The 50,768-nt window shown below is 46.7% G+C and overlaps 1 protein-coding gene and 1 long non-coding RNA gene across 5 annotated transcripts in view; both read right to left on the minus strand.

The window, feature by feature from the left end:
• Positions 1-19,945: 19,945 nt before the first annotated feature.
• On the minus strand, positions 19,946-41,556 carry Gata3 (GATA binding protein 3). 4 transcript variants are annotated; one of them, XM_028764874.1, is made up of 6 exons: positions 41,296-41,556; positions 40,190-40,849; positions 37,256-37,792; positions 31,716-31,858; positions 26,223-26,348; positions 19,946-21,531 (listed from the first exon to the last, which is right to left on the minus strand). In XM_028764874.1, exons 2-6 carry the CDS (start codon positions 40,428-40,430, stop codon positions 21,247-21,249), a joined length of 1,332 nt encoding a protein of 443 aa, XP_028620707.1. In that variant the 5' UTR covers positions 40,431-40,849; positions 41,296-41,556; the 3' UTR covers positions 19,946-21,246. The 4 variants fall into 4 exon arrangements, with proteins under 4 accessions (XP_028620707.1, XP_028620706.1, XP_028620709.1 ...); XM_028764873.1 differs by having other exon boundaries at positions 31,716-31,861; XM_028764876.1 differs by having other exon boundaries at positions 21,356-21,523.
• Positions 41,557-45,925: 4,369 nt separating this feature from the next.
• The window catches only part of LOC114618976, a 6,551-nt gene continuing 1,708 nt past the window's right edge, over positions 45,926-50,768 (minus strand). Inside the window, exons 2-4 of the long non-coding RNA XR_003711048.1 lie at positions 50,466-50,527; positions 46,636-46,681; positions 45,926-46,212 (exon numbers count right to left, since the gene is read on the minus strand). This is a non-coding gene — a long non-coding RNA (uncharacterized LOC114618976). The remainder of the gene's footprint in view (positions 46,213-46,635; positions 46,682-50,465; positions 50,528-50,768) is intronic.

The following is a 50,768-nucleotide window of genomic DNA, read 5'->3' on the forward strand; positions in this document are numbered from 1 at the left end:
TCTTCTTCTTCTTCTTCTTCTTCTTCTTCTTCTTCTTCTTCTTCTTCCTCTTCCCCTTCCCCTTCCCCTTCCCCTTCCCCTTCCCCTTCCCCTCCTTCTCCTTCTCCTCCTCCTCCTCCTCCTCTTCCTCCTCCTCCTCCTTCTTCTTTCTTCCTCTTCCTCCTCATCTTCTAACCTACCAACTCCAGTTTGTGCTGCCAAATATTCATGGCCATCCACCTACAGTATAGAACCTACTAGGAACCACACTCATAAAAACTGACTCTCTCTCCCCAAGAACCTACCAGCCGCCAATAGCTCCTCAGCTAAAGGTGGGTGCTCATGAACCCATAATCCCCTCACCTCTAGACTGAAATACTGAGTAGCGTTATCCAGCATATGCTTTGAGACACGTTCTCTCACTGAAACCAAAAGTCACATGTTTGGTCAGCCTGACTGGTCGATAAATTCTGAGCCTCTGCTTGTCTCCGCAAACCCAGCGTTGAGGCCACTGTTGCCTTGCCATGCACATAGGTGCTAGAGATCTAAACTCAGGTCCTCATCTTTGTGCAGCAGGTACTTTACTGTCTAAAGCAGTGGTTCTCAACCTGTGGGTCATGACCTCTTGGGAGGGGCAAAAACATCTTTTCACAGGGGTCACATATTAGATATCCTGTATATCTGATATCTACATTATGATTCATCATGATAGCAAACTTACAGTAATCAATTATGAAGTAGCAATGGCATAATTTTATTGCTAGGAGTCAATCACAGCATGAGGAACTATATTAAAAAGTCATAGCATTAGGAAAGTTGAGACCTACTGATACAAACCATCTTCGTCTTTAACCTTAATTTTACAGCATTGTACTCTTCGCTGATTCCCAATGCTATGTATCAAATTTCAGAGCCCCATATATACTAGGAAAATACTCTACCATTGGAGTACCTCCCAAGCCCTCCAGTCTTCTTGAAGTATTTCCTCCCTTGGCTTCCGTGAGGCAGCCTTTCAGATGGCTTCTCTCCCTGCCTTGCCAGTCCCTGCTCCTTCTGTCTTCTACTTCTTCCTTCCCTGGTTGGTCGAGATGGTGAGCCACACTCTCTGACCTCATGCTTTATCTTTGGGTTCTCATAGACTTGATGTGATTTCAGGGAGAATTCTGCGGAGATAACCAACCCCACCTGCTTGCCTTTCCTAACTGCTGTCATTGCCTGTTAGACACTCTGGACAACCCACCAACAGTCCAGGATGGGTCATGCTAAGCTTATTATCTCTTCTCCAAAAGCTGCCCTTTGCCATTTTCTGTGTCCTTCCAAGAAGCATCTAGGCAAACAGAACAATCAGAAAGTTTATGTTGTTTTCACCACCACCTGATGTTTGCTTTGTTCTAGCTTAGCCACTTTCATCTGCCTAGTTTCCAGATTCTGTGTGTGGGGGGGTGGGGGGTGGGGGGAGGGGGGTCTTCAAAAGAACTCTCCATCCATCACCATCTCTCCAAGTCATTACCTTCCTCAGGTACCATCTGTCACCTCCTGCCTGGACTCCTGCTGGACTCTTTCAGTCTCCTAGCACTCCCAGTATCCATAGTCTAACATATGGCTGTGATCCCTTTTCATCTTAGTCTCTGGAGAACACTCCCAGTTGTTTAGGAGCTATGGCTAATCTGGCCTCACATTCTCTGTCCAGCTATTCTGTCCATGTGGTCTCCATCAGGTCATGGATTCCTCCATCACCACCTCCATGCATGCAAAGCCCTAGTTCTTCAAATCATTCTCCCCATCAAAATCCTACTGAGTGGGCTACAGGTGGAGCTCACTGGTAGAGTACTCTTCTAGCATGTAAAAAGCCCTGGGTTTGGTTCCCAGCCATGATAAAGAAAGTCTTTCTAGAATATGAGTAAAATGAATGGCTTTCTGATCTCCCACGTTCTCACGCCCATCAGCCCATCTTTGAGTTTCATCTCCATCATCTTTTTTAAATAATTTATTTTTATTACATGTGCATTTATATTTTGCTTGCACGTATGCCTGTGTGAAGTTTTTGGAGCCCTTGAAACTGGAGTTACAGGCAGTTATGAGCTGCCATGTGGGTGTTGGGAATTGAACTTAGGACCTCTGAAAGAATAGCCAGTGCTCTTAACCACTGAGTCATCTCTCCAGCTCAACTTAGACATTGTTATCGTAAAGAAGTAAACATGACAGCAGCATTTTCCTTTTTACTTATTATTTGTTTATTTACTTATTTTGGGGTAGTGTAAGCATACATGCAAAACATCTCCACTGTACCTCACACTCTCATATTCCTACCACGTCCTCATGTCTGATCATCGTAGGAATCTCCAAGTGGCAGAGGAGTTGAGATATTTCCTACCATCTAAGAACATGGGAATCAGCAGGTCTGTGTATTCCTTCGACCCTTATGCACTTCTTTTAAAGCTCCAGCAGCTAAAAGAGTTAAGTAGCAATTAGCTGTGGTGCCTAACTTTAAGAATATCTAAGTGTATACAGCCACTGGGCCCCTTTGTGAAGAGGCACTTGTTTGGAATTTGCTGCTGTTATTAATCAGCTGTAGTAACAAGTCAGTAGGATATAAGCTCAAGAGAAGCAGTTAGACCTGTTTGTCTTAAAGCATCTGAATCACTTCTAGCTCAGTGTTGGAAGATTTATGTACCTTGCCTGTCACCAGTGAGGGCACAGCACAGTGACTACAGTCAACAATGGTAGGCACTTACACTTTCAGTGAAACGATTTCCCCTCTTAGGATATAATTGAACAATTTTCTATACCCAACTATAATAAATTGAGTGATTTTTCTATACCTAGCATTAATATATATTCATGTGTTTGCCTAGCTTACATAGAATATATCTTCAAGGAGGGATTTGTTTTTCCTCTTCTGTAAGAAGAATTGAGTCTTTAATCAAATCCCAAGGGAGCATGCTCCATAGAAAATATGAAGCCAGCAGTTCTGTCAGGAAGAAACTTATGTACAGAGAGCATAGCATGCCCCTCTGCTTACCTCAGTAACTGAGAACACAGCTTAGTCTTTGTCAAGGCTGGTCCCATCTCAGATATCAGACTCAGAGTGGGTCTCACTGCCCTTCTTTCCAGTGAGTTCAGCACTAAGTTAAGCAGACGGTAACCTGAAAAGATATTCTCTTTCCTATTCATATTGCACTTTGAATTTTTCTTTTTATTCATTTACTTATTATTATTTTTAATCCTTTTGTGTTTATTACTGTGTGTTTTGTTTTGAATTTTTGTGATACACTGTAGCTCAGGCTAGGCCTTACTATGTAGACAACGCTGCTCTCAGACTTTCAAGAATCTTCCTACCTCAGCCTCCTGAATGCTCAGATTTTAGCTGTGAGTGAACATGCCCATCCTACTTTGTATTTCATGTGTTTGTCTGTTTGTTTGTTTGTTTGTTTGTTTAGGAACAGGGCTATATATAGCCCAAGCTGGCCTTTAACTCACTTTGTAACCAACAATGGAGCTTCAACTCCTATTCTTCCTGCCTCTACTCCTCAGTGCTAGAATTACAGGCTTGCAGCACCATGCTCAGTTTATGTCATACAAACTCAGGAGTTTTTATACTCTATGAATTATTACATCCTTAGCTTTTTTTTTCCTTTCTGAGATAGGATCTTGCTATGTAGCCCAGGCTAGCCTCAAATTGGTGAGCCTCCTACCTCAGCTGCCTAAATGCTAAGGTTATAGACATGCACCATTAGTTTAATAGCTGCTCTGATGGAAGAGAAAAAAACTCCTGATATTTCAAGATAATAAATGAACCTCAACTTATTTGCATGAGGACTTGACATGTCAGAATGAACATACGTGTATGGAACACAGGCACTTCAGTTGACATGTCAGAGTGAACATACATGTATGGAACACAGGCACTTCAGTTGAGAAAGATGTAGACACCCACATTCTCAGGTATGGACACCCATTTTTCTGACCATTCTCCATCAACTTGACTCTGATTTATTACTGGAGGTAACACTCTGATTTTATTCTGCTCTGTCTTTTCCTTTCCTGGGGACCCCCCAAAATATACCTGGGGCATGCATCCAGACTCACTGACAACATTCGCCCTGAACATCAAGAGTGCCTTTGGACCACAGGTCAAATATCATGTTTGTGATAATATTTTTCAATGTTATCCAATTCTTTGACCTCATCCTGGACTTAAATGCAACCATTGGGGAAAACATATAAGCCACAATGGAGCTGACAACACTTTTTAAACGCTTTGGTTCCTCCACCAAAGGACCTGGAAGCCATAAATCTGATGGTATGTTACGGCCTTGAAATGAGGAAACTGGACCCAGAGGAGACAGAGTCATTCGCCTGCTATCGTGTAACAAGTGACGATAGGGTGAAGACGGAGACTCTCTAGCACTGTGCACGCTTTTTCATCACATCTCTCAGAGACCTAGTGATTTCAAGAGGAAGAGAGGAAAACTGGAAGGATCTAATCCAAGCCCTTGGCAGATAGCCACCTCTCGTTAAACTGATGTTCTCCTTCTTGCCTTTTTATAGCACTAATAGAGAAAGGTACAAATGAAAACCTGGCTTGTGTTTACCAAGGCTGTGTCAGTTCTTGGAAATGCTTGCTAGCCCAGCACTGTAGGCAGAAGCAAGAGGATCTCAAGTTCAAGAGCAACCTAGTTTACATAGTATAATTCCAGACCATCCAGTGCCACATAACAAGATGCCATATTAAGGAAAGAAGGAAAAAAGAAAGAAAGACAGAGAGGGAGGGAGGGAGGGAGGGAGGGAGGGAGGGAGGGAGGAAGAGAGAGAGAGAGAGAGAGAGAGAGAGAGAGAGAGAGAGAGAGGTCACACATATACACACACAACATAAGAGCTTTAGAGGCTTAGAAAAAAAATTCAGTATAAGAATAAGTGACTGTGGAGTATTTGACATCAAAAGGGGCATTTATATCACACCCTCTCCCTAAAGTCCCATCAGAGAAAAGGGGGCAGAAAGAAAGTAAAAACCAGAGATTGGGGTTGACTAAATGAGACAGTATCTTGTGGGCATGGCAAAGCCACTGCACACATGACTATAAAGCAGTGGTCGGCTACACAAGACCCCCACAAGATTGAACATCCATCAACTTTCTAACCTGGAGCAGGAAAAGATTCATGGAAAATTGAAGGCTTCTGAGAGTCAATTTTCTTCAAGGGTATGGCTCTGGTAGGCCTATCACACTTCAGTGGATGGCTCCATGTATATATAATCTCCTCACTTCAGATGAAACAATGAAGTTGAGCCAGGTTGGATAATTCACTAGTCGCTGATGGAGCTAGCCTTGGCACTCAGGCCACCTGGTTTAGAGTACACATTTGTCTCTACTACACTGCAGCCAGAGGTGGAATAATAGGTTAATGATTGCTCCAGAGACATCTCTGACCTCCGCGGCCCAGGTCTCAGATCAAGGAGATCTATCTGAGTCTCCCTCCTTTTCCATATGATAGGTACTTCTGAAGTGTTCCCCCCACTGTCTGATCTGTGATCACAGAACCTGCAAAATGGAGGAAGGCTGACAAGGAGTCCACGATCATCACCAGCTATAGAAGGTGGCCAACCTGATCTATGTGAGAGCTCATTTCAGAAAGAAACCAAAATGAATAAGCAAGAAAAGGAAAAATTGGCGACACACAAGCTGGGCTGTACGCATCACCTTCATCACTTCCCAAGTCAACAGCATCTATGACCTGTGTCCACAAGAGCCCATTTCAAACACTAGCCCAACAGCCTCTAAGCCAAGCACAGCAAGCTTGGAATAAAAACCAAACCCACCTAGCAGCAAAGTATATAAACATGTAAAACCTTGAAGACAACCTTCTATGTACCTTTAACTCTTTCCAACCACCCCCCAATGGAGAAGGGAATTGTGTCCAATTTCCTGCCTCCACCCTCTTACACCTCTCCTCCCTACCTCACCTTCATTGGACAGAGAAAGCAACTCAGTCCCCTAGCAAAAGCAAACACACCCCTGCTTTCTTCTTCAGGCCCATATACATAGTTTCAACAAGGCCAAATCATATTAATTAACAGTAGCCAGTCTCTTTTAGATCTGGGATGAAAGGCAAGAGGCCACTAAGAGTGTACCACTATTAATATTATTGTTATTATAATTATATTTTATGACTGTTCTCCTAGCCTCTACTGCTCAACCCCGGTTAATTTCTCCATTATGAAAAGAGAGTACTTTTATTGGATTGAGTGTTCGGTGATTAGTTTGGTTGAGTTTTACCAGCCTAGACATAATTAAGGACAGCAAGTCTCCACGTGGCGTCTGGAGCTTCAGAGCTTTGTCATAACTCAGGTGTGAGGCAAGCAAGCAATGGAAAGGAAAACTACCATTCTCTGGAGGTTATCAGGAGTCAACATACCCTCCCTCAATCCTGGAAGGGAGTTCTCTCTCTCTCTCTCTCTCTCTCTCTCTCTCTCTCTCTCTCTTTCCTCTTTTTTTTTCAGAGCTTGGGATTGAATTCCAGGACCTTGTTGGTGCTTGGAGCATGCTATATCACTGAACTGGATCTACCCTGTCATCTGCTTTTATGACTTTTATTTTAAGACAGAATGTTGATGAGTTACCCAGACTGACCCTGAATATACTCTATATTCCAGGTGGCCTTGAACTGTGACCCTTCTGCCTCAGCCTCCCAAATAGATGAAGTGACAGAACTGTACCACCAAACTCAGCTTCAAATCTCAATCTCTGTCTCTCTCTCTGTCTCTCTCTCTATCTCTCAATCTCTCTGTCTCTCTCTCTCTCTGTCTCTCTGTCTCTCTCTCAATCTCTCTGTCTCTCTCTCTGTCTCTCTGTCTCTCTCTCTGTCTCTCTCTCAATCTCTGTGTCTCTGTCTCTGTCTCTGTCTCTCTCTCTCTCTCTCTCTCTCTCATACACACAGAGAGAGGGGGAGGCAGGGAGAGAGGATCTTGCTGTGTAGCCATGGTTGGCCAGGAATTCAAGTTCACTATGTAAAACATATAAAACAGACTGTCCACAAACTCAAAGAGATCTGCCTACCTCTACCCCTCTACCTCCCAAGTGCTGAGATGACAGTCATGCACCACCATTTCTCAGCTCAGAAATCAACAGGGCCAAGTCATATTAATTAACAGTAGCCAGTCGCTTTTAGATCTGGGATGAAAAGCAAGAGGCCACTAAGAGTGTTCCACTATTAATATTATTATTATTGTAATTATATTTTATGACCATTCTCCTAACCTCTACTGCTCAACTCAGGCTAATTTCTCCATTATGGAAAGAGGGTACTTTTATTTGATCGAGTGTTAGGTGATTTTAAAACCAGACTTTCCATGTGAGCGATTATCCTAGGCTCCTGAAAATTGCTGATGACCACCAAGTGATCAAGTCTAAACATAACCCACCTCTGCCACGACCATTCCCCGAGGGCTCCACAGCCCTGAGTGTTGTACTCAGTTGTCAATCCAGCCTTGACCTTTGCCTGCTCTGAGATGTAGGGCGAGTAACTGAACCTTTTGGGAGAGAGGGTTAAACAGTGATGCTGCCTTGTGAGAGAGAAACTCAACACAGTCACTCAGCAAAAAGGGCCATTGGAAAGGCACCTAAGGAAAACAACTCAGAATCCAAGGATGTAGGCCTCCAAGACCTTCTTGTCATTGTTTTTTTTTTAAAAAATAGAATCTCACTATGTTTCTCAGGCTGGCTTTGAACTCATGGCCCACCTCAGCCTCCCTTGTGCTGGGACTATAAGTGTGTACAACAACCATGCCCAACTTGGCTTCTGCTTCTGTCTGAGGATCAGCCTTTTGTATCACAGGGTAGAATGTAGTCACACAGCTCTGGAAATGAAACTGGAGTTAACTTAGCTTCTCGGAGCCTCTCTGTCTGTGCTCCTGGGTAAATCTGGGGGTGATAATCAGTGTATCACAGGATAGTTAGGAGTGTGGAGTGAGGCATTATGTCTATGTAAAGCACACCAAGTGCTCAGTGCTCAGGGTGGTCACATATCTAGCACAGAGATGGAGCCACAGGTAGCTTATTAATATTAATTTCCTGGTGTGGTAAAGTACTATGTTTCCAGACTCGTGGTCACCCCCCACATAAGTGGCAAATTTATTCAACAATCTCCTATGCCCACACACCTGTAATCTCAGCATTTAGGAAGCTGAGACAGAAGGATCATGAATTAGCAGTCAGTTTGGGCTACATAACAAGACTCTGTCTCAAAGCAGTGGTGTGGTAATTTGCTCGGCGGGTAAAGTATTTGCTACCAGCTTTGATGACATGAATTCAAATGTCCAAATCCATGATGGAAGGACAGCAAATTGTCCTCTGGCTGACAACATGTGGCATGGCACAGACACACACACACATATATATATTTTAAATTGCATTGTGCTAGGTGCTGAAAGACCCTAAAGTTTTCTGTTCAAATAATATCATATCTTGTCTGGAAATATAAATCAGTGGTACAGTGATTGCCTCAAATGGGTAAAATCCTGGGTGCTATTCCCCCAGTACCACAAGAACCAACCAAACGAAAACCATTCTATCTCCCCTACTACCTAGAAGTCACCCAAGACCCACTTGCTTAGTTGAGGTGTGAAAGCATTAAAGGTTTGTCTGTTGTGCAAATCCCAACAAAGAACGATAACACAAAGCCTTTACACGTCATCAAATCTTTGGCTCAAGAGTTCATCAGCTCAAACTTAGCCTAGAGTGGGATGCAGAGAGAGAAGGAGCAGGTGACATCAGCCCAGAGCATAGGGTTCTACTGGAAGCAAGGCTCTGTAGCTAAATGAAAATGAGACCAGAGGCTCAGTGTCATTGACAACTGCACAAAACAGAGCAGGTGGGGACTAAAGAAGACAGAAGAGAGTTCAAGGCAGACCTCACATTTATCTCACAAGTGTACAAATATCATAGCAGTCAGGTAGACTTCAAGAAACAACCTCCAGTTGGACCTTACCTCCCACCATGCTTGAGACTGGGACTTTTTGTTGCTCACCAGTATGAATGTCAGGCTCACTGGCCTGAAAGCTCCCAACAATTCTGACACTGCCTCTTTCGTGGGGATATGGCTCAGCGATAGAGGGTTTGTTTAGCATGGGCAAGGAGGGTCATGAGTTCAAGGCCAGTCTGGAATGCATAGAGCAATTCCATTTAGCGTTTGCTGTAGTAGTTCTGGGATTTCCGGTGCATGCTGTGGCATCCAGCATTAGTGGATTCTGGGGCTTCAAACTCAGGTTCGCATGCTTTTACGCACTGAGCTGAGACTCTGTAGCCTGAAACTCATGCCCTGAAGATCACCGCCATCTCAGACTATAAGTACTGCTACACCCTGCAACCTGTAAGAAAAAACCATATTTTTTAAAGTGAAAAATTAAAAATCACTTCACTCTTAACTCTTCTCTCACCCCACCCCACCTCTCTTCCTGGACAAGGTTTTGTGTAGCACAGGCTGGCCCCAAACTTCCTATGTAGCCAAACTATGACCTTGAACTTTTGATTCTTCTACCTCCAGCTCCCCAACTTCCAAGTGTTGATTCTTGGCACACACCAATCATGCTTGATTTCTCCAGTGCTGGATGACCCCAGGGATTCATGCATGGTAAGCAAAGGCCCTACCCACTGAGTCCCAGCCTCACAGCAGCCACTTTCAATGGTACCATGAGAAGTTTTAGTGAGGATTCCTCCACAGTGGCAAAGAAACTCAATTATCCTTGGCAAATAATCTCCAATGTGGCAAAGGATTGTTTCCCCCTCATCTGCTTAGCTTCCGATGAGCTATGACCGACTGCCATCGATTTCCTTGAATCTGCTAAGACTCCTTAAAGTCCCGTTCAGAGGTACCAGCCAATCCTTTGGCAACATAATGCCCCACCTATGCTACAGTTATACGTAAGGTGGTATCCAACATCGAGCTGGAGCCATGGTAATTAAAAGGCTAAAAGGTTGGGCTGGAAGAGTACATAGACCTCTCTATTAGACATTCCATATTTTGTGTGGACAGTTTGATCCTTTAAGCTCTGAAAACACCCAGAGGGCAAACTGTCGGCACCCTGCACAAGAAGTTTGCCCTCAACAAAATGACCTTCAAGTTCCTAAATGGTTTCATATTATTTTTAGGTCTCTGTATACATACTTCTCTTTGGTCATCCCCTGACATCTTAAATGCATTTATTTGCTGATAGGATTTGCCCTCTCTGGCCAAGAGCCACTGATTAACATCTAGTCTGCAAACCATGTAGAAACGTAATCCTTAACAAAATGGGACAAGTTTCCTGCAAGCCAACACATTGTATTGATTTGCAAGCTTCAGTCCTACTCGGGCATCCACTCTCGACAAGTTACAGCTGCCTTTCCCCAGCAAAAATTCAGGTCACCCATCCAAATTTGGGATAGGCTGGAATCCGCCTCCTTTTTGGTGGAGATGCATATGTGTGTGGAATGTGTCTCCATGCAGGGTGAATGGAAGCCAGAAGCCAATATCTGGGTCACTTCTTAAATCACTCTCCACCTTAGTTTTTGAGACAAGTGTCGCTCACTGAACCTGGAGCAAACTCCAGGGAATCCTCCTGTCTTGACCTCCCTTGTCCTGGGATGACAGACATGTGCTACTATGCCTGGCTTTTTGTTTGTTTGGTCGGTTGGTTTTTGTTTCATTTTTTTCCAAGAGAGAGGTTCTCTCTGTGTAGCCTTGGAATTCACTCTCTAGACCAGGCTAGCCTTGAACTCAGAGAGATCCACCTGTCTATCCCTCCAGAGTGCTAGGACCAAAGGCAGGCACCACACCACACCCGGCTCTTTATATTTGGTTGCTGGAGATCCTAACTCAGGCCCATGTGAACCATCTCTCTAGCCTCAGTTACTTTTCATACCCTTACTAAACTGGGGCTGAGGATGCAGTTCAGTTTGTAGAGAGCTTTCCAGCACAAAGAAAACTCCTAACACCACATAACTAGGCCTGAAGGCTCACACTGTAATCCTCACTCTTAGGGGACAGAGATGGCCAGACGTTCAAGACCACCAGCTACTTTGTAGGGTAGCATGGCCCACATGAGATTCCATCTAAATCACAAAACAAGAAAAAGCCAATGGCTGATGGGGGGAAGCGCCGTTCCATCCCAGTAGCAGCTCTTGACAAGACTGGGGCAGCACTCAGCTCGGCTCCTTCTGAGCAGTGACAGCAAGGACACTAGTTCCCTTAGTGATGTCTTTATCTAGATGCTGACAACTTTCTCAGCAGCCAGCTAACTTGGGGTTTCCCTGAAGTTCAAGATTCTCACCACTGTAGGCTTTCCTGTTGTTTTACTGTTTAGAGCCGAGCTATACCAACACTCCCACTATCTAGGGCAGGGCCCTGGGGACAAGACTTGCTGTGTACTTGAGTAACTCAGATACATCCCCAAAGCTTCAGTTTCCCAGGCCGTAGCAGAGAGAGAACGTGGGCCAACAGTACACCTTAGAGAGCTGGGCGGGTGGAAAGAGTGGATTGGTGTGCACCTCGGGTTTTTTCCCTCCTCTCCTTTCACCTTTGCTCAGCCAGCTGGCTCTAAGGGCAGACATTCAGCCAGCGCTCTTCTATCTGGGGTAACGGAAAGCAGAGACACCTTATCCCTAAACTTCACCTTAGCCACGGCTGTAGTTTAAAACCTCCACGCTCCTCAGAGCTTCAGGTGATCAGCAAAGCAGGTCACATGGATACCATGGCCTTTAAAACCAACATTACCATCCGCTTGCCCCAGGCCAGGGTGGTGCATGCCATGAATCCCAGTATTAGGGAGGCAGGAACAGGTGGATCTCTGAGTTCGAGGCCAGCCAGGTCTGCAGAGCGAGTTCCAGGTCAGTGCAAAACAAAGAAACCCTGTCTTGAAAAACTAAATAAAGGGGAAAAAATTCTTACCTTCTGTGGATATGCTTGGGAGCAGGGAAATGATCCAGCTCTGGAATCCTGGAGGCAAAGCTAAGGATGCAGAAGGTCCGTGTAATATACAAACTGGATCTCGAGAGCAGAGGTACGATGTGCTGGGTGGGGCAGCAGAGATGTAAAGGAAGCTTCCACCCCCATCTCTTCAGTCACTTACAAGTCTAAGTGGCAGCTCTGGACCCCTAATTCAATTATAGAAGCATGGACCTCCATTCCTGCCCTATCTACAAAGTCAGAGAGGAGCATACGGATTTGCTCAAGGAGCAAGCCAGAGGCCCATTCACAATTTGATTGTTCCCAGGGACATATCATTAACCAACAAGATGGTAACCACTTGAGGGAAGGTTGACACCGAGTGAGTTGGATTGGATGCCTATACTTAACATTCATTATTAAAAGCTGAAAAAGAGCCGGGCAGTAGTGGTACATGCCTTTAATCTCAGCACTTGGGAGGCAGAAGCAGGCGGATTTCTGAGTTCGAGGCCAGCCTGGTCTACCGAGTGAGTTCCAGGACAGCCAGGGCTACACAGAGAAACCCTGTCTCAAAAAACCAAAAAAAGAAAACCCGAAAAAGATTCTTTCTCCTTTTGTTTTTCTCCCCACCGGCTCCTTCCTTCTACTGGGGATGGAACCCAGGGCCTTGTAGATGCTAGCTAGATAAATGTTCTTACATCTGCAGCCCAGAACCCTGGCTCTTACCTGCTCCTCGTTCTCTATAGTCTTTGAAATTCCATCCAGCGAAAACCCTCTTAGGCAATGGCCCAGTCAGTAAAGTGCTGCCATGCAAGCCTGATAACCTGAGTTCAATTCCCAGCACCCACTGAACTGCTGGGCTTGGCTGCATGCCTGAAATCTCAGAGCTGAAGAGACAGGGACAGGGGGATTCCTGGGGCTTGCTGGCGAGTTAGTTTAGCCCAATAGGCAATCTCAAGGCTCAGTGATTGACCCTATCTCAAACAATATAAGGAAGGAAGGAAGAAGTGATTGACGAAGACACACAACATTGACCTCTGCCCTCTACTGCAGTCATACATACATACTTACAAACACACAAACCCTTCCAGTTGAGTAAAATCTTACCGTGCAAATATCTCTATTACATTTGTACACTCTTTTTTGCCCTGAGGATGGAACCCAGGGCCTCATGCCTGCTCAAGAAGCTCTCACGCATCACTGAACTACTCCAACCACTAGCCGCCACTGCAATCTTGATTTTAAAACAGGGTCTCAAGCATTAGACAGAGGTTGGGGACTCCTATGGAAGAGTTAGGGGAAAGACTGAAGGAACTGAAGGGGATAGTAACTCCATAGGAATACCAACAGTGTCAACTAATCTGAACTCAGTGCAGAGACTGAGCCACCAACCAAAGAAAATTCTCCCCCCCTCCCCGCCCCACTCCCCAGCACATATGTAGCAGAGGCCTACCTTGTCTAGCCTCCGTGGGAGAGGATGCAACTAATCCTGTAGAGACTTGATGCCCCAGGGTCAGGGATACCGGGGTGGGGGTGGGGGTGTGTGTACCCTTTCAGAGGGGAGGAGGGATGGGGAAGAACTTTAGGAGGATGCAGCATTTAAGACATAAATAATAAAATAATTAATTAATTTTAAAAAGCAACAGTAACAAAAAGAGAAAAAAAAAAAGATAGGGTTCCAAAAACTTGCCCAAGCTGGCCCTGATATCTTCCCAGGAATCCTTCTGTTCCTGCCCAGCCCTGAGGTTATAGACACATACACACTGACATGCTAGCTTTATATGTGGTGGTGGGATTTGAACTCAGAACCTTCTTTTTGTGCAGCAAGCACTTTACCAGAGGACACATCCTCGAGGTCTCTGCTATCTATGTGTCTTCTGTGTGCATGCGATTGTATGTATTTGTTGTGTAACTACACATGACCATGTGGAGGCCGGAGGATAATCTCAGGTGTCATTCTTCAGGCATTGTCCACATTGTTTTGAAGTAGGATCTATCATTGGCCTAGATGGAAGAGGCTGCTCTTAGCTGGCCAGCCAGTTCCCCTCTAGAGCTACATTACTGGCACATACCACCTCGATTGGCTTGTTTACATTGGTTCTGAGGATCAAACTCAGGACTTCAGGCTGCATGGCAAGTATTTTACCTACAAGGCCATCTCCCCAGCCTGGAAACCATTGTACTCAGTGGGTAATCTCAATGTCTTCTCTGAGAAAGGAACCCATTTGTGTTCAGAGAGGTAGAACACTGGCATTTATGTGTTTAACAAAACACAAGGAACAAGTGTTATAAGCCCAGGCACTGAGCTGTGAGTAGGCTTCAATGACTGTCATTCTCCTGATGCCATTAACACTATTGTTGGGGCTAGACGCTTGGCTCCACAGCACCCAGCTCTGTAGCTTTACACTTAGCAGATGTGAGCCTTTGGACAAATTACTTGCTTTTTCTGGAATATTCTTTATCCATAATAGAAACAAGAGCTTTATAGAGATTTTGTGAAAGAAATCAAGTGAGAAAATCCACTCAAGGAACCAAGTACCGGCTGCAGTTCCTATGATGACCTTGGTGGAAGGTCAGCTACAGTTTGCCAGCAGTTTGTCGTGGTGCCAGCTCTGTGTGCTTTGTGGGACCAGCCTTGCATACACTCACACAGTTTGTCCCTTCCATTGTCTGCTCTGAGAAATCTTTTTTTTTTTTTTCTTGGTTTTTCGAGACAGGGCTTCTCTGTGTAGTCCTGGCTGTCCTGGAACTCACTCTGTAGACCAGGCTGGCCTCGAACTCAGAAATCTGCCTGCCTCTGCCTCCCAAGTGCTGGGATTAAAGACCTGCACCACCACTGCCCAGCTCCTGCTCTGAGAAATCTAAGGTCCTAAGAACTGAACTGAAGAAATGATCTATGTTCTTGTCCTTTAAACAAGTTTTTAAATAGTGTGTGTGTGCGTGTGTGTTTGTGTGTTGGTGCACACTTGCCATAGTGCTTGTGTGAAGGCCAGAGGACAACTTGTGGGAAATAGACAGAGGTCCTATGGTATTTGACAGTGAATCCTATCACTTGCCTATTGGTGACTTATAAGGGGATGCAACACCCTCGTGTTATCTTTAAGGGCATCAAAAATGCCCAAGGATCACAGATATGCATGCAGACAAAACGAGCATAAGCATATAACAAAACAAAACCCACTTCCTCGGCAGCAAGGAACCCCTGAAGATGTTCCTTGTGGTGAACAGTGCTCTCAGCTTTCAGATTTACGACAGGTCAGCTTACAGGGCTTTTATGTGATGACCTTTGAGTTGAAATGGAGTTTTAGTGACCCTCAAATAACAACTGCCAGGAGGATCCTTGTGAATCCCAGGCCAGCCTGGGCTACAGAGTAAGGTTCTGTCTTAAAGATAAAATGAAGCAACTGTTATCTTTAAGCTCCTCCCACCCCCATCCCCAGGGAACAGCTTACTCACAGTGGCACTTGAGACCAACTGTCCCAAAGACTGCCCACCTGTGACCAATGCAAGGCTCGGGGGATTACTATTTGTGCTCCATCTTTAAAATGCTTTAGGCTACAGGAGACATGTAGCTCTGCGGTGAGGTGCTTGCTCAGCGTGCAAGAGGACTTGAGTGCAAGCCCCGATGACAAATAGTGTTTGGGGACTTTATAACTGCAATTCATAAGTACTAGCCAATTAAATTGTCGGAGGTGGGGGGAGAAACAAGAGAACAAAACTTTCATTTTCCTGTTAGTTTCTTGTGCACACAGGGCTTCCTTCCCTTCTTCACCACCCTCAGGTAACCCAGCTAAGCTGGTTTCTTTGTGGCCCTGTCTCTGCAACTATAGCCACAGAATCAGGTCCCCTTTCAGGGTGCAATGGCTTCGAGTCCTTACTCATTACCCTGAGCTATAAAACTCACATCCCAAAGCTGCTTCCCTGATAACACAATGTCCTTTTCAGGTGTTGACACAACCATTAGGCTCTTGCTGGGGACCAGGCCCCTCCCACAAGGGCAGTGAGATGGGTGTTTCCTAGGGCCTGGCGTTTGCTCAGCTCCAGGCCTATGGGACAACAGGATGGGTGGGGTGAGGGGACCCAGTCTCCAAATCCCCTCTCCAATGCTCAGCCTGACAAACCGTGCACACAGACATGACAGGGGATTGTAAAAATGCACCACAGACAATGTAGCTAATGTACCAGGGTCCCCTGCAAAGGAGCCAAGGGCCAGTCAGGAAGGAATGTGACCAAGGCACCCGGAAAGGAACCGCTTTTGTGAACATTGGTTTACTTCCTCTGTTTATCCCCTTCTCCAATGGGAAAGAGAGAGAGACAAGTGGAAAGAAAGGTTGGATTCTGGCAGTACTCCGAGAATAGCCCATGAGCCATTCATTCAGGCAGGATTTCTTTACAGGATGGATGAGCCAGGCGACCCAAATCAGCAGGACGAGTAAGTCCCATGTATTCAGATCCAGAGGGGCCTGGACACAGTTCAGAAAGAGCAGAGAATCCAAAGGCAGAGATGCTGACTCCTATGTGGAACTGCCAGTCAGGCAACGAAGGTTAATTTATGTTCAGTAAGGTAGCATGCAGCAGCACTGAGGTGAGGGGCCACCAGACTTTTGGGAATCTTCTGGATCCGGTCACTTTCAGGATTCTCAAATGCCACTTTTCAAAATTCTAGCCTTCTCTTATAAAGAATTCTCAAAATAGTAATGAAATGTAGCTCAGTTAGCACAGTGTTTTCTTAGCCTGCATAAAGCCTAAGCTCCATACTGAGCATCACATAAACCGAGTGCAGTAACGTATGCTTGTGACGAGCCCTTGGAGCAAAAGCAGGAGGATCAGAAGGTCAATCATCCTAGGCTACATGAGGAATTCTTGAACATCCCAAACTAAGGAGACCCTCACCAGAGAGAAGGCAGGGAAAGACGGGAAGAGGAAGCAGGTAAGGAGGGAAGAAGGGAGAGACAGAGACAGAGACAGAGACAGAGACAGACAGACAGACAGAGAATAAAATACTTATCATAAAGAATATGCTTTTAAAAACATTTGTGTGTGTGTGTGTATGCACGCACACATTCGAGCACAGGCGCACTTGTGTGTACACATATGTGACATACTAAAGCCAGTCTCAGGGTCTCCACCTCCCTAGCCTTGGGATGGCCACCTCTCGCCACCACTTCAGGCTTCTGTGAGGCCGAGGCTCAAACTAAGTCCTCAAGTTTATGCAACACATAGCTTGCCGACTGAGCCCTCTCCGGTCCCCTAAACAATCACCTTTAAATGTTGGAGGATAAATAGTGATGTCAGAAGGCAGGCTCGAAATAGCCCCAGTTCTACCCGAAGGACTAACCCAGAGGCCCAGCCATGAACTCCCCACAGTTTATGCAGCTCATTTTAAAGGGGAATAACAAGATTAATGTCACAAAGTAAGAATGAAGTCACTGGCCTCTTAGTCTCTCTATTTCCTGGTATTGTTTTCTTTTTGTCTTTTTTTTTTTTTTTCAGATTTTTTTGAGACAGTCTTACACAGTAACTCACGCTGGCCTCTAACTAAACACAATCCGCCTGCCTCAGCCTTCTTAAGTGCTAAGATTACAAGTATAAGCTACCATGCCTGGTTTATCGTAACATCTATTTTTTTAAAGACAGTTTTTAGCAGTAGTGGTACACGCTTTTAATCCCAGCACTCAGGAGACATAGACAGGCGAAGGTCTGTGAGTTTGAGACTAGCCTGCCTGGCCCACAAAGTGAGCTCCAGGACAGCCAGGGCTACACAGAGAAACCTTGACTCAAAGCAAAAAAATAAATAAATAAATAAACAAATGAATATATAACTAAGATTTTATTTATTATGTGTGAGTGTGAATGTGTACACACGTATACGTGTATGCACACCCACAAGGCACAGCCCACATGAAGAGATCAGAGGACAACTTATGGAAGTTAGTTCTTCTTACAAAGTTCCTTTCACTCTGTGGATCCAGGGCATCAACCTTGGGTCATCAGATTTAGCAACACACATCTTTACATAAACAAAATTCAACCTAGATACTCAATAGGTATTTATTGAATATAGGACAACATTTTTGTTTAATTTTTTTGTTTGTTTTGCATGTGTTGTTGTTTTACTATGTTTTTGGAGGACGGATTGTCACTTTTTAGCTCAGGCTGCCTGAGAACTCACCTGGTAGCCCAAGCAGGCCTCTAACTGAAGGCAACCCACCTGCCTCTGCTTTCCCCGGTGCTGTGCGTAACTGGAGGCACGAGCTGCCACAGCCATCTTAGAAAGTGCTTCCATCCTGTGATATTTATTCTGTGGACTTCCTAAACAGCAGAGCTGGATTTTTCCCTGTGATATTAGCCTTTAACATGTTTTAAAGAACTAACCCAAGTCAGGGGTGGTAGCTGGTGACTGTCACTCAGCACCAGAGAGGATGAGTCAGGAGGATGACCTACAGTTTGAGACCAGCCTAGGCTCCACAGTGAGTACCAGGCCAACTCAATCTACAGTGTGAGACCCCATTTAAAAAACACCTATGTCAAATCATTGTCTCTTCTCTCCTTCTCCCAAACTCCATATTATATCTCAAATCTTTCTCTGTGGCTAAGCTGATACAGTTTTGAAAAATGAGATCAAACAGATTGAAGACTGACGGAGGATACAGTTTACTACTCAAAGTGCTTCAGCAGTGTCTTGGTTCTTGTCCTGATTTCCCAGATTAAACCTTTACCAACATTGTTGCTCTTCTGAGCTTCTCTCTCTCTCTCTCTCTCTCTCTCTCTCTCTCTCTCTCTCTCTCTCTCTCTCTTTCCTCTCTCTCTTCTCTCTCCCTCTCCCTCCTCTCTCTTCTCTCTCCCTCTCCCTCCTCTCTCTCTCTCTCTCTCTCCCTCCTCTCTCTCTCTCTCTCTCTCTCTGAAAGCCCCGGCCCGAAAAAAAAGCAAAAAAAACCCTACCGGATCCAATTCCAAAGGAAACTTGAACCATTATCCTCTCCCTCTATAGATATTTTACAAAGCTTTTGCATCATCTTCTAGAAACAGCTTTGAAAATTAAATCGAAGTATGCCATGATGAAATGACAAAGAACTGGTGCTGTGCTGTTGCTACCTTACCTAAAACAAAGCGAAGCTCAGGCTGGCTAGCCTTGGGACTTTTCTTTTCCCTGTGCCCCCCACCCCACCCCCCTTACCCCTTCTCACTCCAGGAATGTCAAGAATTTGAATTCCTTGTTCTTAAGGTGAAAGGGCATTAACACAAATGGTCTTAGAACAGAAGCAGGGAATCCTGAGAGGTGGAACCAACCTGATGATAAAATCCCTCAGGTTCAAATTGACCCTCTTTCCTAGGTTCTTCAACAGGGTTCTGCTTCCTATGACCCTGCTTCCTAGATATGGTTTGAGAACAGTATCGTGACTATTGGTCATCAATCAGGAGCCAGCACGCTCTCCACTGCATATCACTCCTCTTACTGTTTTATTTCAACATTCAGCTTTAGACTTAAAATACTTGCTAAGAAAGCAGAGGCAGTTAATAACAGATTTGTAAGTGTGTGCCAGAGTTACCCATTCTGTCAGAAGGCAAAGGGAATATACAGCAGGTTTCAAACCGGTTACTTCATGTTGTGCGGACATCCCAGTCACCCCTCCACTGTGGTGTGATTCAAACAGTAGCAAAGCAAAATGAGAATGAACTGAGAAGCACCCAGCTGGCTTGCAGTGTCAAAGAGGAATAATCTCCTGACTGTAGTTATATCTGGACATCTCAGTCAGGGCGTTTGCCATTCTTCCTTTAAGATTGTCCCTGGAAGATACCCAAGAACAGCCGGCATATCACCAGAGGACCTAGAAGCTGCATCTGCCCAGGGATAAACTTCTCTAAACAACAGTAGAACTCACAATTCTCTCATTCAAGGAATGGATATCGCCTGCCGGGTTCACATGATCGCCTGGAGAATAACTACCATATTTGCTTTGGGATACTTCAAAAGAAAGCAACCCTGAAATTAGCTAGTGCTACCAAATTCTATGAGAGCTTGGCCATCACTTTGATACAATGTTACTTTGTTGTTTTAAAATATTTTAACTTTATTATTATTTTTATAGTATTATTCCAACAGACTGTTTAAAGGCAGTGATCACTAATACAGAACACACAGGGGCTAACAGTCAGCCAGGTGGCTCTCAGGACCAGGCCTGTCAGTGGCCAGGTCGCTGACATGCATGTTGGTAGCTGATACGCTGCTACCTTCATAGCTTAGGCTGCAAGAGAAGTGACAAAAAGACAGGTACCGCCGGGCCCATAGAAGCTATTTAATAAATACCATCAAAAATAATAATAAAAGGAAAAATAAACCCTCCAGAATACATCCACCTTAGGTCAACTGAAAGCAAGCTAGTTTGTTCAACCAAAAATCCAGAGAGAGAAAAAAAAAACATTAAAACAAAAAAACAAAAACAAAAAACAAAGAAAAAAAGCAGTTCCTAACACTAGCAGTAAATAAATTTATACAACAATTCAGTCTGTATAATATGATGAAATAAATCTACATCTTTTCTTATTTTGGTGCTTCTGAATTATACATACAAACAACAATTACAGGGACTGATTCACAGAGCATGTAGGCCTAGGCATGACATTCTCAAATCCTCAGCTGGTGAGATTACACACCGATTGCCCAGATCGGAAAGTTTTTCTTTTTTTTTTCTTTTTTTCTTATTTTTGCAGAGGCTCACAGCCTGGAACAAATGATTTGCCTACAACCTTTTTTTTTCTCGGATTTTTCTTTCTTTTCTTTTTTTTTTTAATTTCTTTTTTTTCTTCCCCATCCCCTCCTTTTTTTTCTTTTTTTTCTTTTTTCTTTTTTAAATGCATCAAACAACTAAAGGGAAACAAAACTGACAGCGTGCCCATTTGGACATCACACTTAGTTTCTTCTGTATCTCCATACTTTATTCTCCCTATATTCCTTAAAATTCTTGGCGTCCTTCATGCCTTTCTTACAGCTATCCAGGTACAATAAAGTCTTCCTCAAATGTACAGTATTTCTTACAATATAAGTTATATGCAATGTTCAGCAATATTTTTTTTCACAGCACTAGAGACCCTGTTAAATAGGGAATATGAGTCTGAATGGCTTATTCACAAATGGGATCCGGATTCAGTGGTTGGAACACAGACACCACCAGGGAGCTTCTTTGAAAAAAGAAGCAAACATTTTGCTTTCTGTCTTCAAAAACACAGATCTGTTGCTTTCGGGCTTCATGATACTGCTCCTGCGAAAAACCGCAAGTAGAAGGAGTCGGAGGAACTCTGCCGCAGACTTGGAGACTCCTCGCGCCTGTGGAGCAGGGCTTTGCCTCTCTAACCCATGGCGGTGACCATGCTGGATGGATGGTGAGGTCCGAAGGAGAGGCCGGAGGGCGGGTGCATGGGCGTCGGTGTGGTCAGCATGTGGCTGGAGTGGCTGAAGGGGGAGATGTGGCTCAGGGATGACATGTGTCTGGAGAGAGCGGCAGGGTTGAAGGAGCTGCTCTTGGGGAAGTCCTCCAGCGCGTCATGCACCTTTTTGCACTTTTTAGATTTGCTAGACATCTTCCGGTTTCGGGTCTGGATGCCTTCCTTCTTCATAGTCAGGGGTCTGTTAATCTAAACAAAGATCAATTTTTTTTTTTTACTTTTTTGCTTCCTTTGAAATGATAAAAGCTTTTGCACAGTAGCATGAGCCCTGTTCTCTGCCCCCCAGGCCAGGGATATGTTTCTGTGGTGGTGGACTCTTCTTCCTACTTGTTCCTTCCTTCTTTCCGGAAACCCAGGTACTGCAGGTCTCAGAGCACTGGGCTTCTGATTCAGTTGCTACTGCTTTCAAAGCCCACAGACCCCAAGCACAACTCAGCTAAGCTCATCAACATCCGATGAGGGAAGTTGGCACGTTCAGGGCCCACCTTGTATCCAGTATTTGACGACTAAAATGGGAACACCTGTCTTACTTCCTTAAAATTTCCCTAAGGGCTGGGCAGTGGTAGTGCACTCCTTTACTCCCAGCATTTGGGAAGCAGAGGCAGGTGTATTTCTGAGTCTGAGGCCAGCCTGGTCTAGAGTGAGTTCCAAGACAGCCAGGGCTATACAAAGAAATCCTATCTTGAAAAACAAAACAAAAAAGATTTCCCTAAAGTATTTCACAAGAAGATGGGGGGAAGAGGTCGCCCAACACCATTTTGTTGACTTCTCTGGGACTTGCCACACAGAGCCAGGAGTGAAGGCTCCTGTGTTGAAATCTATCTTTCTGGGAAAGTAGGTCTCCTGTGCCCCGCTCCAAGGTCTGGCTGTCACACTCTTCTACCTGGCTTCTTCACAAGATGATGTGCTAGAAACCCTTCCCCAGGAAATGTGTGTATTCTGAGACTTTGGAAGGAGGAGGGTTCTAGGAATGGAAGCCAGGGCCTCATCCGATAGGAGCTGCATCCACAGCCCTGGAACCTGAGCTAAAGCTGTAACTCTTCCAAAGGAGAACCCTGGGCCCACATCATCGAACACACCCTCAGTGCTTGAAAGCTGCTGCTTTCCCCTCACCTGCTTCTGCCCGAGCAACTAAAACCAACCAGTCAACAATGATTTCATAACAGCCAACAGGACCCAAAGTCCTTAAATGGCTTGTAAGGACACTCATGGTCACACATAAAAACATGTGAATGCATCAGATAAAGATGAAAAACCTTACTCTGGAGATTTCCAAGACATGCTGGCAGATACCTAGAATGCAGAGACAGGAAGATTTGGAGTTCTAGGCTAGCATGGGCTACTAGTAAGACTCTCATTGAAAGAGAGGGGTAGAAAAAGAGAGAGAGATAGACAGAGAGGGAGAGAGAGAGAGAGAGAGAGAGAGAGAGAGAGAGAGAGAGAGAGAGAGAGAGACTGACTTTGATAGAGACTTTGATACCTGAACATCCTTTTGGTTCCTGAATGTCCTTTACTTTGGGAACCCAGAATCAAGCATGGGACTTTATACAAAACTAATAGAGGCCTCTCTTCATGAAGGGCCAAGCAAGTGAATGTCACCAGTATACATCTGCCACAAAGAATCAACTGCATATCTGGCTGTGTTTCCAGGGATGCAACCAAGAATCTCAATGAGAGGCAGGCAGTCCTGCCTGCCATCCTAAAGGTAAAGAGCCCCAGTGTCCAGGATTCTCAGATGTGGAGTAAAAGACTGCCTGGGCTCCAGTAGTCACACCTCCTCTTCTGAGGCTTAACATGACAGGTAAGGAAGAAAAGATCCAGATAGCTAAGAAGGACCAAGTTTCTAGGTACGTTAAGCACCTGACTTCCTAGTGCTGGCAGAGGTCACCAGAAAGGGCTACAGAGCCCTACACTGGAGCCTCAGACCTTATTTGTCCCTGTGACAGGAAGACAAGGTGAGGAGAAGCCAAAGAGCCAAAGTCAGTGCCAGAAAAATGTCTCAGGGCTCCTTCTCCAGGTTGTCAGGAAGATAAAGCCACCGCCCACAGAGATGACAGGTATCCACCCCACATCAGACCTTCCCTAAGATAAAGTCTAGATACACCACTGTGTACAGCGATCACTAGATGTACACAGCCAGATATCTACATATAATATCTGGTTACACCAATAGCTACACGGCCACAGATAGCTAGCTAGTCACAACACACCTAGATACGCTGATGCAGAGATAGGGAATCATCGAAACACTTAGATAAGAGGAGAGGAGCCCGTGGCGTACATGTACAGACACAGTATGGGCAGAGGACATCACACGCCAAGAAAATGGCCTTAGATTATTATCTCAGTGTTAAATACACCAAAGTTGCCTCCCTTAACGAATCTGTGCTAAGCCAAATGGCAGAAAAAGGAGAAGGGGGAGGAGGAGAGGGAGGAAGAGGAGGATGAAGAAGAGGAGAGGGAGGAAGAGGAGAGGGAGGAGGAGGGGGGAGGAGGGGGAGGAGAAGCAAAAATATGCATTAAGAACGAGAAAATTCTCTCCCCTCACGTTAAGCTTCTAACTGCAGCACTTGGGGGCTGAAGCAGGGTAACTGCTTCATCCAGGAAGGCGTAAGGAATGTGCACTAGAGGAAACGGCAATAGGTTGAGAGCAAGCATGACTCAGCACTCGCCTCCCGCATCAAGCCCTGCATTCCGTCCCTGTTGCCCCACAGAAGAAATCATCCTCATCCAATCATTATCTTTCAAAACTACGCATTCGGGTGCATAGTTAGGTGAGAAGCCAGCTTCATCGGAGCTCACCACCACTGCTCAAAGCAGTATAGGGAGCTAGTTTCCTAGAATTCTATGACTCCATGGAGGTGGTAGAGAAACACACACATAGCAGTTTGTGGAGAGCTTGTGACACTGTGAAGTCAGATTGTTTTACCAAGAAGTTGTGACACCCTGCACACTCTATGTATGTGCTTTCCTAGTACAGCTGAAATCGAGTCTTTGCCCTGTCTACACTGTGGGGCTTTCTGAGGTTCCCGTGTCATCAAGTATCATGGACACTCTTAGCTGGAAGTTGTAGCTCAGAAAATATCCATACAGGCTGTAGGGAGACATGGAGAGGGTACTAAGTGCTAATATTCCAGTTCTGATTGTAACCACAAACCTTTCTAACTCCTCTGCCTCGCATTTGAAAGCAGGACTTAATTTAACTGCTGCTAAACCCATGTGTATCACGGCCCCAGGAGTAGGGAAAGAGAGCAGATTCTACTTAGGAGGCCTCCGGATTCCTCATTCTGGGTAACACTGAAGGGGACCATGTCAAGAGATGTGAGTTTAGACTCCAAAGGAATATCAGAAACTTTATCCCAGAAAGGGGGGAGAGGGATTGGCTTCCTTTTCAATTCCCAGGTACTCCTGGATAAAGTGAGTTACTTTGAGAATAGCCACAAGCAAAAATTTCTGCTTCTTCCTCATTCCTCCCAGACTCTGCCAAAGGTAAAGGACTTCAGAAGAATCGGTTAAAGTTGAGGAACAACAGAGTTGTGACTTTGGGAGGTGGAGGGGAAGGTTAGGAATCACTACATATTTGAGGTTGTCTTCTGCTACGTAGTGAGTTCAAGGCTACCTTGGGCAATATGAAACCCTGTCTCAAAAAAAAAAAAAGGGGGGGGGGTGTGGGTAGAGCCATCTAGACTCTAGTGACTGGCAGTTACCTTATGCTAATGAGGTCTAGAAGGCAGAAGTAACCATTTCTTTTCCCTACCATTCCAACCTTAATTCTTCCCCCCAGTTGTGTACAAATGAAAAACTGGTTGGGACAGGGACAATTAATAAAATTTCAATTCATGTTTGTCACACAAGGGACCATTTGTAGTTCACAGCACAGGGACAGCCAAGGCTTTGTGCAACCAAATCTATCGGTAACCAAATCTACCTATCCTAGTTGGCTCAGAAATGGATGGCAAAACCACATATTTATATTTATGTATCTTTTTCCCTTCCTCCTACAAGGGAGGTGAGCTCTCTCACCCCCACCCCAGCCCACCCCCTATCTCATGAAAGGGAACATCAAAACAGAACTATGATTTCTTTTTTCCTTTTTTTTTTTTTTAAACATAGGGTCTCTTAAGTAGTCCTGGCTATCTGACAATTCACTGTGTAGATCAGGCTGCCCCAGAACTCACAGTCTACCTGCATCTGTCTCCTAAGCACTGGAATTAAAGGCAACGTGTCACCTGACCTCGATTTAGAACTGATAATTTTCCTGTTTTCCAAGACTTTCCCCCCTTAAAACGTACACAGCTCTGTATGATATTTACCAGGTGTTAACCTCACATAAAAACTGTCAAAAACATACTTAATGGGTAGTAGGCTGTATTCTTCTCTATCTTTGATGTTGTTTTTGAGGCAGGGTCTTGCTATGTAGCCTTGGTTGGCCTGGTTCTAGCTATGTATTGGCATCCAACTCATGACGGTCTTCCTGTCTCAGTTTTCTAAGTGCCAGTATTATGGGCATGCTACCAAACCTGTGTTCCCTCTCTGTCTCAAACCCCTTCCGTCTCGGCAAAGATGTTTTCAAAACTATGTGTGGACACATGTAGTGACACTCATCTGTAATCCTGTCATTCTGGAAGCTGCCACAGGAGGCCCAGGAGTTTAAGGACAGCCCCCTCTACACATAACATTCAAAGCTAGCCTGGGCTATATAAAATATGTGTCTCAGGAAACCAAGAAATACAAATAATAAACTCAGCCCTAACTGACAAATTGCTTAGCTCCAAAGAAGGTGACTGAAACTCCTCAGAAATCTAACCACTGGTATAGTTTCCCGGTCGTGGTCAGGACACCTACCCCGCCCTATCCCGGCTGGTTCCAGTCTCACTTACATTGTGGAGCTTGTAGTACAGCCCACAGGCATTGCAGACGGGGTCCCCATTAGCGTTCCTCCTCCAGAGGGTGGTGGTGGTAGTCTGACAGTTTGCGCAGGATGTCCCTGCTCTCCTTGCTGCAGACTGGGGATGGGGAGAGAGGAGAGGATAAAATTGATAAAATTGGAACACACAGTAAATATGTTGGTAGAGCTATGAAGATCAGCTCGGAGGCCCAAAAAAAAAAAAAAGACATTGAAATCAAAACTAGCAAGTGGGCCACATGAAAGTCAGCAAGATCCCAGCTCATCCTTGAGAAGAAAGATGCAAGCGATCTAGCAGTCTTGGGCCTCCGCAGGAAAATACCAACCGTGTGGGAGAAGCAGGATCTCAGTGCCACCTCTTTGGGGACATCACCAGCTCCCTCTATCCCCAAGTTCTATATCTTTTAGAGTGACAATTTCCAATTAGCCAGGCTAATTTGGGCACCAAGTTCTTCTGTCATTTCCATTCGTCACTCTCAGGCCCATATGGCTTCTTTTTCAAGAAAGACAATCAAAAACATTGATCTCTACCTCAGCTACTGGCTGACAGGGGACAGTAAGAACAAAGAAAAGGAAGGGAGGGATGAGCTGGGAAGCCACTTGTAAGACAGATTCCCTCCCCCCCTCACTCCCCCCCCACACACATACACATCAAAAATTGTTAAATTAGCTGGGCATAGTGGTGCCTGCTGGAATTCCAGCACTCTGAGGCTGAGGCAGGAGGATTGCTGCTAGTAATCATGGTGGGAGAGGAGAGCAAGTGAAAATAAGCTACGCTAATACAGATGTGGGAAGAGAGCCTAATGAAACCCAAGACTGTGCATGCTAAACTAAAATAATGATTTCTATAGAGACAAATAAAAACATATATTTTAGAGACTGCATCACACACACACACACACACAAAACTTGATTCTGGAGAGTACGGTTCTACATAAGAGATTTTATCCTTTCAGAAGTAAGTGAGTGTATATGTGTATATATGATGTGTGTGTGCACGTGCGTGTGTATGTGTGTGTGATGCACTCAGGGTGCCATGATTTTGGAGCAGGACATTCTGAGTCAACAAGCCCTGGCTGGATCACCCTGCTGCCATCCCACACAGCTGACAGTTTCAGATTTGCCACTCCCGGGATAGTCGCCCTTGCTGTCTTTAGGTAAGTAGCCATCAGGTAATGAGATAATCCCAAAACAAAACGAAACAAAATGATATTTTGATGATTTAGTAGAAATTCTGAACACCCCCTTCCCAGGCAGCTCTAGTTTCACGCCGCCTGGGTGAAGTTACACATTTCCTATCTGTTGTTCTCTGGGGAGGTGGAAAGCAGCCACAGGTCAAATATCAGTCTCATGTTGAATTTTAATTCCTTGGCTATTTAGATTTGGTGGCTCACTCACTTCTGCTATTCCCGCACCTGAAAACTTGAAAGACTGAAGCAAGACTGCAACCAGCATGAGGCCAGCCTGGGCTACATGGGAAGTTTCAGGCCAGTGTGGGCACAAAGAGAGATCCTGTCTCAAAAATTAAATTAAAATGTTTTTAGCTCTGCTTTAAAAAAAACAGGGAGAGATTTCTTTTACCTTTCGTGCATGTGACTTTATTGGCCGACTTTTCTACGCACATTTTCTTAATGAAAAATTAAACTCAGAACTATTAAAAGAAAATGGACCTGTGGGCTATTAAGATGGCTCACGGTTAAAGGCACTCACAACCGAGGCTGACAACCTGAATTAGATCCCTAAATGTGAGTGGCGTTGAAAAAGAACCGAGTTAAACAGGTTGTCCTTTAGGTACAACCGCGCGCATGCGCGCACGCACACACGTGTACGTCTTTTCCGTACAACCCCACCTGTGCGCGCGCACACAAAATTAAAAGAAAATGGAGCTGTTACTTCTAACACACTACCCTCTTTCTCACCCTGAAAAGAAAATGTTCATTCAAAATAAGTCTGGATCCTGAGCTCAAAATTAATAGTAAAGGAAAAGAACAGAAGACAAAGCATTGGGTTGCATTAAGAAAGTTCTGGAAACTGGAGAGTCAGCTCAGTGGAAAGGCTGTTTAACAATAGCAAAAGGCCTGGGCTGTATCCCCAGCACCCCAAAAAAGAAAGACAAGAAAAGTATAGAAAAGTAGAAAGGAAGGAAGGAAGGAGGAAGTGGGGAGGAAATGGAAGGAAAGATGGAAGAAGAAAGGAAAATAGATTCTGGTATGATTTTAAGAACATGAAACTAAAAACTACATTGCCCTTGCTTACTGTCTATCAATTCTATATCAAGCACAAAGCTGCAGCAAACATGTTTGGAAACTGAGTGGCGATTTTGAATTCAACAGACATATTCCCTTCCTTTCAAACTTGTAAGATGCCCTCCAACTCAAGTCCTGCGGGCTTTAAATAGCCAAACTCAGACTTTTTTTTTTCCTCCCCAGTAATTCTTTTTGGGGTTATAAGGAGGTGAAATTAAAAACAGCCCTTCTCTGTCATCGTGGAGAAGGCGCTGCCCGGTTTGAAAATCAGCCACTCAGACCCGAGAGCGTTGATGCTGATTCTGGTGCCTTTGGCCACCTGCCTTTGTGAAATGTGATCATTTAATACTTAAGTAACCATTTCCCTCTTGTGCTCTCTGGAAGAAAGTCCTACTGAAAACCAACGCCTGATCAGTTGTGACAATTATGTTACATGCGATTATTATCACCTTCCAATGGCATTTCAGAAGAAATATTCAGATAAAGCCCAACAGTGTCCACTCAGGCAAGCAGCTTTCCCAACTCAATAATTTTGAATATATAATGTAAATATATAACACCAACTAGTACAATGAGCACTCTAAAGAAAGAATTCAGTACATATATAAATAATCCTTCACACTATATTGTAAATATCATTAAGTACACACGAGTGCCAGACACATCTCAGTTAGACAGAGTTTAGGTAAACTTACAGAACTGTGCAGAGCCACACTGCTGGACTTAGTGGAAGAGGCATCAGTAAGCCCCTAAATTAGGCAAGCCACTCAACCCTTTCTAGTTGTAAAACATGAGATAATTCTGGAATACTAGTATGTGTGGTGCGGGAGGGGAGCTATAGATCTGGCCATCAGTTGTCTCTTCTATGCCAGTGTTAGATCTGTATCTCATGAAGAAGCTAGCTACGTTATGGGCTGGGTCGTCATCAGTGGGGTCTGCAAATGCGGAAGAGAAAACTAGCAAGCTAGAAAGGCGGAGCAAAAGGGACTGTAAGAAAGCAGAAAATATGGCTGCAGTGTCCTTAACATGCACAAGCCTGGGCTTCTATACTCCAGCATGAACGTAGGAGAAGGAAAGAAAAAAAAAAAACCTGAAAAGTTCAACATGTTTCAAATTAGAGCTCATGTAATGGAGGAGGGGCTAATGTGATAGCTCCAGAGCATAACAGTGCTGTGGTCAAGTCTGATGCTACAGGTTCAATCCCCAGAACTCCCAGAGTGGGAGAACACTAACTCTTCCTGCAAGTGATCTTCTGACATACACACACACACACACACACACCAACGTTAAAGAGAGAAAAGGAACGTCTCTGTGTAGCATATCAATTGTAATGGAACTGAAAATATCAATACCCAACCCCAACCAGGGAAGACCATTAAGATAGCTTAACCTGTGACAGCCTGTGAACTCTAGAATTAAAAGCAATCATTACTCAGAGTTCCACAGACTTCCTATGAAAGGTGAGTAAAGGCAAACCTACATAAACTGGTAGTAGAGCCTTCCCCTTCGTTCTCTGTATAACCAGAGAAACCCTCCACCGTCCATCAGAAAACTCAGATTTTTCAGAACTTTTTAAACTGATTTCTTTTTTTTGGTCTTTACTTTAAAATTAAAAACTGCAATTGTACCACGACTTATTTCAACTAGAAGGTTTTTGCTGTTGGTTTTATTTCTTTTTTGGTTTTTTTTCTTAGGCCGGGCTCTGAATGATTCACGGCATTCTTCTGCGGTGTGCTCACACTCATTCAGAGCTAACACCTCCAGCCATTTTTTTAAAATGCTTCTTGTTCTGATCCGTCTAAACATCTTGATGTTTAAGTTGGGGAAGCTGAGTTGTTGTTTATGAGTTATCTCTAGCACTCAGATATCCGGCAGCTTTTTCCTAGGAAGTTGGCTTTGCACATAAAAGAAAGGAAAAAAAAAAAAAAAACCTAAACTGCATGGGGGGGCGGGGTGACTGTTAGAGAAAAGAGCAAAGATCAGATAGAATGAGGCCTAGAGATCTAAGATTGCCAAAAAAAAAAAAAAAAGTTAAAGTCATGTAGACACTTCCACCCCTAGAAAGTTTGCCTTTTTCTAAAGAGGATGTGAAAGGTGTTAAATCGTGTCGCTGTCTAACAGGGAAGACGAATAATGCTTTAAGGAAGGGGAGGGGTGTCTCATCTGTTCGGGTTTTTGCTCCACTTTTCCCCCTTAGAAACTGCATGGGGAAATCCTTAGCCTCTGTTCGCTTCCTCGCTTTCAGCTTTCTGATCTGGCCTGTACATGTCATCGATGCTAACCACTCTTACTGTCCCAGGTACACACACTCATGCCTTGCAAGCCACACCAAGGTTCCAAAGTCAAGTTTACAACAGACACCTCCTGTTCGACTCCTTTCTAAATCCTCAATGGTTTGGGCTTCTCTCAATGATTCCTAATTATCAAAAGGCTCAGGAGAGAAGGAGTGCATTCGGTAGAGCAGGAACCTCTCACGCTACGGAGAGTTGCTCAAGGGAAATAAAAGTGAAGATGAGACCACAAGTTAAGACAGGAATCACATACAGAAAGTTTTCAGAGTGTCAGACCAAGAAGCAGAAAAATACCAGAGACTGACTGTAAAATTCAGTTAAGTAACCATCAATCCCATGGTCCCGGCTAGCTATAAACTCAGTATGTGGCTGAAGCTGGACTTGAACTCCTGATCTTGTGGCTCAAACTCCTAAATTCTGGGATTACAGGAGTGCACTATCACAATATGGAGTCCTTTTAATCTTAACGCATTGATATCAGAGGATCATCGACAGCCCTAGGTGTGGAACAACCTCCTCAGAGTCTTCTACAACTTCCAAAGTATGCTCTAAAAGGTTCCTGGGATATTTCATTCCCCACATTAAATTTCTCTCTGTGACACAGCAATTATTGACACAGTGGTCCTGATGTGGCTAAGATTGGGAAATATATTCAGATGTGATAACTGGCAAATTAGTATCCTTAAATTTAAGAAGTTACTTAACCATGAAAGATGAAAATATGAAGTTTTTTTCTGTATCTAATTTGAAAAAATATAGAAGGAGAAGAGATAAAAGAAATAACAGGGGGAGGAAAAACAGTAAAAAGAAGGGAGGAAAAATAAAGAAGAGAAAGCGACCAGGCCAATTTCCTACAGAAAGCCGTCCTTCTCAGAGACGACATGAAAAACACAAAACAGATACATGAGTTCAGTCCTTCTAAGAACTTACCAGCCTTCGCTTGGGCTTGATGAGGGGCCGGTTCTGCCCATTCATTTTATGGTAGAGTCCACAGGCGTTGCAAAGGTAGTGCCCGGTACCATCTCGCCGCCACAGTGGGGTAGAGGTTGCCCCGCAGTTCACACACTCCCTGCCTTCTGGAAACAAGGTCACAGATAAGTCACTTAGGGAAGGAAAGCAAACCAAAAGGAAGCAACACTTAGAATGATGAGGGAGGGTCTGTGAGACCCCTCAGTGACCTGGCACTTGCCCCCAAGCCTGCAAATCTGAATCCCATCCTTGAGATACACAGGGTGGTAGGAGAGAACCAACTCCCCAGACACATAATGAGATAAGAAGGGAAAATAAAACCAAAAACTTTTCAAACTCTTGGGAGTGGGGAAAATGATTACAAAGTGATACAAAGTTGCAACCCTCTGGGCCTGACTTAACTCTTCCCGGTTACAAACAGACTGCAGGTGAGTAAATTTGACATGTCTCACTTGGTGAGGAAGATAGAGCGGGAAAAGAAAAAGGGAGACTGAACCTTAAAACATTTCCCTAAGAGCATGCTGTGCAAAGATCAGTCCGTGGCCAAAGCCAAAGACTTCTTTCATTTTTTTCAAAAGGAAAAGTAAAGGAAGCAAGGGACGGTGACCCAGTTCATCACCGAGTCCTTCTCTATAGACTGACTCCGTAACAGAGATCAGGATGGAAAGAAAAGAAAGATTAACCAATGGCTAGAGAGATAAACAGATAATAGATAGATGTACACATTGATCAGGTTGAGTGGCTAAAACTTCACATTTTTTAACTTCCAATAAACCTATAAATTCCCCTCATTACAAAGTCATCAACTAAGGCCCAGCAGGATTGACTCATCCGCTATCCTCACAACTTGTCTGTCAAAAAATGCCAACATTTCCCATAGGTTTGAAGCTGCTATTAGATGAATTAAAGTCAGACTCTAGCCCAGCCTGGCTAGCCAGGGGCTGATGGAAAGAAACACAGACCAGCCTTTAGGCAGGAGTTCCGCAAGAGGGACAAAGCCAGGAGAGAAAAGGGCAGAAGAGATAGAATGAAGGTCAGACACAGATTAGGAGGAGAGGTAAGTTAGTCAAGGAGGTGGGGGGGGGGGGATGTCAGTCCCCTCATTAACTGAGGCCCAGCTGCAGCTTCTCTTTTTCCAAAACTACAAATAAACAAACAGAAAACCAGCCCAGCCAGGTTTGTTCACTCTCAGAAGCAAGGCTAAAGCCAGACAGAAACCCACTCCAGAAAGTTCCTCAGTAGAAATGGATCCCTGGAAGAAAAGTGTCCAAAGAGACTTCTTTCCAACATCCTAAGGGGAAAAAGATTCTGTCTAAAAGAACCTCTTCTACTTTGGGGAATGTGGAGAGAGACACTAGAATGCTTAGTTCCTCAAGCCAAGAAGGGAGTAGGGACCCCAATCTCCAGGAACAAGCAGCTCAACTCCAGAGGGTCTACTACAGAGGCGAGGCAAGGTGATGAGGGGGAGATATTCAGGGTCCATGGGAAAATGTAGATTAGCTTTGAGAGGGTCTAAAGCTATATCTTTATAGTAGGGCACTTGTCTCCCATGCACAAGGCACTTGGTTTGATGCCCTGCACTTAAAGGGATCCCTTTGTTTTGAGAGATTAATCGATGACAAACAAAGTAAAGAAAGAAACTCCAGAAGATCAATTGGGAATTCTGGCTTCCCAGAAAAGGAACAAAATCTACCTTGGGAGAGAAAAAACTTAATGATTTTTAAAAGGCCCCAGATCAAACCCAAAGGGGTAATCACACGTGTGGGCCTGTCACGTCACCTTCTCCAGGGACAATTCTAAGAAGTTATCACCACAATTTAACTCCAACCCTCTCTATCAAGTGGCCAGAAAACCATGAAAAATATTCTCTCATTTCACTGTCCTCATTACTCAGGGACCATGTGTAAACATGCCTTTGCAAAAAATGATTTAAGCAGAGATTTTTTTTTCTCAATCTGAATTACAGAAAAGGCTCCTTAGCTTGGGGAGAAGTCTCTCTTGTTATCCTAGAGCCCCTGGGACTAGATATAAAACATCACATGTACAGCCAAAGGTACTTCCCTAGGAACTAGGTTAACTTTTTCTGGTTCCCTTCATAGGTTCTGGGGTGCTTCATACTCAGACAACTTTCACACAGGATCAAACTCTGATGGGATATGGCTAATGGATATGGAGTGGGTGAGGAAGTACCAGCCATAGAGCCGTGGCCAAGGAGACCTTTTGCCTTTGGCTTCTCAAATGCCCACTACATCCACAACCAGCATGCTAGAAGAGAACAGCATAGGCCACAAGCCAGCCAAAGCCTGCTTTTTATCCTGTCTGCACAGGGGCCACTTAGGTTCCCTTCCCTGCATAAGCACCATGCAGAAAGGCTCACTGAAGCTTGCTGGCTACATGTTCCCTGCACCAGGCACAGCAGAAGGGTAGTAAAGAGGCCGGCTGCCTCTGAGCAGCATAAATACCTAGGCACCCTGACCCCGCTGAGGGGATCTCCCAGCCTGTGGCCAGGCTGATTTCCTTTCCTTTGTCAGGCAGGAGGGAGGAAGACAGCTTCCTTTTCAGAGGGCTCTTGAAAGCAAAGACCAACAACGGTTGCTCTCAGGCAAGGCCCTGCACAGTAGAGCAATTTTCTGTCTTGATTCACTCTGTACGTTTTCGGCTGGGCTGCCTTGCGTGGGTTTTCCTCTTGTCATTTCTCTTGCCTCTACTGTGACTTCAGCACACAGCCAATTTTCCTAATGGAGGGCCCGACTATCCTGCTTTCTGTCTTTCTCTTGCCTCTCTCCCTGTCTGCTGTGAGCTGCCAGGCAGACACCTCTCTTAGGTGACAAGAACCACAGAGCGGTGAGGCCTCTTGACATTCAACAGCCATTTTCAAATGCCCCTTGGGCTTCTGACCGAAACCCTGAAACTGGGCTGTGTAGGAACAGGAGGGTAAGATATTTTTCTCAGGAAGGTGGAGGGGGATACCCACATCTCAGGGAAACTGAGGGAAAATAATGGTGGAGGCGGGGGAGGGGTTGAAGGGAGCAACATCGTCAGCTTTGTCTTTTGTTCACAAAGACACATCTGAGACCAAGACCAAGACTGAAAGCAAGGCAGGCCCTGACCACAGCTTTCTCCAAAGCAGAGCAACAATCCAGACTAGCACCTCTTTTCTGTCTCCTCCAATAAAAGCATCTGCAAAGAGGAAAGAGAAAGGAAAGGGAGAGGGAGGGCATGGTGAAGAGGGAAGGGAAGGAGAAGGGAGCTAAACCTAAGAGAATCCCCTCTACAAGAATTCTGACTAGTCTACCCTCTACATCCTGAGGGCTTCTAGAAACTTCTCTCTATACTCCAAAAGTGCCATCTCCTTTGCAGGTCAGGCACACCACTCTGGCTTTTTATGACTGTGAGAAAGGAATAACAAGGAGGAAATAGAAAGCCAAACTACAATAATTTCCCTCCTCCACCAAAATAATAAATAAACAAACTTTATGCATAGGATCTGGTTTAGAAAGGGCCTAGTACTGACCTGTCTCTGCCCCTAACCCCTCCCATCCCCCTTCACAAGCCTAAAGAAAGAGAAGAGAGAAAGAAAGCGATCAAACCAAGGACCAAAAGTGTGCAAACCTAAATAGGTAGAAAAGAAACCTGGACACCAGAGTCTCTTGGAAAGTCATAGTCCCCCCTCCCCCTCACAGCCACTACTTTAGCCTCAGAGACCAGGCTCTTCCCTGACCTCAGAGCCTAGCCAGTATAGAGCATTTTTGTTTTGCTTTGTTTTTAAACCCCATTGCAACTTCAAAACACACAGGCTTCTGTCCCTTGATCTCAGCCCTCCAGCGGAACGTTAGGAGGCAAACAGTCAGTCCCCTTTGGCTCTTTCTAGTCCACCGCCCTCACTTCCCTCAAGCCTGGTTCTTGCCCAGGCACCTTTAGCAGATCACACTGCTCCCTCTGCTCTCCTTCCTCTAGCTCCCCTTTCGACTCTACCAATGAGGCTACCTCCTTCTCCCTCCTGCCTACTTTCATGTACTGAACATGCAGGTCTGAGTTTTTCTGTCGGCCTAACCGCATCCGGACTCTATTAAAGTTCCTGGCCCAGGATAAACAATGCAACTGTCGCGTGCAGCCGTCTGAAAATAATTGGATTAGCTAAAACATATCAACTAAATAGAGACAGTCCTGCTCAGGCAGTCAGAGTGAATGTCACCCTGGGAAGAAAAACAGAAAGAGAAAGGGGAGGGAGAGAGAAAAAAAGAAAATCCTGAAACTGCCTTCCTGGTTACTGGCCCCCCAGTACCCTCTGAGGTCGTCCAAACCTAAGCACGCCCTGAAGACTGCTCATCAGCCCTTTATACACAAGGGATTGTTTTTGTAACCACTGTGATCTGTGTAGTTGATACGGCCCAATCTGAAATGAACACACCTTAGGAGACATAACAATCTTCACAAAAAAATCCTTTCTAAAAATACACTTCAGTCTGATCACGATCTCATCTGAATGAAAGGCTTCCAGTAGCCACAAATTGAGAGCGAATTTGTCTTATTTCTAAAGCGAAGAAAAATTCTGCCTGTGTATGCTTTTCCTGCAATGACCTCAATAGAATAAATCTCTCACTGTGCTGGGAAACACACTCTCCTCTTTTGAGGGAAAGGGGAAGAGGCAGAAAAAGCAGAGGCATATACCTGCAGAATCTTTTTCAGCCTACTTATCACACCTGGCTTCCAATCAACTCCCAGGAATCATGCTAAGCTGGGCCTCTGGCCCCTGTTAACACTGAATGCTCCAAAAGACACTGTAGGTAACTGACTAGATGGAGCACTTGTCTTCCTTTGCCCCTGTATCCCACCAGAGAGCCACCTCCTGCCCTCAGAAGTTCATCTGAGAGTTCCTTTTCCATGCAAAGCCTGCTCCTTTTACAAAGTGTCTGCCTCCTTCCCAAATGACACAGATACTCACTTTATTTATACACATCTCTATAAAGGGCAGTCCTTGGCTATAGCCCCAGTGACCCTCTGTGAGTGGAAGGGAGAGGAACAGTCCCTCCGACAGAGGCCAAAGGGGTCATAGGAAGGACCTGTGTTTGTTTAGGTTGGAGGAGGTTTCATTTTAGCTTTAAACACTACAGATTTATTCCTGGAGTCTTCCATTTGGTCTTGGAAACTAAAGGGTAGTGGTTGAATCCAGAAGTCCCTCAGCAGACAGGAGGAGAGGGTCTCCATTTGTTTTTGTTCGCCTTTTTCCTTGCCCAGCTCACTGGAGTGGGGAGGAGAGGACAGGGAGGGCTACAATTAGATCACACTTCCCCTCTGCTGTCTAAGTCAGTAGGAATTAAGACATATCACATTCTTCCCAGGCTAGAGGAATGGAAGAAAGTGGACTGGAAGATACCTGTAGCCCTCCCAGAGACCCTTATTTTGCAGGAAAGGAAGCCCCCCTTTTCTGCCCTGACCTGGATATAGTGCAAATAGGAGGGAGCAAAAGAAAGATTCCCAGGGGTGGAGATGGCGCTTACCTGTGCTGGATCGTGCCTTGGGCCTCGACTTACATCCGAACCCGGTAGGGGATCCTCCCAGCAGGCTGCTGGGTGGGAAGAGTCCGGAGCTGTACTCGGGCACATAGGGCGGATAGGTGGTAATGGGGTGGTGGGCTGAGGAAGAGGCCCCTCCCAGGGTGGTCATGCTGCCTCGGGAGTGAGACGTCTCCAGCTTCATGCTATCCGACAGCTGCACCTGATACTTGAGGCACTCTTTCTCATCTTGCCTGGCCGACCCGGCGGATCCCGGGGTGGACAGCGACGGGTCTGGGGAGACGTCCTTCGGAGGGGTGGGCGGGAAGGTGAAGAGATGCGGACTGGAGTGGCCCGCGGCCAGCGAAGAGGATGAAGCCGGAGGGTAGACGGACAGAGGCCCCGGAGAGCCGTGGTGGATGGACGTCTTGGAGAAGGGACTGAGGTTCCAGGGCGAGGCGGTGTGGTGGCTGCTCAGGGCTTTGCCGCCATCCAGCCAGGGCAGAGATCCGTGCAGCAGAGGCGGGCGGCATACCTGGCTCCCTGAGATGCCAGCGATGGCGGGGAGGGGTGGGGGAGTAAAAAAAAAAAAAAAATACCGCAGTGAGAGCTGCCCTGAGACACACCTGGAGATTTCTCCCCTGGCGCCCCCAACCTCCCAGTCTGCAAACCTCTAGGCTCAACCACAATTGAGCTCAAACATAACTTTAATCTCCGTGGTCCCAGGAGTACCAGGCCCACATGCCTCAAGATAGAAGCAGGCCCTGTCCACACCCACCAACTCTAAAACGAAAGACCCGGTCCTAATACTCCAGAGGAGTTGCAAGGACATGGAGAAAGGTCTCTTGGCTTATTTGTCCTCTCCAAATGAAGTCTAAACCAGATTCCCCTGGGGTCTGTCTCTAGAACCTGCCTTGATTTATTGGTTTCTTTCAATGGCCCTGATTCTCCCACCGCAGACTTAATCCCAACCAGCCTGATAAGAGAGTCAGCGTGAATGATGGGCCCTGAACGGTGAAGCAGGACCACACCACTCCTCAAGTACAGGGAGAGGCCCAGCTCCCAACACCCTAACGCAAGGGAAGGCAGGGTGCTTTTGAGAGTTAATGGCAGAAAACTTTAATGCTTGCTTAGAATTGGCAAAGCTGCTTCCAGAAGGCCCGAGATGGAAATTTGCAAGGAAATTTTTATCGCCCAAACCTTTGAAGGTATCCATACCTAAATTCTGAGATTCCCTCCCCATTCCCCTTCTCTTTCTTCACCCATCCAACTCTTATAGGAAAAGAAAGGAAAGGAAAAGAAAAGAAGCCCCTAGGCCCTGGAGACTTTCCTGTTCACCGGGGCATTCTGTGAATTTTCACCTGAGACACAAAATTCCAGTGTATGTGTTTATTTCAAACGAAGGGTGACTCATATACACAGTATGTTTAGCCTTCACTTAAAATACACAATGTTAAGGCGGTCATGAGTTATCCAAGCCCATACTCTCTGATAGGGTAACCTTTAAACTCCAAGCGCAAATCTACACCCTTATTGATCTTTCAATCCAGTATCTGCCTCGACATTTGACATTCTAGTCAACCATTAAGAACAATACTGAAACTAAAATCTTAAGTGAGAGGAAGGGGAGGGGAATCAAGAGAGATGGAGAATTCTCTTGAACGCCAAGGGTTAAGGTTCTTTTTTTTTTTTAAATGCAGGAAGTTGTATAGTAAATAACATTAGGTCTGATCTACCTCATTTCCACTTAACTGCTAATCTGCACACAACACGAGCAAAGAGCGCCCCATCCGCAGAAATGACGGTTTAAAACCTGGCGACTCTAGGGTAGAGGATGCCTGCTGGCCGGAGGGGCTAGGTCATAAGGCGCCTCTGAGGAGGGAGACCTGAGCAGACCTCTGGCCAGCTAAGAAAACTGTCTACCTTCTTTCCTTCAAAAACATTTTTTTTTTTTGCTCGTTTAAGCGCATAAACGTACAGCTGGGGAGTGTTAAGAGTCTCCTGTCTCAACCACACGAGGATGGGTTTCTTTCTTTCTTTTTCTCTCTTTTTTTTTAAACACCTCAGAACTCCCCTAAATTTCTCAAGGTGAATGGTCAGGGGGAGGAGGCAACTGGAAACACTCCTACTTAAAAAGAAACTTTGATGTAGCCTAAATCTTTGAGGAGCCCTTAAGAACTACAGTAGGCCAGAGGAGAAAATGCAGCCAGGATTGCTAGCAATTAAGCTAAAAGCAAAGAAAATTCTGTGTAGCCGGGAGTCTAAGCAGACCTGACTTCTCTTCAGCTTAAGGCTTTCTCCCCCTGCACTGTGGCAACCACCAGATTCTCTTCCTCACGCCACTGGTAGGTAGGAAACTTGCCTAAAACTCAAATGCACTAGCTTTTGAGGGTGGGGAACAAAAGAAAATAGAAATAAATACACGTGTTTTGGGCCTTTTCTGAAATATAAACAGAGAAACAAATTGCAAGGCTCTGGTGGAAGACTCCTTCCACCAGATAACTAGAAACTGGAAGCCCTTCGAAGGAGCCCAGTTCCAGGCCGGCCTGGTCCGCACTGCTGCCCGGCCTGAAAGGCTCGGCGCCTGAAGGCAGAGCTTGAGATTTCTCCCCAGCTGCAAAATCTACAACCCCTTGTAGACCAGGGCTGTATCTCTGCGCTTGCCAGGTGAGTGCCTGGCCCAAAGGACACCGGAAAAGAGAGATGCCTGCTGCACTCTTTTATATATGTATATATAAAAACATTCTCCCAACTAGCAACACTGCTTCCTCGCCCATTTCCGGGCCCCCGGTTTGTTTGTTTGTTTGTTTGTTTTTTTAATGAACTAGTAACACACTTAGGGGCTTTGGCTTGCTCTGTCCAGCCAGGGTCTCTGGCGGTCTCCTGGACTCAGAAAAACAGGCGCGGATCCAGAGGGTTCCAGCACTAAGGTGGACTCACCGTGGTGGGTCGGAGGATACCTCTGCACCGTAGCCCTGACCGAGTTTCCGTAGTAGGACGGGACGTGGTTGCCTTGACCATCGATGTTAAACAGTACGTCCACCTCTTCCGTCAGCGGGTACTGAGCCGGGTCCATGTACGAATGGCCGAGGCCCGGGTGGTGCGTGTCTGGGTGCTGCCCGTTGAGGACCGCGGGGTGATGGTGGCTCACCCAGCGCGGCTGGTCCGCAGTCACCTCCATGCCCTCGGCTGTGCTCGCGCCCTCTACGCCGGGCCCGGAACCCTCGCGGGTAGAGGGAGGGCTGTCGGCCTGGGAGGTCCGCGGACTCCTGTCGTCGGAGGCCCAGGAGAGGGGTCGTTTAATGGTTTGTTTGCAGTGAAGTGGATAGAAAAGGTGGGCAAAAAGGACGGTTGAGGGAGGAAAGAAAAATCTTTGCGGGACAGCTTAGCAAAAGAAAAGAAGAAAAGAAAGAAAAGGGAAAGAATGCTAAAAGAGGGAGACCCCTCCCCCGAAAAAAAAAAAGCAGACACGGAGGAATAAAGGAGCCAAAGAAAAAGAAAAAAAAAAGAAAAAAAAGGAAAGAGAGAAAGAGGAATCCAAGTATGGCCACACTGCACACTGGTTCCTTGGCGCTCAGAGAAGATTGCTCCTCCGATCACCTGCAAGAGAGAGAAAGAGAGACCCGGATGAGCTCTCAGCACCTTTAACACCTGAAATTCTGGAAGGCACGAGGTCTTCGCGAGCTACCCGCAGGGCCGACTCACCCGGGACGTGCACACGCACGCGAAGACCCAGAGGGAAAGGAAGCCAAGCTCCCCAGCACACCTCCAACACCCAGGCTCGCAGGAGCCCGGGACTGACTAAGCAATTAAAACTTGGGGACAAGTCCTCCCTGGAAGACACGGCCCCAGGATCTTTCCAACCACTACAAATCCTCCAAAAGGAGAAAGCTGAGCTTTTAGTTTATAAAAATCAAACAAACACACAAATAAACCCCCAACACACACACACACAAACAAAAAACAAAAAACAAAAAACAAAAAAACCAGTCCCTCCAACAGGGAGAGATATCAAACTTAAAAAAAAAAAAAGTCACAATACCAACCTGAGTAGCAAGGAGCAGAGAGGAGGAGGAGGAGGCGTGTGACCAGCCCGGTCAGATTGCGTAGCTCTCTATGTCTCGTTCTCTCAGTCTCTCTCTCTCTCTCCCTCTCTTTTCCTCTCCCTTTCTCAGTATTTTTTTTTTTACAGGGAATGCATTCTTTCTGAAACTATCAAGACGGCGCCAGGCAGCTCAGTGTTCGCAGACAGCTGTGGCGCGACGCAACTTAAGGAGGTTCTAGTGTCATCCGCGCCGAGGGGGAGGAGCCTGGCGCTGGCAGGAGGGGACACGATCCTCAGCACAAGGAAACTGCAACCCAAACCCGCTCCAGGACTTCACCTCCACCCCCATCCCATCGCCCCCACCCCCGCACACCGCCGCCCCTCCTCCCGCCCCTCTACTGACCGGAAAGGGGCGCCGCCAAGGGCCGCCTAGGGCAGAGGGGCCGCGGGCAGGGTGGGCGAGGCCGGCCGGGGCTTGGGGCAGAGGGGACAGGCAGGAGGGAATTCGCTCTCTGGCCCTTTAAAAGTGGCAAAGCCAATTCATTCGGGCTCAGTAGATTATTCCGTACCAGTGAAACCCGGCCGCCCCATTCATAAAGCTTATTTCCATAAGCAGACTTTTCTTTTACATACTTTAAAAAAAAGAGCAAACTTTTAAATTAGGATTCAAGCCAGAACATTGTTTCAGTTTATATCAGCTTAGGGACTATGTGCATGTAAAACTGGTCAGAAAAGTTTCATGGCAAAGTTATTGAAGATTTGCCTCCTGAACCAGTTTCCTGGGAGGCTGCTGAGTCGCGCAAAGGACCTGGGCTTTGATTCGGACGCCCGCGTTATGGCTATGGTCTCCGCTTGCTTCCCCAAACCTCTCCAGCGCGAACAGCGTCAGCTGTTGAAACTGTCTTTTTCAGATCTAATGATATAATCAATGCGTGCTTTTGACTTGAGTGACAACGTGATGCGAAGAAAGCTGAATTGGTAAGACTTAGGCTCACTAGTCCCCAAAGTACGGTGTACAACTAACTTGATCTTTGCTGGAGTGGCCTAACTTTTTCCCTTCACCCAGCTCGGGGTGCTACTTTACTCTGCTTTCACCCAAGGAAAACGGTCCCCTCCATAATCCCCTACCCTGACCTCCGAGGTGGAACCCAGCAGCAACTTCCCTGGACATGGTGGGTCTCTGGGCCCGGGTCTAGTGGGTGGGCAGCAAAGCTGACACAAGGAGAGAAGTTGGAAGACGCCCAGTGGAGGAGGCGGGGCGGACGAGGGCGGGACCATTTGTAAGGACCAATCATCAGGAGATACCACGACCGGGCCGCAGTCGCCCCGCCCCACGGGCTCCAACCTCTGCGGCCCTGTTCAGTCCTTTGAGTCACTGCATCCCCTAGTGGCGTTGAGGTTTCTGCAGCCTGGGTCCAGAAAACACAGCCCGGATGAGCAAGGTCTGAAAGAGACTTCGGGTGCACCCCAGGGCAGAGTAAGAGAAGGTGTTCCCGTTCCACCCTCCGGGGCAGAGAGCTTCGCTTTGGAGGGTTACTGGAATTGAAGGCGTCATTCCCTCTTTATTTCTTTACCCCATAATATTTCCCACCGAATCAAAACTTCGGTTCCCGACAAGCCCTTTCTTAAAAGTTCCAAATAACTTCTATTCTACTGTGGAGAAAAGTCATCAATGTCTACCTTGAAGCCAGCGGAGCGCGGGGAGGAGGGAGTGCGTTCTTTTTACAGTACCACCCTTGAAGAAGACAAAATTTATTTAGAAATATGCCCTGTGGGCTTGGGTTTGGAGCTTCTCTTGACTCCTCATCTTCTACCTCTGATCTTTGTCTGAAATCAAGGCTGAATTTCTAAATACAAACTATGAAGATATCTCTTAAAAAACAAGTCTCCCTCCTGAGTTCATCCTGCACCCCTTGGTCTCACGTTTCTGAGGGCAGCCCAGTCTTAGAATATCGATTTTTTACTTTCACTCTTTGACCAACTCATCTCTCCTGGGCCAATCAAGCTGCCAGCATCTCATCCAGCTCACGGCGCTCTCAAAACCTTTTAATTATTTAGTTGCTGTCTAACATTCACCGGAAACCATTCCATAAACAAGCAGAGAAGAGCGCACACACATTTTTGCTAAAAGGCCCGGGATTAAGATTTATAATGAGAGTTTAAAAGAGAAAAAAAAGATAATATTTCTGCATCACTCATGAGTTGTATAGGGTATCAGTCAGCCTGATCCTACTTCACAGCTTCGAGGAAAAATCCCAAGTAACCAAGTAAGCATATCTCTTTGGTCCGAGGCACGGAGATGGGGGGGGGGGGGCAGAAAGAGAGAGAGAGCAAAAGAAATCCTTCTGGAGACAGGAAAGAAAGCTGCTGACGCCATGACTTGAACGTGTTAGTCTATGAGGCTTAGAACGTAATTTTAAAGACTGAAAAAGAAAATACTTCTGAAAAGGAAGGCTTCCCAAGTAGGGGCGCCTCTCTAATAAATTTAGTAGTAAGAATGGAGAGGATTATTCGTCTTAATTCAATCACCAGAGGAGCTATGCTGGATGCAAAGGACACTCCCCTCCCTTGGAAAAATAAAACATCTAGTAGGCCCCTCCTGGTCTGAGGTAGTTTGGGGCTGGCATAAAGGGGTAGGGGGCCTAAGGCTAGATGCCCCGGGCAACGGAGCCAGCCTGTAGGGGGTATTTAACTTGTAATTCCCAGTCGGTCCGCCCCTGTTCCCGGACTGACAGTGGGTAATTGGGAAAGAGGACGTTGCTCTTTTGATGGCCCGCGCCGGCCAGTCTCGCCGACGCCACACTGGGTTTGACGTCACGGGCCGGCCCCAGAGTCAGAAACACAGAGCAGGGTAGGGGGAGGGAAAAAGAGAGGAGGGGGATACCGGGGAGGGAGGGCCGAGGTCGGCTCCGAGACCCACCGGGAAGAAGGGGGAAGGGATCGAGTCCGGAGAGGCTGCGGCGCGTGGCCTGAGGCGGGGAGCTGGACTCCGGGGGTCTGGGCCAGGACAGGCGCCGGTCTGACCCGCCTTGCTCGCAGATGCAGGCCGGGCTTCCTCCTCCCTTGGCGGGTGGCGGGGGAGGGGAGGGGGTTTGATGCCGGAGGGAAAGGTGGTCCCAATCCTTCCAGTTCCAGAGCTACAAAGCTGATCCGGGCCTCGTTAGGGGCCGCCTGGGTGCCCTCCTAAAGACCTGGAGTGCCACCACCACCCCACCCCCAAGACACACCAGGTCTGGCTCAGTGTACCCTACTCCCCTTCTTTCCCCGGAGCATCTGGCGGAGCTGGGGGAAAGGCAAGAGAAAGCCATCAAGGAGCATGCTGTTGCCGCTGCTGCCTGGAGTCTTTGGCTCCTGCAGTTCCTGAGGCTTCTCTCAATAGGGTAAGGGGTTGACAAACGCTATGGGTCCCTGGGGACTCAGCATCCTGGAGCGGAGCCGGCGCAGAACCGGGATCTAGGGCTGTGCACTTGGGTAGCCGGAGCCTATTTGACCTATCTGAAAACCCCAGGCCTTGAGGCTGCTGCTGCAGGCGTCAAGTTGAGCAGGGTATGTGTGCCCTCTTGGGGAAAGGGTAAGAAATGGATCTGACTTTCTCTATGCTTTGAGTAAGCTGGGACACCCCTCACCACACACACACACACACACACACACACACACACACTTGCCCATCTTCAGGTCCCTCCCACTCTCCTTCACTGGGGCGTTGAGACCCCATCCCTCTAGAAGTAGACACAGCCGGTCCCCATCAGAATTTGGAAGCCCTGATTGCAAAAAGGCTGAGCGGGTGATTGGGCCTCATCACTGGGGCCATGGACCCAAAAGGTAGAAATTCACTCAGCTTCACCAACCGGAGCCTGACTCCGGGAGAGGCCAGGCGAGCTCCGCGGGGCCGAGATGCGAAAAGATGCTACCTTCTGGGGTGGGGTGAGGGGGTGTTGAGCGTTACCCTTCAGAGAGTGAACAGCAAAGCCGAACCTCGGGGATCGAAATACTATAGTTACTAATCCTGGGCAGGGGTAGAAAGCGTGCCTCGGAATGCCTAGGGCTGTCATTTGAGCGTGTTTACTTAAGGACTTTGCATGCAGAGCGCAAGCGGCATAGTAGGATTCTCCTAGAGGCAGCAAATATTTGCAGGCTGGAGAACGAAGCGGAGCGGGGCCGTACTGCCTTGTCCCTCCTCCCGGAGCCACGGCGCCCGCCTGGGCGGATCTGATGGCGCGGCTACCGACTGAAGTGAAGCCCGGAATCTGAAGGGCTAGGAGGTCGGGGAGAAGCAGAGTAGCACCAAAGGCCAGAAACTAAATACACAGCCCGGGACCCCGAAGACCCAAGGACTAGGGAAAAAGTCCTTTCCCATTCCAGCTCCATCAATCTTCCTTCGATGCGATCGATTAATAAAAACGAAGTGAAAAGACCGTGGTCGCTGTGCGTCTGGGAAGGAAGTGGAGGCCAGAGGTATTCAGGCCGGCACCGGTACCCCCTTACCACCGGCTCGCAACCCGGAGGTCTGCGTCGCCTCGGACTAGGGAAGTGGGGCGGTGGCGAGAACCCAGGGAGACCGCGCCGGGCCTTTAATTGGGTGTATCCGTTTTAACAGTGGCCATTGTTGAAGCAATTAGCGAGAGACAATAACCACCGAAATGCGTTTAATTCGATTCTGTGCACGCTGCAATCCCCGCCTGGGCTCTGCGATATGCAGGCCTGGGATAACCGGGAGAGTCTGGGTGCGAAGGTACCGGTTGGGTTCCTTGGTCATTTTGTCTTAGGCATGGAAGTTGTAAAAGAAAGGCTGGAGGGAGAACTAGACCTGCCCCCAAGCAGGACACGGTAGGAGACTCGTCCTTGGTCATCCCCCGGACCACTGTTCTTTCTTGGAGCGTGGGTTGGAGCTGTGGGCCGCCTCGTCAATCCACAGTGCCTGTTTGAGAGGAGAAAAGCCGGAAAGGCTGGGACATGGATCCAAGTCTCAATCTTACTTCCCAGCCTCGGTTCCTCGAACCAAATCCGAATTACCTTCCCAATCGGGGGAGGAGCAAATAAGAGACCCCGCTTAAGTCTCACAACACACTTCCTTCTTCTCTGGAGCCAGCCCCAGAACCCCCTCCTCCGTTTCAGCCTCCGGATTAGGTTACCCAGGCCGGGCGAGGATTTTTACTGGATACGAGAATAGTACAGGTAAAGCTGTATAAATAGCTCGCCGGCTGCGGAACAGGAGGGTTATGCCGGGGACACAGTCCCAAGGCGCCACCAGCCAGCCTGGCTTGAGCCTACAGAACGGCTGGGGAGGCCGCTTTGCCTCGATGACCCGGACCTCACAGTTTAAACACTATTACGTTACCACCGTAGCTTTCCCCGTGTCCCCTTTTCTCTTTTAGCCCCCGCATGAACTGAAATCCAGAAAGGAGAGCAAAATCAAACCGCGGTGGAAAACGAAGCAGGCAGTGGGTCATGCTGGCTGAGGCTCCCCAAGCCAGACACCTTTCCAATTAAAACGGTAGACATGGGAATTTTAGTGATGTAGAGAAAGAAGGATGTTAAAAGTCACTGGACACGAGAAGCTGGCAATGGAAGCCTGGGGAGGGCGAGCTGGGGGGGGGGGACCATAGGAACTTGAATAAAAAGGCTATGCACCCGCAGATCTCCCGGCTCCCACGCCCACCCGACCCGGGTCTGGGATCCACTTTCCAATCCACAATCCACTGTTTGGATTATGTGGTTTGATTTTTTCTTTTTTTGCTTATTCATCTATCACAGTTTAAAACACCGGAGGAAAGCTACCCAAGCTAGGAGGAACGGGAAAAGGACCAGGAGACTATCAGAGAAGAGAGGCGCTGGGCAATTACCCCCCTCGCACTCTGCCCCCAGCCTAGCCCCAGCCCTCGCCTTCATCTTCGAGGGATTCTTGGCCTCCCTCAGCTACTATTATTTTCCCCTCGCTTGAGAAAACCCCTGATTATAGCGAGGTTTAAAAAAAAATGGGTAGATAGGGGTGAAGCGGAAAGGGGCAGGCGAACAGGGAGAAGACCGGGGATTTCTGCTTTCGAATAGAACAAAGCACGCACGACGACAGAGATGGTGACTGGAGAGCCTAAGCCTAGGGTGGGAAGAGAAAGAACTAATCCCGAAAGAAGGTGTGCACTTTCTATCTATCCCTAGAGGAGCCGTGGGAAAGAGGAAGGGATGCGGGTGACCCATTGGGAAGTGCAGGCTCCGGCAGCCGCTCCTTTGCCCTTTGGCATCATTAATTTTCAATAGGATATTCGCTGCCTCTAGACCTGGCCTGCTCCCAGGAAAGCCCCAGGCCCCACCTTTGAAGCACCTCGACGCTTAAACACACAGGCCCCTTCGTCTTAGGAAATACGTTAAAGCTGTGAGGCTGAGGAGGGCCAGCCTTGGTCACCTGCTAGATTCAATCCTGGCCTCTAGGTTCTCCCGGCTAGTTGAGGCACTTCCCAGTCCCCAGCGCCTGCTTCAGCCCACTCTCCTGGAGCTTTGGTGGTTTCAAAAGGAGAAAGTGGGCTTTATCTTGGAGATGTGGGGCTTTTGCATCTCTAGATTAGACTAAGGTTGGAATGCCGATTGTTGAGAGACAATCCACCGTGGAGGAGGGATGCGGGCTTCACACCAAAGGTGGAAAAGCGGGAGATACGCTTCATATCCTGGGACGAGCAGAGGATGGCTTTTTTTTTTTTTTAAACAAGAATCATTAGTGTCTTTGAACACGATGGTGATACCCATAGAAAAAATCGTGAGTATGCCTGGCTCCGACTTTCAAAATCAAGACTTCCTGGGCACCACGGGCTCTTTGCCCAGAGCTACTATCTGCCTACCTGCATGCCTGCCTGCCTGCCTCCCTGCCTGCGTGCGACTCTCGGGTCCAGGTCTCGGCTTACTGGGCAGCTCCCCGCAGCCTGCCACCTCCGCAAAGTGAGCTCCAGCAATTTGTTACATAAAATAAAACAACCACCAGACGCACGTGCTTACCCATCACTAGCTCCTTGCAGACCCCCTCCTCCGGACAACAAACCCGGGCCTCTGAGAGAGCACCTAACAACCTTTCCTCATCCAACTTGCCTGTGCACTCACTCGGCATCAGCCTAGCCCCATTGGACCCAGAAGGAAGCAAAGGGTGCTCTCTCCCCACAGTTAATGAACCTCCTGGGTTATTCCAACCGTTAGTGGGGAGAGGTGATCAGAACTATTGGATTGGTACACAAAGGCATATCTGGAAAGGAACACATACTCAAGTGTGAAATGGTTTAGCCATCAAGAATAAAACAACCCCCTCAGGGTAGCCTAGAGAGAGTTAAAATAGCCCAGGGCTAGAGAACAGAAGGTTTCCCCCTTCTGTCCCACTCACAGTGTCAGAATCCTTATTTTTCTATTAAAGTCTTCACTGCAGGGCACACAAATTGCAGGAGGAGGTGAAAGCCTTAGAACTCCCATATACCCGCAACTTCCCTGGGCCTTTCTGTGTAGCTTTGGGCGATTGGCAAACACACAGGACACTAGCTTTCCTACTGCTTGCACCCATCCCTTCAATATGCCTGTGCCTGAACCCCACCACATTCATTTTCTGCAAGAAGGCAGAATCAGAATGGGAAATAAAGGAAAACGCTGGATAGCCTGCCCTGTGTCTGGGCTTTGGATTGTAACTAAAAACGACTGGGGAATTTAAGGCTGGTAGCAAGGACCGTTCATGTAGAGGGTGATGTTGACCACCGCCATGCATGCATTCTCTATGCCCTGTTTGTGTCCTGGAGCCAGAAACTGTAGGCCTCATTGGGCCCCTGGCTTGAACCTTGAAGCTGGGCCTTCTGCTAAATTCTAATGCTAAATCAGTCAGTAAACAGATACCTACATGATGAGTCTTGGTTGAGCAGGATAGAAATTACATCTAGACCTAGTTCAAATGGATAGAGAACGTTTTTATTCTCATTTTATAGGAAGCCTTCTTCCTCTGGAATAGCTGTTTGGGCAGCCGAGCATCTTGTTGAGAAATACCTGGACTCACTAAACCTGGTTCTCTGAGATTCCTTGGCCATCAACCTGCCGCCGGAGGGACAGCCCATGACCACCACCACCAAAGAGTGACCAAAGAGTGGCTGCAGAAAGGCTATCGTCATTATTTGTCCCTACAGAGTGCTGGGTCTCTCAAACTGTGATTTCAGGGTCCCAGCATGGTCTATAAGGGGAGGAGATGGTCAAGAAATATGGAAATACACCTATGCCAAGGAGGTTCCAGCAGGCACTATTACTTCATTCCTACTCTGGATGGAATCACACCTGTCAGTTTGTCAGCCTGCTCTATTAAAGATTATATATATATATATATATATATATATATATATATATATATTGCTCTGCTCATATCTCAGATTCACCAGACTTTGCATTTTAGCATTATCTCCCCCCCCCTCTCTGTGTGTGTGTGTGTGTGTGTGTGTGTGTGATCTATTTCTGAATGACATATTGGAGGTCTGCTGGTCTGCTATCCCAGGAAAAATATCCAAATTTTATTCCCTCTGCCTTTTCCCTCCACGGAATCCTGGTCACACTCTCTGGGAAACTGGTTTTCTCTCCCACAGCAGGGTGCTTCTGTAAGCAAGGGTGCCTACCGCCTACCGACCACCAGCTACCCTGAGGGGATGCCAGATGTTGTCACATCTGGGCTCCAACTTTGTCTCACAGTGCACATGTTTCTTAGATGATATGCAGACAATGAACCTAAACATACCCTTGTAATCTGGGAAAGTAAACATGCAGTTGACACTTGGGCATGGCAGCCACCTATAGAGAAAGCTCCTGAGCAGACAGGCTGTTGCCTCTAATGCTCTGTTCTCCGTGCAGTGAAAAGCGTCTACCCAGAGCCCTTCCCAAGCATCCCGCCAGCTCTTACTGCCCCCCATTCAGTTTTTCTTTGCACCCCAAGTTTTGCTAGCTCCTTCCTCCAAACAAGGGCATCCACATACTCCTACACCATGATCACCCAAGGTCACTGCAGGAAGCCAAAGACTTCCAGTGCCCAGAAAGAACAATAAAGGGCCGGGGTCTAGTTCACTTTCTTTCAGAGGCAGTTGTCCCCATGGGAGAGACCTCCTCTTAATTCTCTCCACGTGGTGCAGGGAGAGGGAGAACGGAGGAAAAGGAGATAGCTATGTACTCACTGACCAGGGCAGCTCTCTCCTGAAGACCAGCTGTTTTTTATTTTTTCCACCCGCCTTGCTGGAGATCTGAAGGCAGAATGACAGGCAGACTTCACCACTGTTGCCGAAGCTCCCGAGGCAGCCCCAGTGCCGAGGCGGCTTCACTGCATCTCAACCAGGCTTCCAGCCAGAGGTAAAACCTGGATGATGTGAATCCTTGCTAAGAGCCCCCTCCCCTCTGCCTCCCTTGGCTCAGTGTAGACAGCAGAGCTCTTCCGGGTTGCAACGGGGTGGGGGGAGGAGGGAGGAGAGAAGGAGGAGGAGGAGG

The sequence above is a fragment of the Grammomys surdaster genome, unplaced genomic scaffold (genome assembly GCF_004785775.1).
Source record: "Grammomys surdaster isolate TR1022 unplaced genomic scaffold, NIH_TR_1.0 146, whole genome shotgun sequence".
Taxonomy (NCBI): Eukaryota; Metazoa; Chordata; class Mammalia; order Rodentia; family Muridae; genus Grammomys; species Grammomys surdaster.

Excerpts from the sequence above, each read along its gene's own strand:
- Gata3 (XM_028764873.1), bottom strand. The coding sequence starts at position 40,430 with ATGGAGGTGACTGCGGACCAGCCGCGCTGGGTGAGCCACCATCACCCC. Across the intron at positions 37,793-40,189 it reads GTATCCTCCGACCCACCACG|GGAGCCAGGTATGCCGCCCG; the intron begins GTGAGTCCACCT and ends CTGGCATCTCAG. Across the intron at positions 31,862-37,255 it reads CAAGGCACGATCCAGCACAG|AAGGCAGGGAGTGTGTGAAC; the intron begins GTAAGCGCCATC and ends CCTTGTTTCCAG.